Raw genomic sequence first — 60,948 nt, forward strand, 5'->3', positions numbered from 1 at the left:
GAAACCTGGTTTTTCTCCTAGGACTCAATGAAAGGTCTGCTTCAGAGATCGATAATATATTGTCAAATAAAAGCAGCAGCTCTAACCCCACCCCATGTATCCACACAGTTCCAGAGCCATTTTATTTTTCATATTTTTATTCGTGTATCATGCCTCTCATTTTCCTGAAACAGGTCTCTTTCTACCAAAATTCCATCCTCTGGCCCTTGGGTATTGTTTTATTTGCTATCCCTCAACCATATACATACCTTCATACACTTTACTTGCACCTTACATTCAGAGATCCAAAAGAAATATGTATAAAAAATAAAGGCAGTAAATTGTAAACAATAGGGATATCTAAAATGAACAATCCTTAATTACACTGCAATCCTGAAAGAATATTATGTACGGCACTATTAAAATAACATATGCTAAAGTTCTTAACAACATGGAAGATGCTTATTTTATAATGTCAGTTTTAAACAAAACAAGTTAAAATATGTGTACGCAATTTAGTTTCAACTATGTAAAGAAATGAATCGGAGGAAACTAGAAAGCTATACTCCAAAATGTTAATAGTGATAACCACTGATGGGTTACATTTTTCCTTCTTGGTAATTTTATGCGTTTTCCAAATTTTCTATACTGATCTTGTTATAATTTTAAACTCAGTAAAAAGTGAGTTCAACATCATATTGCTGGGATGGGATTATGGCTCAATGGTAGAGAGTGCTTGCCTAGCATGTGTAAGGTACTGGGTTAGGATCCTCAGCACAACAGATAAGTAAATAAATTAAACTGAGGTATTGTGTCCATCTACATCTAAAAAAAAATTTAAAAGTTCATATTGGCTACAGAAGTTGAAAGGAAAGTGACCACAACACTCAGAGCAACCAAGAGATCTTTATTAGAGCAGTAAAAGAGAGGAGAAAAGAGAGAAAGAGAAGAGACAGAGAATGAGAGAGAGAGAGAGAGAGAGAGAGAGAGAGAGAGAGAGAGAGAACACAAGAGAGAGAGAGAAAGCAAGAGAGAGCAAGAGAGAGAGAGGGGGGTGGCCCGGCAGTAGGGAGTTTTCATAGCCAGAATCTAATGGGGTGTCTGGGTCTGCAAGCTGCCTTTTTGGCACAAGGGGGTTAAATGTTCAGCCTTGAGTTGCAGGCTGAGTGTTCAACCTTGAGCAGGGGGGCAAAGTGCTCAGCCTTGAGCGGGGGCTTGGGCATTTGTGTTTGAAGCAAACAGGTGATAAATAACCAGAAGAGGGTTTGAGAGACAAGGTCATCCTGCAGCTTCCTTTGTTTGGCATGCCCTGCAGACAGCTTACTCAGCATGTACTTCACCTAACATTACTCCCTTTTTGCTTTTCTAAGTGACATGGGGGATGGTGTAAAGTCCTCTGGCTACTTCCTGCTTAATGGTGGGCGGAGTTGGGCCTAGAAGGGGAAGTGGAGGAATGATGGGGTCGGGGACAGGTCTGAGAATACCAGGACAACCAAAAATTGCTGCAGTCTGGCTGGGTACAAATCACAAGCTACTCAAGCAGGAACAAACTTTATTTATTTTCCAAACTCCTGAGAACAGAACGCCACCCACGCGGCCCTTCTAGGCACACCACACACCAACCGGAACTCCCACCACCAGAACTTTACCAACCAAGGCGAACTCCCCAGGAATCCCCAGGAGAACTTCAAAGTAGCAGGCTTCCCAGGCGGACAGCAGGGGTCTATATACAATTGAATACACAACCTGTTTCAATCCAGCATCATCTTAATGGCTTGCCTCTCAACCAATACTTCTGACAACATGCCAGGGGCCATTCCGACTAGGCTGTGGCTCTCAACAAAAAATAACACTCAGTGGCTATAGATAAGTACTTTGGTAGGGGTAAAGTCCATAAAAGTTCCTTGAAGCCATAGGTTGTCAATGGCATCAAACCATTTCGGATAGGAGGAAATCTTTGGTGTCAGTCATTGGTCTTGTTGTAGGGAATCTAGGAAGTATTGAAGTGACTTGATTGAATCCAGTAATGTTAATGGTGACAGCCTGATTGCAGCCAGTGGAAGAGCAATTGCCTTGACCCATAAAGTGAGAGTGGGTGGTGTCATCCTGGTGGCTTGGTTGTAGAAGCAGCCTCTGTGGTTTGAGATAAAAACTTGAGAGAGAATAATGATTAGAACAAGAAGAGGGTTGGTGAGAAATTTTGAGTTTGGTGGGTATGGTGGAAGTCCAGGACTGGACATTTGGAAAGGTGCCTTTTAAGATGGGAGACATGGTACCAGGGGGAGTGGCCCAAAAGCTTGGTCACCATTGGGGTAGTAAGTATGACCGTACAGGGTCCCGTCCATTAAGGCTCCAACGATTGAGAATGCAGTTCCTGAAGTAAGACTGAGTCACCCAGTTGAAGAGGGTCCAACTCAGTTTGTGGTTGTGTTGGGATTGAGGCAATGAATGGCACAGGAAGGCACTGGTCTGCATGTTCCGTTAGCAGTTTTCATAGAAGTGTGAGATAGAACATGTAGAACATAAGGGGAGGAGGAATGATTGGAAAGCTTTGAGTGGTTAAGAAAGGGCACCCATATAGTTGCTCAAAGGGGCCAAGGCCTGAGGGGGCTCTTGGGGCTATCTGAATTCAGGTGAGGGCCAACAGTAGGAAATTGGGCCAGAATAGCCTGAGTTCAAGCAAGTTTAGTGAGATGATCATTGAGAATGCTCTTAGGCCTCTCAACCTTACCCAAGGACTGGGGTTGGTGGGGGATGTGGAGCCTCTAAGTGATGTTGAGGCCTTTGGAGACTAGTTGAAAAACCTGAGAAGTGAAGGCAGGACTGTGGTCTGACTAGATGGAGGTGGGATGTCTTAACCTGGGAATGGTCCCCTCAATGAGGATGGAGGCAAGTGTCAGCAATTTCCCAGGATGTAGGGAAGGCATCTATCCAACCTGAAAAAGTATCAACCAAAGTAAGTAGGTAGGGAAGCTATTTGTGCCTAGGCATGTGAGTGAAGTTGATCTACCAGTCTTTGCATGGCTAGTGGCTCCTCATCTGACGTGTGGGGAGTTTAGGTTTGTTGCTTCCTTGTGGGGATACTGTAGAGCACACTGAACAAGCAGAGTGGACCTGCTGGACAGTAGTTCTCATTCCTAGGATGTGAAAGAGGGGTTGTGAAAACTGGAAAAAGGGGTTAGAGAGAGTTTTAGATAGGCACAGAGTCTCTGGAGTTAGAGGAGTTGGTCATGAGTCCCAGGTCTCTGTCTTGGGCATCAGGGGCTGGTAGTTGATTGAATGACTGGTTGGTGAATTTATGTATCTGATCTTGCAGGGACTTCTGTAGGCAATTCAATAGTCATGGTCCTATTAGGAGAAACATAAAGAGAACTAATAGGGGTCCTGTGAGGGGGAGGAGCCAATGCCATATTTGACTGAACATTCCCCATGGAGACTGTTGGCCTGGTTGCTATCTCCTCTTTTCTAGCTGTTCTTGTCCTTCATTACTCCTAGGAATGTCTGTGCTTTGGCTTAACTGTTTGGTAGGTGTTTAAGATCAAGCTGGACAAAATTGACTTTGTTTCTATTTATTGTGAAGAGTCAGCTGAGTTCCCATAGGGGTCACTCTTATGGGGGAACTTGAGAACAGCTTCTTAGTTCTGCTAGTGCCATTTGCGCTAGGATGGGTCCAGGTCTTGCTTGACCATGTGGCTTCCCTTGGAAGCATCAGGGATGTCTCTTGTCTCTAATGAACCTACTCTTCATAGCAAATGCACTGATTGGCTTTTCATTCTCCAGTGGTCTCAATAGTCTCCCTGATGAGGAGGTTATGTGAGCTAGAGGTGCAAAGCACTTTAGAAAAATTCCCTGTTCCCTAGATTTCAGACTGACTCAGAGGGCAAGAGCCAAATATTGGTTTTCTTGGCCATTTTAATTTAAGTTTAAGTCTTGATCATAAACATCCAGCAATGTTAGTTTCACCTTAAATTAAGAGTATTGGGCTTTAGCTGAAGTTTGGCCTACTTTGGAGTCATTCTGACATGTAGTAAGATGGAAGGCATAGCCTTATCTCAGGTAAGCCAGGGCTCTTTATAAATCTTAGGTAAAGTGTTCTAGTATTGAAGTTGATCTTTTTTTAAAATATATTATTTTATAAAGTTTACATATATTGTTGCTTGATGTCACATGAATATTAGCTAACACAATATGATATTACATTTAAATTGTACCCAATGTATAGAACTTTATATTAATCTTATTCATAACAGGTCCAGTTATAGAACATTAAATGATATAAATACATCTTCAATATGTTATTTTAATAAGCCTAAAATTACCATTCAACCTTTTGGAGAACATCAGCTTGATATAATTTTTTTCAAGCTCCTATCTTAAAGACTTATATACCTGGAAAATATGAAGACATTTAATATACAAAGAAGAGTAATAGTACCACAATTACATTTACGTTTTCATATTAATCAAGTTTAGCTCTTAAAGAAATAACATATTACAATATTGCAAAATAACAGTTGTTGTTTAACCATAGTTGTATAATCCTGAATTCCTTCAAGATTACTTGCTCAAAAAACTTACATACATAACCAATGTACGTAGACTTTCTTTATCACTTGCTTAAACTTTTATAGCCAATGTACACAGACCTTCTTTATCATTTGCTTAAACCCTCTTATTTACTTAATAGACTCTCTTATCCAGAAACACATTTTCCTTCTATTAAATCCATACTTAGAACCTTTTAATTTCTCTTTCCCATCTGTTAACTCTTTCTTTATTCACACTTTGAAATAATCCTTGTAAATTTCTGAATTTAGGCAAATTATTCCAATTTAATAAGAAATATTTTGTTATTTGCAGTACACAATTAATGACATCTGTTTACCATTTCATGAAAACATAAACAATGTTTAAATGCATATAATTATATTGTTCTAGGGATGGACAAGGCAAGGCACCTAAGATAGCAGTGAAGATAGGGAAACAGTTTTATTTGGTTGCAGCTAGATTCAGAGGGCAGAGCTTCTGCTGTAATCAATTAATCCCCTGAACTCCAAGTTTAGGTAGTTTCAGAATGTTGCACCCAGCATATAAGGGAAGGAGCTCAGAAGTTCACAGTCTGCAGAAGTTCAAAAAAGCAGTTTTTCTTTTTTTTTTATTTTCTGTTCTGGGAAAGTTAACCCTTCAGGGACACCTGGGAAGGGGAGAGCTTTTTCTTCCCTTTCTTTCCTCCCCCTGCCAGCTGTTACCATGGAGCCCAGTAAGTAACTCCCTTATCTTAGAAATGTAGTCAGCACTTGTGAAAAACTAGCAAGGGTGTGTCCAGCACCTGGAGTGCTGATTTTTCCCAGACAGTAGCCAAGTAAAACAGGGCAACATGAAAATAGGAAGTTTATCTACACTAAACTGTTTTGTAGAGATTCTTTTGCTGAAAGTCCTAAAATCAGCCATGATGAATATTGCTGGAGAAGGTCAGTTAAGACTTTTCTGTGGGCCTGGGTAGGGAGGGGGAAGATGGGAAGGCGGGGCTGAGAGCAGCTCTGGTGGATCTAAGAATGAAGAAGAAGATGTAAAAGAATAATTGGAAAGGGGTTTTGGGTTTTTCCCTAGCAAGGAAAACTTGAGCAGTAGAACAGGTAGAGCAGAGGGGAAGATGGGAGTGAATATCTCAAAAAGCCTGTAAGGGACTTTAATTCTTAGTAACCTGTTTTTAATGATGACAAAGCAACTTTAAAGGCCATTTTCACCAGATCTTGAACAGAGGTCTGAGGTCTCTCCTCAGCTGTTTTGAGCTTTGGGTTAGCTGGTAAGAGGACCTGGTGGGACTGAGTGTGGGCACTGACAGGAGAAGAGAGGAGTGAGTGGGTGGAGGGATTCCTTCAGTAACTGCTACCTCAGCAAGGGGGCAAGAGTCTGAGGAAGGGTGGTGATGTACATTTTTGATCTAGTATTTGGAGGGGAGAAAGCAGGTTACTGAGGTGGGAGTGAAGGCAGAGAGTCTGGGGCAGATGGCTGAGGGTGAGGACTTACTCGAGCCAGGCTATAGGATGGAGATTCATTAGCAGGGTCAAAAGTAGTGGATGAGTGCGGAGGAGGAGAAAGTTGGGGATCGATGGTTGGGGGAGTTGATTTGCAAGCTGGAAGAATTTGTAGATGTTTGCAAGAGGTGCAGAGAGCATCATTGGAAGGAAGCAAGAAGAAAGTGATCTTTATTTTTTTGAATGCTCACAGTAATTGTAGAGATCCCTTAGAAGGGAGGGATCCAGGGACCCAAAAGGGAGCCATCTGCTTTGGTTGTTAAAGGGATATGTGGGCCAGGGCTGGGTGCTATATTTGATCAATTTTGGGGTTTGATGTCTGGTGTCAAGGAGAGGTTTTTGAGGTTATCCAAGAGATATTGTAGGGGAAAGTCGACCAGCAGAGAGGACAGATTACCCATGTCACATACGTAGTATAAGGAGAAGGGAAGAGGACGCAAAGTAGTATAGGGGAGAAGGAAGGAGACACAGACATAGTATAAGGGAGAGGGAAGAAGACACAAAGATAGTATAAGAGAGGAGGAGGAAACTGATTTATTGGCAAAAGGGGCATCCCCAGTAGAGCCAAAATTAGGAGTGCCTTAGTGGCAGGTTCGAGCTGCAGAGATTGGTCATCACCAAATCCTGACAGTGGAAGCTCTCCTCCTGGATGGAGCCAGAGCTGAGGGAGACCTTGGCCAAGGCTTTTTGGGAACCCTCCTGGAGATACCAGGTAATCCCAGGGCCATAAAGAGGGGAAAGAGAGAGACAGGGGAAGAGAGAGGAAGGGGAGAGTAAGCAGCTCTCTAGCGCCCCAGTGAAGGTGAGGACTAGGACTTTATGAGAACCACTGAAACCGTGAAGGTCTGGGTGGTGTGTGATGTTTGGTTCTCTGTTATGTGTCCCTGGAGGTTACACAGTCCTTTGAGGGAGACCTACAAAGCCTATGCTGGTAAACTACCAGCTGGGAAGGGGAATAATTTTGAACCCAAGAGTCTAATATGCCCAAGGAAAGAGTCCCCGAGGACCACTGTGGCCTTAAAGGCTGTGGTGGGGTGTTTTCCTCCCCACAGGTGGGCAAAGAGGTTTGCTGGATTGTCAATGGTCAAATCCTCCTGCCACCACCATTGGGTTTAGGACTCCAGGAAGGGGAAACTCACCAATCGAAGGCCGGTGGAGGATGGAGTTCTGGTGGTCGAGCAAATGGGTTCAGGCTGTCCAGTTAGTGGCACTTCGGAATGAAGAGGGACCCAAAAGTGGGTTTTAACCCTCTCCCGGGATTCGACACCAATGAAAGGAAAGTGACCACAACACTCAGATCAACCAAGAGATCTTTATTACAGCAGTGCAACAGAGGAGAAAAGAAAGAAAGAGGAGAGAGAGAAAGAGAAAGAGAGAGAGAGAGAGAGCGCAAGAGAGAGAGAGAGAGAGAGAGAGAGAGAGAGAGAGAGAGAGAAAGCTAGAGAGATAGCAAGAGACAGAGAGGGGCCCAGCAGGAGGGAGTTTTTATAGCACAAATCTAATGGGGTCTCTGGGTCTGCAAGCTGCCTTGTTAGCACAAGGGGGTTAAGTGTTCAGCCTTGAGTGGTGGGCTGAGTGTTCAGCCTTGAGCAGGGGGGCAAAGTGCTCAGCCTTGAGCGTGGGCTGGGGCATTTGAGCTTGAAGTAAACAGGTGATAAAGAACCAGACAGAGGGTTTGAGAAGCCAGGTCATCCTGCAGCTAACTTTGTTTGGCATGCCCTGCAGACAGCTTACTCAGCCTGTCCTGCACCTACCAGAAGTAAGCCCAATTTTTATGTTGGCATCCACACAAAATCTAACACTCAATACACTTTGCATTCTTGTCCCTCACTATATCCCAAAACATTCTCTGCTCTCTTGCTGGACACAATGTTTTCAACATTCCTTCATGGTTCTGTCCATGTCTTAGCAAATCTGTCAAAAGTGGGAAATGTCAACCTTGAAGAACTTTGTTCCCTAAACCCTAAGACAGAGGCTGGAGGACACTATTCAGAATCACCTAAGAAAAAAAGAAATTCTTTTATTCAATCCATAATGGATATATTGGTAGGAATAATAAACATAAAACTCACTGGCTAACATGACACATGATAACATTTGCTCTTGAGTATAAACTGCCATACAAGTTAAAAATTTCTAATAGAATTTAGATACATAATCTGATCCTAAAAAACTAAATTTAATAAAAAAAATAGCCACTATACAGATTATGGAAATCAAGATAAATCAGAATAATAAAATCTTTATACATTGTACAGATAAGAGAATAAACACCAAGAAAAATAATTTCATAGTATTGAAAAAAGCAAAAAATAATAAGTAGTTTAATTCCTGAAATAGTATCTAGTAGATATTCAATAGGTATTTGTTAAATAAAAGAATGCACTTGTCCAAGGAATTAGATTGTGCATGATGGGAATTAATCAGAAAACACTTGTTTTTTAAAACAACTTTTTTGATATAATTCACATAATACTCAATTTATCTATTTATACGATATTTTTAATGGTTTTTAGTATATTCAGTATGTTAAATCACCATAATCAATTTTAGAACATTTTTGTTACCTCCAAAAGAAAGCTTGCACTCATTAGTAGCCATTCTATACCTCCCTCCCACCCCTCAGACTCAAGTGAAAACAATTTATCTACCATTTGTTTCTAAGATTTTGCTTTTTCCAGATATTTCTTTTATTTTTATTTTTAGACTTAAATACTTTAATATGCAATGAAGAAAAGAGAATGCAAGTTACAATAAATAGAATGCTAGAGTACTTAAGAACACAACTTCTGCACTTTTCTATTAGCATATAAAAGCTACTAATATGCAAAAACCATACCTTTAGTCCTTTGAATTGCCCTGAAGCTATATTCTGAAGGGTTTGTAACACTTAAGAACTGGCATTAAAAAGGCAAAAAGCACTATAACTCATAAACAGCACACAAGTCTTACTTAATCTCTAAAAATAATAGAAATGCAAATGTTTTATTTGCCATAGAGATAAGGAGGGAAATATCAGTGGAATGAATTGGACAACATGACTCACACTTCATTACAAGCCATTTTCCCAAATTCACAACTTTCACATTTGGGTGATCTTAAAAAAAAAAAAAAGTTAAAAAAGAAAAGAAATGAACTTTCACTAGATGTAAATAGGCCAAGTCATTTAATCCCTCCACATGTTTAAATTGACTACACTTTTCTAGCTGGGAATGTATTTTCCTTATTTTAGTGAGCTTAAATAATGTACCCATGGTAATGAATACGGCCTGGGTTTAGATCCAGAAACCTTCTCTATCAGCCTGTTTCATAATTACTCCAATATTATGGAACACAATAAGACTTTTTCTTGGTTCAGTTTTAATAGTAATAAGAATTTTTAAAATCCATGCTACTTCGCAGTTTTTCATACTTTTTTTCCCTAAATGTAGATTTTGAAATTCTTAGGTATGCTATATAATTATATAAAGTCCATTTCCATGTGTTCATAAACTTTAGCACCCAATAAAAGTAGTAGGAACTGGGCTATATAAACTACTTCCTCATCTCCACCCCTTAATTACCAGTAATGAGTTTTATTTAGGGAACAATGAGGAACAAGTACCATAGCCTACAGGCATCTAGCAATGGAGGGAATTCATACACAGAAATTAAGGCTCTGGAGAGGTTAAGTCATAGTGGAAACTTCCGGAGTGAAACTGAACTCTTATACCCTTTTCCCAGCTGCAGAATTAGATAAGGTGTGAGGTGTTTAGTTTGTGCATGGGACCCACCATAAACTGACATTTTATCCATCTCTTTTTTTTTTCTTCCATGAAAGAAAAGAAATGGAAATACAAGTGCTTGTTACCACATGCTTTTAAGGCTTAAAAGCCTATCAATAAGCATGTTGTATCCGTGATTGAGGAGATCACTTTATAAATTGCCAGAAGAATTTCCTCTAATGGAGACTGAAGTCACTCTCTCTCCCCAAGAACCATGAGGGAAAAGAGAGATAGTCCCCTACTTGCACATGAAATCTCCCTTTCTCCTCGGACCTCCCTATTCCTCTCCCAAACAGGCCAGGCTGCCTTGGGAGGTGGCTGGGAGAAAAAGCAATGCTCAGTCCCCCATGGCAAAGTCTTTGGTCTTTTCCTCCTGATCCCCAATTTTGTAGCGCAGCAGAAAGCGCAGGTGAAGAGGATTGTCCTGGGAGGGCAGCAGCGTGATCTCTGCTGAAATGACCCTGCCTTGCTCCACTTGTACTGTCTCCTTTAGGAAGAGGAGTGCCTGCTTCCAGAGTGTGGCCCGGTGAAGAGGCGAGATGGACAGCACCAGGGGTTTCTCCGAATCTCCTCCAGGGAAGGTCACCTGGAACCAAAAGGCCAAACCATGCATGGGCGCCCAGCCATAACAGCTGTAGCGGAAGTGCCCACCCACCTTGCCTCCAGCTCCAGCTCCAGGCCCGCAGGTCAGCTGGAGCTGAGCAAAGTGCTGCAACCAGGCCAACACATCCTGGCCGGAATGACCCTGCACCAAGATCTCCCAGTGGCTCATGAGGCAGCTTATGGCGAAACTCTCTAGGAAACTCATGTCCATGCCTTAGTGCTGCTTCACCTGGCTCCAAAGCCTAGGCGCCACTCCAGTAACTGGTCGCTGATGGGGGCTACAAAGAGCTCAGTGAAAACCAGTAGGAGAATACCGACCTCCCTCAGCCACTGGGTCTGCAGGTGCAGCACAGAGCTCAGCATGGACTCATGCAGAAGTCCATAGCCCATTCACTCGCTTACGATGGCATCCACGTGCTCTGGCAACTCCACCATCTCCACCGGACCCTGCAGGACGTGCACTTGGTCCTCCAGCCCGTTGAGCCGCCCTACCTCTCGGGCCTCTTGCCAAATGGCACTACCAGCCTGGGCACAGAATATGCTCAAAATGCCGGTGCCTGTGCCCACCTCCAACAAGGTCTTGCCTTGCAGAGCTGCCCATTTCCGCAGGATGCCAAGGCGGTAGGCATTGGTGAGGACGCAGTTGGAGATCCTCTCCTCCCCGACATGTCCCTGTAGCACTCCTAGTACTGGTGGTCCTGCTTGCTTGCTCTTAGTCCTCTGGGGTCGGGATCATGGCAAGTCCACCTCCTGCTCCCCGTCCTCTTCTTCTTCAGTTCTCTCCCCTCCTTTGCTGCCGCCCCCCCACGACTCTCCAGATATTTCATATAAATGGAATCATACAATATGTGGTCTTTTGTGATTGGCTTCTTAACATGATGTTTTCAGGTTTCACCTACAGTGCAGCATGTATGAGTACTTCATTTCTTTTTATTGCCAAATATTCCCTTTTATGGATACACCACATTTTATTCAGTTGACAGATCCTGCGGTCATTTACATATTTTTTGGCTCTTATGAATAATGCCATATGAAATTCATGTGTAAGTTTCTATGTGAACATTTTATTTTCATTTCTCTAGCATATATACCTTTGGGACTTACTGGGGCATATGCTCTTTCCCCTTACTGGTTAAGGGTAAGTTCAAAGAAAAAAATGGAACCGTTAATTCTGGCTGAGAAATTAGAAAAGACTACTTAGTAAAAGTGGTATGTGAGCTAAGTTTTGAAATAGGAGTGATAGGATTCAACCAGAAAAGGGAAAATGAGATGACAGAAAGTCAGACATTTTGACTTCAATAACATTTGACTTATGTTTGCATATTATTATCCACAGTACATGGATGAAAACACAAATTGGTGTAAATATATTTTATATACAACAAGAGATATGAAAGCTGTGCTCTGTAAGTGTAATACAAATTGTAATGTATTCCACTGTGATATAAAAAAAATCAATTAAAAAAAGGCATTTTAAAGAGTGGTATATCAGTAGTAAATCTTCATCAATACACCATATGTTTTTACTTCTGAATGTTTTATTTGTATACTAAAGTTACACATAATAGTGGGGCTCATTTTGACATAATTATATATCATGGAATAAAATTTTCTCCACTTCAGTCCCCAGTACTTCCCCTTTTCCTCTCCTTCTCCCTCCTCCTATTTCCTTTCTACTCTAATGGTCTTCCTTCTATTTATTTACAATTTTAAAATTAAGTTCTTTATATATAAACATAAAGGTCAAATTCATTGTGGTGCATTCACATGTACATAGCATAATTTGGTAAATTTTATTCCATTGTTTCTCTCCTTTCCAATTCCTCCTCCCTCCCCATCAATTGCTCCACTGATCTCCCTTCTATTTTCACAGGATTCCTCCCCCACTTTTTCCTCTTTCTTTGGTCAAGCTTCCTTCTATGATAGAAAACATTCAACCTTGAGTTTCTGAATCAGACTTATTATATATATATATATATATATATATATATATATATATATATATATATGTAAAATACTCACAAAATTTAATATTTAACTAGAAGCCTACAGTTTCATGGCATTGAGTACATTCACATTTGTACAACCATCACCAACAACCATTTTCAGAACATTTCCATCTTGGCAAATTGCAACTTTTCACCCTTAATAAAGATAACTCCCAGTCCCTAGCAACCTCCACTCTACTCCTAGAGTACTTTTGGACTGTTTCTTTTTCACTTAGTAAGAGAGATCCACCACTGACTAATGGGTGGTATCTATATTTACAGTCATTGCTGCACATACATGATTGAGTGTATTTTAAGGAAAGGTAACAGAAAATAGGGGAAAAAAGAGGTGGAGACAGAAACTAAACATATGGATCTCTATCCACAGGCTTAAGCAGCCCTGCCACAGATCTGCCTGATTATTTCACATCAAGAAATTGACATTCCACCTGGTGCTGTGATGCATACCTGTAATCCCACCAGCCTGGGAGGCTGAGACAGGAGGATTGCAAATTCAAATCCAGCCTCAGCAAAAGCAAGGGGCTAAGCAACTCAGTGAGACCCTCTCTCTAAATAAATACAAAAGAAAAGAAGGCTGGGGATGAGAGTTGGTGGTTGAGCACACCTGAGTTCAATCCCGAGTACTAAAAAAAAAAAAAAAAAAAAAAACCTAAAAAGCAAAAAAAAAAAAAAAAAACAGAAATTGACCTTGACCTTGACCTTCCTATAATCCCAACTACTCAGGAAGCTGAGGCATGAGGATTGCATATTTGAAGGCAACCTGGGCAGTTTAGCAAGACCCTGTCTCAAAATAAAGTTTGTAAAAAGGGCTGGGGATGCAGTTCAGAGGTAGAATGCTCCTGGGTTCCAGTCCTCAGATTTTTGGAGCCATTTTCACTTTGCAGATCCACCAGCAGTTTCACACTTTCCCAGTTTCCCTGCCTTCACAGGAGGCCAGGCACATCACAGCACCATTATAGCTTCATGTCCTCAGTGCCCATCCATGGTGAGGATTCTGCTGAGGGTCCTGTAGGCACTTCCATGTTCCCCTCTTGTACCATCACAGTCCTGGCATTGAACATCACATGTTTTCCCATGACCTTGGATTGAAATCTAAATTTTGTAGAACCCTGAACCCCCAGAACCTAGCTAACCTGAAGCACACTTGCTTGCACTGATGCTTTCTGTCAAGAAAGCATTTCCTAGTGCAGGCTCTTGAAAAACAACTTGGAAATGCCTCAGAGTTACAGATATACTATGATGGAGGAACTTTCCAAAAGTGTCAAATAAAAATTAATCAATGTATTATCCTAAGCTATATGTCTACTAAATCATATTAGTAGAGTGACTGACTGGACTCATCAAAAATTGAGAATTAAAGAAAATTCTTTTTAACACTCGTGTACTTTACTTGAATATAATAACACATAAGTAATTAGCTTAGCCTTATAAAAATATGGTGCTTGGTCAAAATATTTACACATTTTTTTAAATTAATGGTAGAATACACATACCACTCACCATCACAACCATTTTTAAGTGTACAGTTCAGATCAGTTGCTTAATTACAGTCACTTGGTTGTGTGCCCAATCTTCAGAACTCTTTATCTTACAAAAACAAAACTCCATTTCCATTTAGCAACTCCATATTCCACTATTCATTCCCTGGCAATCACCAATCTAACTTTCCTTCTCTATGAATCTTACTACTCTGGGTCAGATTAACTAATGTTAAGTAGAATTATACAGTATTTGTCCTTAGTTCACATAGCATCATATCCTTGAATTTTATTAATGATATATCAGAATTCCCTTCCTTTTTAAGGATGAATAGTATTCTACTATATGTGTGTATGCCAAATTTTCTTTATCTATTTAACCTTTGATGGACACTTAAAATGCTTACACCTTTGGCTACTGCAAATAATGCTATGAGCATAGGTGTCCAAATACCTGTTTGGTTTTTATTATCAATTCTTTTGGGGACTTATACCCCAAAGTGGAATTGCTTATTAAGTTTCCTCAGCAACTGCCATACTGTTTTCCATAGTGGCTGCACTATTTTACATTACCGGACCAACAACTCAAGAGGGTTCCTGTTTTTCCATTCCCTTGTCAACACTTGTTATTATTATTATTTTTGAATAGTAGCCAATCATAATGGGTGTGAGGTGGTTCCTAATTGTAGTTTTGATTTTCATAATGGTAAATTATGCTGTACATCTTGTGTTTATTGGTCATTTGTGCAACTTCTTTGGAGAAATCCTTTGCCCATTTTTTAATCAAGTTTTATTGTTGTTGAGTTGAAGGAGTTCTTTATTTACTTTGGTTTTTTTAAAAAAAATATTTATTTTTTAGTTGTAGTTTGACACATACCTTAATTTTACTTATTTATTTTTATATGATGAAGGGCCTCACCCATGCTAGGCAAGCACTCTACTGCTGAGCTAAAACCCCAGTCCAGTACTTTGGGTATTTTTTAAAAAATATTTTTAGTTATAATTGGACATAATAACTTTGTTTTATTTATTTTTCTATGTGGTGCCGAAAATCGAATCCAGTGCCTCACACATGCTAGGCAAGTGCCCTACCACTGAGCCACAAACCCAGCCCAACTCTGAATATTAAACCCTATTGCAAATGGGATTTGTAAGTATTTTCATCCATCCTATAAGTTGCTATTTCACTATCGACTTAACAAGTTTTAAATATAAATAAAACTCTTGGGTTTATTTGAAACTTTAATATCCTCATCACTCTTGAAGGTCTTAAAATATTATACTTTTCTAGCTTGTACCTTTTCCCCTCCCAGTTCTAGGTATGACATTACTGCAGTCTTTTTTGAGCTGTATGATAATTTTAGACTTAGACCCCCTGGGTAAGAAATCTAAACTTTTTCTCTGTCATGTAATGAGGAAGCCACATAAGACAGTAAAAAGTCTTGGACCAGTAGGGAGAAAACCCAAAATATAGACCTGCTCTATCACTTATTACTAGTGTAATACTTGTGTAAGTCATTTAACTTTTTGGACCTTGAGTTACATGTTTACAAAGCAGAATGTTAATTATTGGCCTCCAGTGAACCATTCACCTTTATAAAGCATGGACAACATTTTCACCATGTTGTCCAGCAGTCATGTTCTCTGGTATTTAACCCAGTGAATTGAAAACATATCCATATAAAACCCTAACTATGCATGTTTATAGCTTCTTTATTCATAACTGCCCAAACTTGGAAGCAATCAAGATGTTCTGATGAAAACAAATGAATTGAATTCTAGATAACAGAATATTATTAAGCACTAAAAAAAAGTTTGGAAGCCATGAAAAGACATGGAAGAAGCTTAGATGCACATTACTAAGCAAAAGACACCAGTCTGAAAGGGCTCCAAACTGTTCAATTCCAACTACTTAATATTCTGAAAAAAAATTAAAAATTTTTAAAAGAATTGAGGAAGAAGGGGGGAATAAATAAAAAATCAGACTTTTCTCATTCTCTGCTCAGCCTAAAAGGTAAAAAAAAAGGAACAAAAAATCAAGCAATATGCTTACCTGTGTTTACAGTGATTAATGCCAGATTTTAGTTGGAAGAGAAAGGGTGAAGCTTATCACAGGATAGTTTTTCATTTCCAAGTCTTGCAGAGGAGAAATCAAATGATACCCACTGCACCTTAATACCATTAGGAAGCTGCCTATTTAGAAACTCTTCAGCACAGAACACACTTTCCCCCTTTATCTGGCATCACCCTGTTTGATGTCACACCTGTATCAGAATCTCGGCATTACACATATCATCTGTGGGGACTTTGAATCTTTTATTCACAAAATGTGGATCCCTAGGCTTGCTGTGAGAATTAAATAGGATAATATATTTCAGGAGGATCCTGAGTTCAAAGCCAGCCTCAGCAATGGTGAGGTGCTAAGAAATTCAGCCAGACCCTGTCTATAAATATAAAATACAAAATAGGGATGGGGATGTGGCTCAGTGGTCCAGTACTCCTGAGTTCAAGCCCCAGTACCAAATATATATATATATATATTCAAAAAGCCCAGTGGACATGTTCGCATGCAATGACTAAATAACTGACTTAAGAAGGTAGCCAACAAGTGTCCTGACCACCAGGTGTCACCATTGGGCCAGGAATATTCACCTAACTGCTCCAGGCAGGGGGCAGAACCTAGCAGCAAAACAAGACTGTCACTTTCACATACAGTACATTCAGAATTGATATAGGCTTTTCTCTACCTTGGGAGCTGGTATTACACACACACACACACACACACACACACACACACACATATTATTTGAAATATTATAATATTTCAGTATTCTCTTATAGGTGTGCTAAAAATTATGTACTAAAATTAATTAGCTGAATATCCTCAGATTTTTTACCAAAATTTAATTTTTAAAATTATCCTCAGTGGACTATTTATTAATTTTGAGAATCAATAGTGCTTTACACATCCTTTGGTTTATCCAGGCATTATCGGGCTCCCATAGACTTCAACATTGACACAATGGACAATTTTCTGGCTCCAATTCCACAATCCATTGACATTATTTCCTTTACAATTTTAATGAGATGACAGATAAAAAAAGAAAGTACAATAGTTTTAGTGTAAAAATAAAGTTTGTGACCACTAAATGTGGGTTAAACAAAGATTATTAACCCTTCTCCTTGACCTCAAGAACTCAAAAATTCAGTTATAAACTTTTTTTGTTTGTTTTCTATTTTCTTGAAAAGAAAAAAACACCCTAGGGCAAATCTATCAATCTGTGAATAACCGTGAAATTACTCAAGGAACATTGCCACACCTGGCTGCATTCTGGGACCTACTAATGTCTCTCCTAGAGTGTGCACAGGGCGCACAGGGAGAGGCTCATTTCAAAATGAGCACAGAGTTTGGGCTTCCCTCCTGGTTCTAAGTCCCCCACATTGAGACTCACAGTGGTCACTTCAAGACAGGTAATTCGATGAGCATTAGCTTGGAGCTGGAGGTGCAATCTATAGTCTCATGGACTGTTGCCTCATCTGCTGGAACACTTGCCTTAAATTAAGGCTGACCTGGCCTACCTCAGCCTCAATCTGGGCATGCAAAATCCCTCCTAGCCCACCAGAAAGAAGAGTGACACCAAGCACAGGCTGTTCAGAGCACATTCTTGGAACTGGAGCACCTGGGGTCATTTTTTTTTTTTTAAACAGCTCCAATTCCACTTTGTAAGAAGCACTTAATGCTTCTTAAGGAAAACAAGAAGCATCCTCTCTCCCTTTGGCCATCTCTCCCATTCCTAGAGAATTGGGAGGAAAAAGCTGTCACCAGGAACCATTTGGAGCCAGGAATGCAGAAGCCAAGGCCAGCCTAGATAAACCCATTTGTGAAGCACTTTGTGCTGATGGATACATTCCTGACTGGTTTCAGACCAGTCCCTGGAGGACAGTGAGCTCAGGAGGCTGGCTGCCTGCCTGGAATGAAGGGGCCAACGGAAGGGATGCTGTCCATGAACCAGCCTAGGCTGCGGCAGGGGTTGTGGCAGCTCAGGAGGAACAGGAGACCCTGAGGACTCCGGGTGAAGCTGCTGCTGTCCAGCAGCCCCATCTTGCAGAAGAGGACCCCATTGACGTAGGGTACAGAAGAGAGCTCCTGGAGCTCGAAGTCCACCTTAAACTTACACTTCTTTAACATTGTGAGAGCCAGGCGCCAGCAAGCTCCTCTAAGCCCCGGATCCGCCCAGATCCAGGGCTGGAGCCTCCAGCTGCGCGCAGGGGCGAGGCAGGGGGCTCCGGGGCTGTGGCGGCAAGGCCTCCGCTCTCTCTCGCGGTAGCCCAGTCCGAGCGCCGCTGAGGCACCAACCTCGCCTGACCTCCAGGAGCAGTTGTGCTGCAGCTGGCCCAGGAAGGGTGCCCTTAGGTGCGCACCTCGCCGCTGTCGCCATCCTTCTGAGAGCTGTGAGAAGTGGAGCTCAGAGTGTGGTCGCTGTCTCCACCTCAGCCACTCGGGCTGGGGCGCCCCCAGTGGCCGCGATCTGCAGCGCACTACTGGGCGGAAGCGGGAGGCACAGGGAGGGCGGGGAGATTCTTGGTGGGCTGAAGCCTCGCGGGGAAACTAAACCTCAATGGCAGTTAGCGCCATCACGCCTCTCTGGGGTTAAAAACAACAACAACAGCAGCAGCAGCCAAAAAAGCTTCTTTCTACAGCTTTCTGGGCGCCTTTGGTTTCAGTTTCTGCACCGCCTCTTTTCTCCCCCTGCCCTTCCAGCTATTTCTTTCCCTTGGGTTTCAGAGTTAATAGGGAATGTCAGAATATGATGTTGTTTTAGTAAAATTGAAATCCAAAAACTAAAACTTCTTTTAAATACTCAATATTCTCGAACCTTCAAATATGAAATAAAGAAGAGGAAAAAGGAAAGGGATTAAAATGTGTTGAGGGCCTACCAAGTGGCCAGCCCTGTACTGATACAGGCTTTTTTTTTTTTTTTTTTCTTTTATCTAATGCCTGTCACCCAGGGTAAAAAAGAGCATAGAAGGAGTTAAAATCACACCTTTCCTTTTAAAATTTGCCCATACTCGGAACTGAAAATGCTTAAAATCTATGTCTGCAGGGTAAGCTTAAAAAAAAAAAAAATCTTGTTACTTGCATAGCAATTACCTGTCTGTATAAGCACATGCAATATCTTGTTAAAGTGTATGTTCACTTGGTTACATAAAGTTCAGGTTTTTCAACTGAGATTTTTATCCTTCAATCTCAAGGACTCTCTTGCAGTAACCTTTGAAAGGGTGTAATTGAAAATATTCTCTTTCCCAGTTAATTCATTTATTCATTCATTCATATAAAATATTTTAATTGCATAAAATGTCAATCACAAGCTAGTCCCAATGATTTCTAAAAAGAAAAAAAACTAAGAATTTTACCCTTTACTGATGCAGACCTGTGTAGATCCAACATTAAAAGACATGGCATCAAGCTAGGTGCCTAGAAGTCTACTTGGCTCAGCTACCCATCAAGTCCAGTGGCTCTGAGACTGAGGCAGGAGGATCACAAGTGGCAGCCCAGCCTGGGAAACCAAAACCCTGCCTCAAAATTTTTACAAGTGTGGTGGATCTATAGCTCAGTGGTAGAGTGCTTAACTAGCATGTGTGCAAGGTCCTGGGTACAAACCCCTGAACTGCAAAAACAAACAAACAAACAAATTCCACAAGCAGACAAACAGAATTCATTTATGTAGAAGTTGAAGGAAGAAGCAATGAATTGAAATTGACCAGTTTTCTGAATTTCAAATAATGTAAAAGATTTGAGATAAAGTGAGGGGAAAGTGTTCTTGGTAAAAGAAATAGGAAAAATAAAGACCCAGAAACAGAGTGTAAAATGTGAGAATGGGTAAAACTTGTTGCCAAGCAGGACAGAGGGGGAAAAAAACAGTGGGAAGAGTTGGGGGACTTTGAAGTTTCTCACTTGGACAACTGGGTGAACTGAGTACTGGAAGCAGGAGGAGGACAGGTTGGGAATGGAGAAATAATGAGACTTTATCTGAACTGCTTGCAGGGAGAGAGGGCCAGCCTTAGATCATGTGAAAGGTTAAGATTGAAAATATGCTTTTGGGGATTGTGGTATTTACTGATGGCTGAAGTCCAAAAGGCAGATAAGAATGAGTTGCTCTGAAGAATAATTAATGGGTAGACAGAGGAGGAGTTGATTGTGAAGGCTTTCAAGCACAAAGAGCCAGAGAAAGAGGAAAATCAAGAAAGAGAGATGATCTGGAAGCCAAGAGTTTTAACCATTCAACATTTGTAGTTACTAAGACCTACTGTGTGCCAGGCTATTATGCTGGGATCTAGATACAAATGAATAAGACACACAGGGGCTTACAAATGAATGGAAGAAAACAGAAAATCAACAGATCAATGAGAGACAGAAAGAGACAGAGACACAAAGAGAGAGGGAAAGACTCATTTCCTGTCCTAGGACTCATTCCTTGTTCTAGATCTTACAGTCTTGGAGGACAGGGGTAAGTAGGCAGTCCTAGTACAAAGTAACAGTGAATACTCTCTCTGTATAATGGTACATAAAGACTGCAGAGGGAGAGTATTCTACCATCTCAGGGAAGCTTCTGAGGGTAAGTGACTTTTTGATGAGAGTCGAGGTGGGGAGCACTTTCCAGCCTACTCAGCATGTGCAGAGGCTCAGAGGAAGAGAACACATTTCAGAGGGAACTGAAATTACTTCTGTCTGGCTGCAGTTTACAGTGGGGCTGTGGTGATGGGTAGAGAAGGGAGCCACTGATGTTTTAAGGCAGAAGAAAGGCATCTTAGAAAGACCTCCAGCTGTAGTAAAACTGGAAGATGAGAGATGGTCTGTTACTCCTTTTTAGACTTATAGTCAAAAACTTTGCTTATTAAAAACCTACTATGGGTCAGGGTCGAAACACATATCATACTCAAAACGTTTAGATGGGGGAAGTTTAATGAATGGACGCTACAGAGTTGGGGGCAGGATCAAGAACTCACAGTTTTGTGGGGAGTTGAAAGGATGCAGAGATAAATATCTGATCTGTCTCAAATCCTGTTTTCTCATCTCCTGCTGGAGTCTCCCATTATCTGCCCCAACCAAAGCCAGAAGGTAAAGGAGCCTGGAATATGCAGTTCATACAGGACAGCCTTAGGAGGCAGAGATGATAAGGACAGATAGCAGTAAAATGATATAAATCTACCAGCACAAACCCAATTCATCCAGGATTTACTGTAGGAATCCACAACCACTCTGGATATTTCAAAACACAAAGGAATTTCATCTGGCATTTTAGTGCTTCTGAGGTCCTTGGAAGGGATGGAGGAGTAGAAATTCCCAGACTAGTGAGTCCAAAGTTACATCAGTTAAGATGAACATTACTAGTCTGGTCCTATTTCACTTCCCTTTTAAAACATTTTATTTATTCTTTTTAGCTATACATGACAGTAGAGTGTATTTTGACGTATCATACATGCATGGAATATAACTTCCCATTCTTGTGGTTGTATATGATGTGGTGTTACACTGGTTGTATATTCATATATGAACATAGGAAAATGATATCTGATTCATTCTACTGTCTTTCCTATTCTCATTTTCCCTCCCTTCCCTTCATTCCCCTTTGTCTAATCCAATGAACTTCTCTTTTTTTCCCTTCACCCCCCTCCTTATTTTGTGTTAGCATCTGCATATCAGAACACTTGGCCTTTGATTTTGGGAGATTGACTTGTTTCACTGAGCATGATTGTCTACACTTCCATGCATTTACTGGCAAATGTCATAATTTCATTCTTCTTTATGGCTGAGCCCATTATTATGTATACCACATTTTTTTATCCATTCATCTTTTGAAAGGCACATAGTTTGGTTCCATAGTTTAGCTATTGTGAATTGAGCTGTTATAAACATTGATGTGGCTGTTGTCACTATAGTATGCTGATTTTAAGTCTCTTGGGAATGTGCCCAGGAGTGGGATAACTGGGTAAAATGGTGGTTTCATTCCAAGTTTTCTGAGGAATCCCTTATTGCTTTCCTTAGTACTTGCACCAATTTGCAGTCCCATCAGCAATGTATGAGTGTACCTTTTCCCCCCACATTTTCACCACATTTACTGTTATTTGTATTCTTGATAATTGGCATTCTGACTAGAGTGAGTTGAAATCTCAGTGTACTTTTAATTTGCATTTCTCTAATTGATAGAGATGTTGAACATTTTTTCATATATTTATTAACCAATTGTATTTCTTCTGTGATGTGTACATTAAATTTCTTTACCCATTTATTGATTGGGTTATTTATTTTTTTGGGGTGTTAAGTTTTTGTTTTTTTTTGGGGGGTACTGGGATTGAACTCAGGGAACTTGACCACTGAGCCTCATCCCCATCCCTATTTTGTTTTTTTATTTAGAGGCAGGGTCTCACTGAGTTGCTATGTGCCTCACAGTTGCTGAGGCTGGCTTTGAACTCACAATTCTCCTGTCTCAGCCTCCCAAGCTGCTGGGATTATAGGTATGCAGCACCACATCCAGCTGGTGTTAAGTTTTTTGAGTTCTTTACATATCCTGGAGACTACTGCTCTATCTGAGGTCCAGGTAATAAAGATTTTCCCCCCATTCTATAGGCTCTCTCTCTTCACATTCTTGATTCCTTTTGTGTGACTCCTTTACTTCCAAATATGGAAGCTTACATTTCTAGGTCCATATGTAGATAGGACCATGTGACTAATTCTAGCCAATTATTCCTGAGAGGAAGTAATGTGTCCCTTCCAGAATGACACCATCACAAACTTGTGAGCACTCTCTAGACTGTCTCTTCCATGCCACTAAAGTCATGGAAGTGACCCTGGAGTAACAGTAGGTACAAAGTTGAAGCATCCTAGATTCTAAGAACATGGAGAGCAACTGTCCACATCTGCAGTAAACATTTTGGTGTAAGAAAGAAACTTTTACTGCATTAGGCCACTGAGATATGGGGAATCATTTTTTTTTATTTTTAAATTTATTTTGAATTTTTAATTATAACTAAACACAGTACCTTTATTTTATATATTTATTTATTTTTTATCTTGTGCTGAGAATTGAATCCAGGGCCTTGCAAGTGCTAGAGGAGTGTTCTTCCACTGAGCCACAACCCCCCCCCCCCCATCATTTGTTATTAATAAGCCTGGCTTATTCTGACTAGAATGAACCTAGGATTAGACACTGCTATTGCTGCTGTCAGCACTGACTCTCACACCATGAAGACCACAAGGGGAGTATGAATGTCACATACATGTCATCACACCTCACAAGTGACCTGCAAATGCAGGAAGGTAACCTTCATTTACTTGTACATTTTTGTTTAAGTATATCTCTTCAGCAGACCTTATTTGAACCTAGAACTCAAGTGGGAAAGGATTCTGAGAAATGTCAATTTTATCTTTTCAACTTCTTCAAACAGGAGGGTGAAGTGGAAGTTGGAAAGGGTACCAGTAATGTACCCATAATGCAAGCTTTTCAAAGGCAGGGGTGGTTTTGCTAATTATCTTTGTATGTTTTGTATCCAGTCTGGGACTAATGTGACATTAGTGGTTGTCAAAAAATATTTCTTGAAATAATCTAAGTTTATGGACCAATACTAAGTTTTTATCTTTCAGGTGAAATAATAGAGATGTAAAATAAGTGCTAAAACTACTCCCTGCTAAAGACTTGAGAGTTCTGAAAGTACTCTAGACTATGAGAAGGAAATTGCAGAAGTCATCAATACAAAGGAGTGTAGGTGGACAGAAGAGAAAATAGCCATACCAAACAATTAGATAATACCTTGTAAGTTAAGTTAGATTCAACTGCAAATAAAACTTAAAACTGCATTGGCTTAAATATCATAGGAGCTCATTGTTTCCTTAAAGACAGTGGGTAAACCACCTGAGGCTCTGCCATGGGAGCTCCTTGACACTCAGGAACTCATGCACTGTTATTCCATCCTCCTTAATGTGTGGTTCTGACCAGATGGTTGATGATAGCTACTTTTGCACCAGCCACCATTTCTCAGTTTCAGTCAGCAAGAAGATGGTAGGAAGAAAAGTATGCTTCCTCCTTTCAAGAACACTTCCTAGAAGATGGACACTCCTCTTTTATTTAAATCTCATTTAAATGAATGTGCACTGTGAACAGAAGTGATGATACCAGTTGAGGTCTGGTCAATAGAGACTGCCCTTACATGATCCTCTTCATTTATGGCATCTTCTGGTAAAATTTGTGCCATCAAGGGAAACATTAGATATCACATATTGGATGACAGAGCCTCTACTAACCTGGATCCCTGGGTGATTATGAATCAAAGAGTTAATCCCCTCACACCCGCCCTTGGCCAGGAAATGCTTACACTGAACTGTTAAGTGAGCAAGAAACAAAAATTTATTGTGACCCATTGAGGTATATTTGCCACAACAACTAGCATTTTCTTCATACAAAAATTGTTACAGAAGCAGGATGCTATTTTAAAAATCTCAAACTTATCAGGCTGTAGACAGCAAGAAAACTTATCAGAGACTGGAAAATGGAAATCCATGGCAAAATGTCTTGGTATCTTTTCTCCTATTAAAAACATAACACCACAATTTGGATAGGTTACAATGAAGAGTGGTTTATTTTGGCTTATAGTTCTGCTTCAAGGTCAAAGGACTGCATCTGGTGATGGCCTTCTTGCTGGCAGAGTCCCAAAGTGTTGCAAGGCATCACAAGGCAGGAGAGAGGGACCATGAGAACTGCCTTTTGTAGCAAACCCACTCTCAATCCATTATCCAATTAATGTGTTAATCTATCAATCACATAAATGAGCTAATCCATTCGTGGGGAAGAGCTGTAAACACCTCCTAAAGGTTCTTTCTCTTACTGTCCTATATTGATTCAGTTTCAGTACAAATTTTGGGTATTGAAAACATAGTACAAGACATTTGGTAAGAATTGACTGCAGTAAATTAAAAGGACAATAAGATGCCTCTAAATCCCATAGCTCTAGAAGAGGTTGGAAAATGAAATGCTGGTGGGCTATATTCACTGGCTGTATTTAACAAGATATTGGAAAAATAAGATGAGCTCCTAGAATAATGAAAAGGTTTCCAAACATGATGAAAAAGGAATATAGAGAGTTCAGAACTTTGGAGCCTTGATGGGTTGACAAAACTGTCTATTCTATACTTCAAAGAATAGGAAAAAAATCTGAAAAGGCGTTTGAGCAACAAAGGTCGATGAAATTTCAGTTATGCAGCAAAAATTAGATTTAGGGCATGACCTCACATTGGAGGTCTCTAAGTAGCTCCCTCAAATTCAGAGGAAAAGAGGCATAGGAATGAAGAAGCAAAGAAATAGGATCAAGAATTATCTCTAGGAAACTTTCATGTTTACTGGCTTATGGAACTGGCAGGGAAGGAAATGGATCAAAAGTCTTTTCAGTGTTTGAGAAATTGTACTGCTAAGAAAATCACTTAAGAGCTTATTTTAAAAGCTGTACTCTTTCTACAGAAGTCATGCTTCTCAATACCCATTTCAAATGCAGGCTTAGAGGAAGGACTTACAGAACACAGACCTAGTGACCACAGGGGACCAAGGACAAGGGGGTTCCCCACTGAGAGTGGTACCAGGGTCTAGTGGTGGAATTTCCTGTTCAGGTCTTTCACAGTGCCTCCTAGCAGAATCTCATCTTTGCATTGGCCAGTGTCTTCTTTTCCCTGCTTTCCTACCTGGACATGTTGATTGCAGTAAATTTGCTGCATTGTTACATACTGGGTGCAGGTTGGAACAGATATCAGTTCATGGGTTGCAGTAGAGTTTCTCACCCTCAGCACTACTAATATGTTGGACTGGAAAGTTCTTTTTGTGGGGCTGTCCTGTGTATTTTATAATGTTCAGCAGCCTTCCTGGCCTCTGCACACTAGTTGCCAATAATATCCCGCTCACACCCCGAATTGTGTCAGTCAAAACGTTTCCAGACATTCCACAAAAACTACCTCTGGTTGAGAATTATTGGGCCACAGGATAATATGGAGAGATATCACGACCAGATGGAGAATCCTGTGCGTTACCTGGGAATCCTGTATTTTGAATTTAATGCAATGGCTGGGTGGGATTTTAGGTTATCTTACTTGGTGAGGGAATGAGCATATTATTTGTTTGCTAAAAATAAAGGATGAAATGGTGATTTGGTGACCAAATGGATGGACTATAGCATAGAGTTTAAGGTTATCACCAAACCTGCTTTCTAGTAATTCAGGATAGCTAAGATCCAAACTGGGATTAGAGATAACCCACTCTGCTTAGCCCTAAATATAAACATTCAACAAACAAGAATGTTCGCCAGAGTACTACAAGCAATGGCCTAAAACTCAAAGGACTTGGCAGAGCTTTACATCCCTCTAGAGGAGCCTGTTCTATAATCGATAAACCCTGATATACCTCACCACCTTTAGCATTTATCAGCCTATATACTGCCATCTTCAGCAAACCCTAACAAGTTCTTTTAGTAAGCAAGAGAATTTTACATTAATATGTTAGGTCAAGGTGTAGCCTATAAGGTGGAAAGTAATGGACTACATTTTCTACTTCTTAGAACAAATCTTCATGACAGCTTTATGAAACTTAAAAGCTCAAGTCGGATTTAGTAGTAAGTTAAGAATAGAGAGCTTAGCTGAATTGGGCAATAAAGTATGCACACACCACCCATCACCCTCTTTAAATATAATTACACAAAACCTGATACATAATCCACTTGATTAGACTGTATGAGAAGAGATAAGTCATAACAAGGTAGACATACTGGAAAGTGTGTTTGGAATAAACAAAATGTAGCTTATTCACTAAATCACCCGGCCTACACCCGGGAGATTTCAGCCACTATGAACATTTTGAACTAATGCTAGCCCACAATCCCTTCCCACTAAAATATGATTCATTTTAATAAATAAAACATTTATCTTAAATAAAAGTAGAGGAGATAGAAATTATTACCAGGAGCTATAGAGAAAGCACCGTAAGGGAAAGATGAAAAAAAATTTATAGTGTAAAAAAGCAAAGACTAAAACTTCTACCTTTTGCATAATGATTTAACCAGAAAACCCTTGACAAGAAGAATTTAAGCCAAGCACCTTGAAACCAGATGAGCTACTTATGAGCACCTAATAAGAGCTCATCTGTCTATGGTGCAAAACAGGGAAATGACTTATAAGTAGAGGTGAAAAGCCTAGGCAGCTTGGTGATAGTTGGTTGTCCAGATTAGAATTTTAGTTCTACTTTAAATTTACCTGAAGCACAAGCAAGCCAAATGTAATTTTAAATGTTAATCTAAAGAGGGACAGCTCTTTAGAATCAGGGAAAAACCTTAATTAGGGAGTAAATCTCCTAATTTCCATAGTTGGCCTAAAAGCAGTCTTCAATTGAAAAAGCATTAAAGCTTAACCTAATCATCAAAACTTAATACCTAACTTTCAATAACCTCCTAAACCAACACTGGACTAATCTATTTTTCTTATAGAAGAAATTATGTTAAAATGAGTAACAAGAAGATAGTTCTCCCTGCATAAGTTTATATCAGACCGAATAATTCACTGATAGTTAACACTGATAGTTAACCTTTGACATCATCAATTATACTATTTATTGTTGCTCCTACCCCAGCCCTAACCCTGGCATTTACCATGTGAATCCCCCTACCCATACACCAACCCCCCATCAACATAAATATAGGCGTACTATTCATTCTCGCTACCTCAAGCCTAGCTGTATATGCAATCCTGTGGTCAGGCTGAGCCTCCAACTCTAAATACGCTCTAATTGGAGCATGATGAGTCATAGCACAATCTCATATGAAGTAACCCTAGCCATTATTCTCCTCTCTGTATTACTAATAAATGGCTCCTTTACTCTATCTACCCTTATTACTACTCAACAGTTCACATGACTACTACTACTGACATGACCCCTAGCAATAAAGTGATTCATCTCAACACTAGCAGAGACCAACCAAACTCCGTTTGACTAACGGAAGGAGAATCAGAACTTGCATCAGGCTTCAACGTCGAATATGCCCTTTCACCTTATTTTTTATAGCTGAATACACAAATATTATTATAATGAATGCCCTAAGAGCAACCTTCTTTATAGGGACATTACTCATCCCTTCCCTTCCTGAAACTTTTACACTCAGTTTCACCCTAAAAACCCTCATTTTAACTTCTATGAATTTGAGCATTCTATACATGATTTCGTTATGATCAACTTATGCATCTTTTATGAAAAATCTTCCTACGCCTCACTCTGGTCCTATGCATGTGACATATCTCCCTTCTCATTATCACTGCATGTATATCACACCTAATCTAAAAAATATCTCTGGTAAAACAGTTACTTTGATTGAGTAAATAATAGAAGTTTAAATCCTCTTATTTTTAGAACCATAGGACTTGAACCTAATCCTAAGAATTCAAAATTCTTCATGCTACCTTTACACTGTGTCCTAAAAAGTAAGGTCAGCTAAATAAGCCATCGGGCCCATACCCCGAAAATGTTGGTTTATATCCTTCATGTATTAATTAATCCCTTAAACTCCTCCACAATCTACCTCTCCTTATTTTCTGGAACAATAATTACACTATTCAGCTCCCACTGACTACTTATTTGATTAGGCTTAGAAATAAGTATGCTGGCAATTATTCCCATCCTAATGGAATAATTCCACAGAAGCTGCATGCATATATTTCCTAATTCAAGCCACTGCATCAGTAATCTTAATAATAGGCACAATTATTAATTTTACAAACTTAGGCCAATGGACCCTATCCAATTCATGCAATCAAATCTCATCATTCATACTCACAGTAGCACACTCAATAAAAATGAGACTTGCCCCATTTCAACTTTGAGTACCAGAGGTCACTCAAGGACTTGCACTTAAATCAGGACTAATCCTACTAACATGACAAAAAATTGCCCCAAACTCCATACATATCAAGTTGCATCTTCCATAAACTCCACCCTTATATTACTTATGGGAATCCTGTCTATTATGTTAAGAGGCTAAGAAGGACTCAACCAAACTCAACTATGAAAAATTTTAGCATATTCATCAATCACGAATATAGGATGAACAATAGCAATTATTACATATAATCCAACTTTGACAATATTTAACTTAATCATTTATATTACTTACCATTAATATATTTATACTTCTCCAATACAACAAAAAGCTTCTACCCTCTCCTTTTCAAATTTATAAAATAAATTCCTCCTACTAACCCCATCAATTCTAATCATACTAATATCAATAGGAGAATTACTTCCTCTAACCGGATTTGCCCCCAAATTAATTATTATTAAGGAACTAATTTCAAACAACAATATCATCTTCTCATACTGATAGCAATACTAGACCTCCTAAATTGATATTTCTACACCACATGACTTATTTATTCTACATCCCTAACCCTATTTCCATCATTTAACAACACTAAAATAAAGTGACATTTTAAAAATACAAAACTGGGCTGGGAATATGGCTCAGGCGGTAGCGTGCTCGTCTGGCATGAGTGCGGCCCAGGTTCCATCCTCAGCACCACATACCAACAAAGATGTTGTGTCCACCGAGAACTAAGAGATAAATATTAAAAACTCTCTCTCTCTCTCTCTCTCTCTCTCTCTCTCTCTCTCTCTCTCTCTCTCTCCTCTCTCACTATCTCTTTAAAAAAAAATAAAAAAATTAAAATACAAAACTAACTCCCCTTCTACCAAATTTTATTATTATCTCTGTCCTCTCCCTACCACTCACACCTCCCCTATCATCTCTGAGCTAGGAATTTAGGTTAACCCAGACCAAGGGCCTTCAAAGCCCTAAGTAAGTGTCCAACACTTAATTCCTGAGTTAAGGACTGCAAGACTCTACCTTACATCAACTGAATTCAAATCAATTAATTAAGCTAAGCCCTTTCCATCTAGAATAATGGGATTTAAACCCATAAAACTTCAGTTAACAGCTAAATGCCTAATTCACCTGGCTTCAATTTACTTCTCCTGTGGTAAGTAAAAATGCCAGAGAAGCCCTGGCAGAGTTGAAGCTGCTCCTTTTAATTTGCAATTCAATGCTATTATTCACCTCTGGGCTTGCTAAAAAGAGAGCTCAACCTCTGTCTTTAGATTTATAGTCTAATACTTACTTGGCCATTTTACCATCTACCTATGTTCATCAACCGTTGATTCTTTTCAACTAATCACAAAGATATCGGAACACTTTACCTCCTATTTGGCGCTTGAGCTGGAATAGAAGGAACGCACTTAGTCTATTAATTTGGGCTGAATTAGGCCAACGCCCGGAGTCCTCTTAGGCAATGATCAGATCTATAATGTTATCGTAACTACACTCGCATTTGTTATAAATTTCTTTATAGTCATGGCAATTATGATTGATGTATTTGGGAACTGAATAGTACCCCTTATAATCGGAGCCCCTGATATACCATTTCCCCATATAAATAACATGAGCTTCTGGCTCCTTCCCACCTCCTTCCTCCTCTTGCTTGCTTCTTCTATAGTTGAAGCAGGAGTGGGAACAGGTTGAATAGTATATCCCCCACTAGCTGGAAATCTTGCCCATGTAGGAACCTCAGTAGAATTAACCATCTTCTGCCTTCACTTAGCAGGATTATCATCAATTCTAAGAGCAATTAATTTTATTACAATTATTAACATAAAACCCACTGCTATATTCCAATATCAAAACCCTCTCTTCGTATGATCCATACTAATTATAGCAGTATTCCTTCTTTTATTTCTTCCAATCTTTGCAGCAGGGATTACAACACTTCTAACAGATTGAAATCTAAATACTATATTCTTTGACCCCATGGGAGGTGGAGATCCTATCCTCTATCAACAATTATTCTGATTCTTTGGGCACCCTGAGATCTATATTCTTATTCTACTAAGGTTTGCTATTATCTCCCATATTGTAAAATATAGTCAGGTAAAAGCAACCATTTGGTTATATAGGAATAGTATGAGCTATAATATCTATTGGTTTTCTGGGATTCATTGTAACAGTGCACCACATGTTCACTGTTGGGATAGATGTCAATGATACCCGAGCTTCCTTCAAATCTGCAACGATAATTATTGCTATTCAAAGAGGGGTAAAGTTTTCAATTGACTAAGCAACCTTACATGGAGATAATATTAAATGGTCACCAGCAATACAATGAGCCCTCAGCTTCATTTTCTTATTCACCATTGGAGGTTAGCTGATTCCCGCTAACAGGAATCATTCTGGCTAACTCTTCATTAGATATTGTCTTACATGTTACATATTATGTTGTAGTTCATTTTCACTATGTCATATGTATACGAGCCATATTTGCCATCGTTGGAAGGTTCGTTCACAGATTTCCCCTTTTTTTCTGGTATATGCTAAATAATATATGAGCTAAAATCTACTTTACTGTAATGTTTGTAGGGGTAAATGTTACTTTCTTCCCTCACACTTCTTGGGATTATCAGGAATACTATGTGGATACTCCCACTACTCAGATGCATACACAGCATGAAACACTGTATCTTTGATGGGCTCATTTATTTCCCTCACAGCTATCATAATAATTATTTTTATAATTTGAGAGGTATTTGCATCAAAACAAGAAGTTCTTACCATAGAGTTAACACCCAGTAACTTACAATGACTACACTGGTGCCCTCCACCTTATCACACATTTGAAGAACCGACTTTTATTAAAGCCTGGACCAAGAAAGGGAAGAATTGAACTTCCTAAAACTAGTTTCAAGCCAGCCCCATAACCATTGTGACCCTCTTCATGAGATATTAGTAAAATAATTACATAACTTTGTAAAAGTTAACTTATAGGTTAAACTCCTTTATATCTCTATGGGATACTCCCTTGAATTAGGATTTCAAGATGCCACATCACCTATTATAGAAGAGCTCCTACACTTTCATGACCACACTCTTATAATTGTGTTCTTAATTAGCTCTCTTGTCCTCTACATTATCTCATTGATATTAACTACAAAACTAACCCATACTAGTACCGTAGACGCCCAAGAAGTAGAAACTATCTGAACTATTCTTCCTGCTATTATTCTCATCTTAATTGCCCTTCCCTCACTCTGTATTCTATACATAATGGACAAAATTAACGACCCATCTCTAATGGTAAAAACTAAAAGCCATCAGTGATATTGAAGTTATGAATATACAGACTACGAAGATCTTAGTTTTGACTCCTATATGATTCCAACCTCGGATCTGGCTGCAGGAGATCCTCAATTTCTGGAAGTAGATAACTGAGTAGTACTTCCAATAGAGTTACCTGTGCAAATACTAATTTCATCTGAAGACATGCTCCACTCCTGAGTGGTCCCATCCCTTGGCTTAAAAATGGATGCAATTCCTGGTTGACTTAATCAGGCTACCTTAACATCAACATGGCCGGGACTTGACTATGGGCAATGTTCTGAAATCTGTAGCTTTATGCTAATCGTCCTTGATTTGGTCCCATTAAAACATTTTGAAAGTTGATACTCACCAATGTTATAAATTCATTATGAAGCTACAGCAGCTTCAACCTTTTAAGTTGAAGATTAGGAGCCAAAATCTCCTCATAATGAGATGCACTAATTAGACACATGAGCATAATTTGTTACAATTTTATCAATGATCCTAGCCCTATTATTCATATTTCAACTTATAATTTCAAACCATCTGTACCCGTCTAACCCTTCCCACAAAGACATTAGTTTAACTGAACAAAAAACCATATGAGAAGAAAGATGAATGAAAATTTACTTGCCTCTTTCATTATCCCTACAATAATAGGACTTCCTATTGTTATCTTTATTATTATGTTATTTTTATTTTATTTTTATTTTTTATTTTATTTTTATTATTATTGTTATCTTTATTATTATGTTCCCCAACATCATCTTTCCCTCACCCAACAAACTTATCAACAACCACCTCAAACATCATTCAATTCTCAGAATTCTTAAATTCAATTACAATCTCTACCTCATCATACAATACCATAAACATAACAATCAAAAACTCCATTAAAAATCTTAACAACAGTACACCCCAAATTACTACACTTGACCTCCATGTCTCAGGATATTCTTCCATTGCTATAGCTGTAGTATAACCAAATACCACTAACATATCTCCTAAATAAATTAAAAATACTATCAAACCTAAAAAAAGACCCTCCAAAATGTAATACAACCTCACACCCAATTTCTCCACTAACAATTAACACTAATCTACCATAAATAGAAGACGGCTTTGAGGAAAATCCTACAAAACCTCAAACAAAAAGTATGCTTAATAAATATGTAATGTATGTCATTATTTTTACATGGAATGTAACCATGAACAATGACATGAAAAATCATCATTGTTATTCAACTATAAAAACATTAATGATAAATATCCGCAAAACTCATCCCTTAATAAAAATCATCAACCACTCCTTTATCGACTTACCTGCACCCTCTAATATTTCCACATGATGAAACATCGGCTCCCTTTTAGGTCTCTGCCTAGCTATCCAAATTCTTACAGGGCTATTTCTAGCAATACACTACACATCAGACATAGTAACAGCCTTCTCAACTGACACTCACATTTGTGGAGACATTAATTACTGTTGACTCATTTGTTATATACATGCTAATGGCACCTCAATATTCCTTATCTGTCTCTTCCTTCACATAGGTTGAGGGTTGTATTATGTGTCCTACACCTACTTTGAAACATGAAACATGAGTTATTCTTCTCTTTGCTGTAATAGCCACAGCATTTATAGGCTGTGTTCTTCCCTGAGGCCAAATATCACTCTGAGAGGCAACTGTAATTACAAATCTTCTATGTGCTATCCCCTACATTGGAACCACCCTCGTGGAATGAATTTTAGGAGGGTTCTCAGTTGACATAGCTACTTTAACAGGATTCTTTGCATTTCACTTTGTACTACCATTTATTATCGAAGCACTAGTAATAATCACCTTCTTTTCCTCCAGGAGATAGGGTCAAACAATCTCTCTGGCCTTATCTCTGACTCAGATAAAATCCCTTTTCACCCATATTATACTATCAAAGACATCCTTGGGGGCCTTCTCCTTATCCTAGTCCTAATAGTCCTTGTCTTATTCTCACCAGACTTCCTAGGAGACCCCAATTATTACACATCTGCTAACCCTTTAAACAACCCCTCACATTAAACCAGAATGATACTTTCTATTCACCTATGCCATCCTCCGATCTATTCCTAATAAACTAGGAGGCATATTGGCCTTAGTTTTTTCTATCCTAATTCTTATACTCTTTCCTATACTCCATATATCTAAACAAAGTAGCATGATGTTCCTACCATTGAATCAGTGTATATTCTGATATTCTGAATTCTGGTAGCTGACCTATTTACACTAACCCATTCATTATTTTTGGTCAACTAGCATCAGTCTTATACTTCACCATCATCCTCCTTATCCTACCAACTGCCAGCTTAATTGAAAATAAACTGCTCAAATGAAGAGCCCTAATAGTATACATATTACCTTGGTCTTGTAAACAAAAAATGAAGTTTTAAACTTTTTAGAGCATACACCTTCAACTCCCAAAGCTGATATTTCTTACTTAAACTATTTTTAGTAATTAGATGTAGCTGCAAGAAAATTTCAGTCAACAAAATGTGTGCAACTTCCAAGCCTGGTTCTTGAAGAATTCCTGGGTGTGATCCTGTCAATCTTCTTTCCATCTGATGGCTGCATATTAGTGTCAAGAATGACCTTTGAAGCCAGGTGTTGTAGATGGAAAAGGCTCTATCAGCTTGGTTCCCTATTGGAAGTCTATAAAATTTGTGTGTGTGGGGGGGTATGAGAGAAAGAGAGAGAGAGAGAGAGAGAGAGAGAGAGAGAGAGAGAGAGAGAGAGAGATTGATTTAAAAAACACATAGGACCTCAAAATAATTACATTCCTAGCCAAGAAAAAGTTATTTTTGTTTTGTTTTGTTTTGTTTTTTAATTCACTTCCTGGGTTGGTGTTGTCAATCAGTGATAGAGTGCTGGCCTAGCATGTGTGAGGCACTGGGTGAAATTCTTAGCACCCTATATAAATAAATGAATAAAATAAAGGTCCATCAACATCCAAAAAAATTTTTTTAAAAGTTCACTTCTGAAGAAATGTGGTGGTAAACACACATTTTTCTTTGGTATCGTGGTTGAATAGATATTATTGATCCCTAAGAACTGATACATAATCATATTTAATACTAGTATACCTGATTGAAGAATAAAGGTTTTCAAATATAGAACCTTTCTGAATTATCTTTTAATGCTAAAACTTGATCTCTTTCATCATTATTTCTTTTTGTTTGACCCATGTTCTAATTTCTATGGAAAGATGAAAAATTGCCTTTGTAGCTTTTAGAAACAAATATTAGATGGTAGAATTTTCCATCAGAAACTATAATGTTTAGCCAGATGTGGTGGTGCACACCTGTAATCCCAGCAACTTAGAAGGCTGAGGCAGGAGGAACACAAGTTAGAGGCCAGCCTGGAAAACTTAGTAAGGCACTAAGCAACTTAGGAGATCAAAATAAAAATTAAAAAAGGGTTGGGGATGTAGCTCCATGGTCAAGTGCCTCTGGGTTCAATTCCTAGAATAAAAAGCAAAACAAAATACCATGAATTTCTTGGGATGAACTCAATGACTGTGTATAAGTAGAAAGCTCAAATGAAAAAAACGAAGACAGAAAAAGAAACGAGAATGCTTTTTCAAGAACTTTTTTCAAGTTAGGACATAACTTGAGTGGATCAAGAGTGATCTTCAGCTGAGCAACTGTGAGAACTCTAAGTTCTCTCTAGGGGATAACCTGAAGGGGATCTCCAAATTCTTACTTGGTCCTTCCTTTCCTAGCCTTCTTCATAGTGTACTGTTAGGGAAGCCAGATGAATGATCAGAATCAGTGGCTTTGTCACTGTTATAGTTAAAGCTTTGTCCCAGGGTTTCATAAACTGACTACCAGACCACTCACAAATAATTGAATCAAGCCTTTATTGAAGCACACCGGTGGTGGCTGACCAGAACATAAAGCTGTTCCCCTGATCAGCCCCAAACAATTGCAAGGGAACTCCTTATAATCCTGAAAATCACAAAAGGGATGTTCAGGGGGTCTAGCCAATGCAAGCAAGTCAGGTTACAGAAGCAGGACAGTGCAGTCAAGCAGAGGGAAGCCTAACCAATCACAGTTAGCCCAGGCACCCCAGTTACAGAAACAGAGCCCCGTTACCCTAGTTACAAAAACAATGCCCCATTAGGTTAGTTCCGTGTTCTTAAAGGTTTCTATAGCAAAAGGAAAAGAACATTTTGTCCCAGTTATGACTCTTCTACTTGGCATGGTTGTTTTATAGGATGAAGTCATAAAACAAAATGGAGTCACATTTGCTTCTACTAGCACATCACCTTTTTATAATTATTCGGGTCCTATCAGGCTGAACTGGATTTCTCTTTTTCCAGAGAACACTAAACACTAATTTCATAAACAAAGACATCATGGAAGTTGTAGAAAATGAGACTTTTTCTCTAAAGGCATTGAAAAAAACACTGATGCTCCCTATTAAAGCAGAAAAAAAAATCTTTTCAAATTCAAACCAACTTTGAATTTCAAGTCATAACAAACTATTCATTTTTTGTTTAAGATCCAGTCAATTTTTACAAATCAGTAAATCTGGGACTGCATTAAAAGAAACCAAAATAAAAAGCACCCTTTAAATCCAGATTCTATTCTATGAATCAATTTTTCTAATTAAATTGGCACAAACCCATAATATTTTAATATTATTTTTGATAAACACATTGAAAGCATTTTGAAAGCATCATTTTTTACTCATACACCAGAAGTACAGAACTCCTAGATACATTTTGTACCTGCTGTATATTTTTAATAAAACAATCAAATTGATAATTAAAATACAAATAACTTCTATAGCAATCATAAGACAAAGACCATGTTTCGTATAATATCACTGGAACTCTAAGTTAAGGTTGCACATAATTGGAATTCTGCAATGAATCATCTATAACTTAACAACAATGGATTTGATTTAGGAGTTTCCAGTTTTACTCCCAGTTCTGCTCCTAATAGCTTGTTTTTGTGCAAGTGACAACTTCCCTGAGCTCATTCAGTTCTGCAAATTGAGGGAAATTGTCTAGACCAGCATTGGCCAAAAGAACTTTCTACAATGAAGGGATTGTTCTCTGCTTATGTGGTAGTCACTAGCCACATATGATGACAGACACTTGAAATGAGGCTGGTGTGACAAAGGATAAATTTTAAATTTTATTTAATTCTAATTAATTAAATAGCCTCATGTACCTAATGGCTGCTTATTGGACAACAGAGGGCTACATGCACTCTCATGCCATCACTCAGAAACCTTTGAGTGCCTACAATCCCCCAAGCAACAGGTGAACAGGTGAGGTGAAGGCAAGGACACTGGTCATTATAATGTCTTTGCCCTCAAGGAGGGAGAAAAACTAAATGTTTTTGCTAATACGTATTCAAAACAACTATGTACTCATAAAGGGAGAGAAGTAACTGGAATCATCTCTAAGGTCCTCTTTGGCTCTAAAATTGTATGAATTAAACTTAGCATGTATTTACTTTTATCTGTGGTGCTCTTTATTGGCTTTCTTTCCTTTTTTTTTATTGATTGTTCCAAACATTACAGAGCTCTTGATAAATCATCTTTCATACATTTGACTCTATTGGGTTTTGAACTCCCATTTCTAGGGGTTAGGAAAGTAGCAGATTAAGACAGTCACTAATATGCCATTATGTAAAAATGTGAGTATGTAACAGATGTGATTCTGCTATCTGTATTTGGGGCTTTCTTTCTTAATACAGAGATAGTAGGAACCAAGCTCTTTATTGGCTCTATTTCTTAATATGGAGATAGTAGGAAAAAAGTACAATGTGCATGCTCATTTCATCCATTGATTATGTGGCTGATTCATTCATTCATTCATTCAATATTTACTGAGGTATTGTTTTGTTTTGTTTTAATAACAAGACTTTGTTAGGCACACACAGAAAATAACAAACAAAACAAAATAAGAATAAATCTGATGATGTCTTAAGGTGATCCAAAAAGTTCATAGTGAAACAAAGAATTTATTTTTCAGGAAATGGTTACTACCAGGTGCTGTGTTCACATGGGACATATTTAGAATTGATGGTGTTTCAAATGTTATTTGAACAAGCTAGGGCCAAATCAGGAGTGTTGCTTCATCCTAATGATAAAGAAAGTAGAATAGTTCTGCATATCTGTCTGTTAGGCAGTAGCTAGTGATGAGTAGTGAAATGAATGGCAATGTCAGAAGTGTTCTTTAAACTACTTCCAAAGTAGATGAGAAAGCAAATTATGGTAGTTCATTTGTAGAAAATAAATAGAAGCAAAGACGCTAATGAGAACACACATCAAGAGGAAAGGATTAATGGGACTAACTCTTGACAGGGCCCATTAAGACTGGTGTGAGGCTAGAATTTATGGCTACAGGGGTTTCCATTGGTGTGGGAAAGAAGGCTCCTTTAGTAGCTCAGGTGCACTAAGGTAATTTCTAACTGGCTATTGACTCCAGTGCCCACATTAACATGGGATTGACTTGTAGATGACCACCCCCCACTCCCCAAAAGGATGGCCACCATGACAGCTCCTGAGAGGACAGTTAAGGTCAAAGCTCCACTGCCTGAGGTGAAGGAGGAGTTGAACATCTGATTGGCAAAGAGTGCAGAAGGCAGTCCCCAGTTCTCCTGGTAAACAGCACACAGTAATGAACCTGGAGACAGCATTGTTTCCTTTGTCATTCTCTGCTGGGAGACAGCCCATCTTCTCTCTTGACAGTGCTCTCTGCTTAAGCCTCAATAGAATTTTACTTTACTTTCACCTCACTTTCTCTTTACATTTACTTATAATCAAGTTCTCTTGCATGGCTTTCGTTGTCTGACTTTAAATATTCTTTCTTCAGAATGCAAGAACAGAGGTTTGGAGTTTTAGCTCCCTGCTTTCCTGTGAAATGTCCATTAAAAATTGTGCACAAGGGCTGGGATTGTGGCTCAATGGTAGAGTGCTAGCCTAGCACATGTGAAGCACTGGGATCAATCCTCAGCAACACAAAAATGTAAATAAATAGAGAAAATTATTCTGTACAGCTACAACTAAAAATGTTTTTAAAAAACTATGCACAAAAGCCAGTCGCAGTGCTGGGTTTGTAATTCAGTGGTAGAGTGCTCACCTCACACTTGGGAGGCCTTGGGTTCCATCCTCAGCTCCACATAAAAATAAATAAATAAATACATAAAGGTATTATGTCCATCTACAACTAAAGCAAAATAATACAAAACAAAAGAAAACAAAACAGCTGTGCTTGGTGGTACACACCTGTAATCCCAGCAGCTTGGGAGGCAGAGACAGGAGGATCAAATCGAGCCTCAGCAACAGAGAGATGTTAATCATCTCCATGAAACTTCTGTCTTTAAATAAAAAATATACAAAATAGGACTAGGGATGTGGCTCAGTGGTGGATGTTAGATCAAAGTCATATTCTGGTTTTAAATGCTAGAGAGGAGCATCTAAGTTTTGTTTTGTAGTTTATAAGACATTTGAGAAGGGAATGAAGAATCACAGTTGTTTATTAAAAGATTGATTTGAGAGAACTATTTGCCTTGAGATAGGGAGAGGCTAAATGCAGGGACAAATTGTAGGAGTACATATCACAGCATGGCAGGTAATCTCTTGAGTTAGGGGGATTGGAGAGGAGGGCACCCGAGAGGTTATTGCAAAGCTAGAACCAATAGAACCTGGCAACTAAGTGCATATGGTGATGAAATAAGGGAAGAATTTTAAAAAATGACTTTGGTATTAAAAGACTCCGTGATAAATAGGATGGCGGTACTTCAAGAAAATTTAAGAAATGCAGGAGGGAAATCAGATTTAGGTTGACATTAGAAAATATGCTCTTATAAGAAAGAAACACATTCAAAATATATTTTAGAAAAAAATTACATAAATTTTAGGCATCTATATCCATCTATTCATCTCTCTCTCTCTCTCTCTCTCTCTCTCTCTCTCTCTATATATATATATATATATATATATATATATATATATATATATATATATATATATAAAACTGATGCCAATGATGAAAATGAGAAAGGCACTGGGGACATCTTGAATTTTTGCACTGAGGTAATGAGTGTCCAGGTTACTTGTATTTAATACTATTTCCTTTATTACTTAAGTGTATTTATTCTCTCAGACTGAGGGTTGAAAAAATGCTTCTTGTAACTTTAAGCTGACCTTCATGGTTAGCAAAGTGTCTGAGGTCTATAGATTTTCTTACTGCATTCAAAATCTTTAACCAAGGGAATTCTTAAAATAGCAGAAAAGATCTTTATTGTACCAACAACAAAAAGTGTCCATCCTTGGAAAGACTTGATTTAAGCGTTTAGCTCACATGCTCTTTGAACACTTAAAATGAAAGACTTTCTAGATTAAATCTGATATGCTTAACAAATTTAAAATAAATAGCCCATAGACAATTTTTGTCATGAAATTAAATACAATTTCTCAGTTGGCAATCTCTCTGAGAAAGAATATTCAGATTTCCAAATTGGTTAAGATATAATAATAATAATAATAATAATAATAATAATAACAACAACAACAACAATAAGTGCTTATCCAATTGCTTCACAAGGTACTAAATAGGGAGGGAAGATCTGTTATTACAAGTGAGTCATTTTTTTATTTTTTAAAAATTTTTGAGCCATTTTATAACGCAAAATGTCCTAAGCAATACTTTATTCCATATCAATGGCTTTGCATTTTCAATCTGAAATCACAGTAGGAATGTGCGGTAGGCTCAACTAGAATGGTATTTATAGTGCTATAGTTAACTTCACTGATTTTTAATTCTCCCTTGAATCTTAAGAACTGTCTTTATGAGAAGCTCTTCTTTTGCCTGGCTGTTGGAGGGACAGGAGGGCTGAGGCTCAAGGTATGTTGAAACACCAAGCACAATTTCCTTTCTTTGGCATGCTTTGAAATTGTAAGAAAAGGTGGGAGGTTGTTTTGTGGGAACAGAAGAATGCTACATGCTTGGCAAGTCAGTTTGGCCAAAGGAGAGTACAGCAGAATCCTGATGGTTTTAATACAAAGTAAAAACACCAGAACAATGCAGATAACAACAGCAAAAAAAGATAGAAAAAGACATTTTTTCCCTAATTACATGTAGAAAAAGAAACTGAGATAAATGAATAAGCAACGGGCTTAAAATCAAATTTTATTTAAAAAATCCATAGTTTTGCTTCAATTTTTGGCTTATTTTTAGTGCAGAATTGATAGTTAATACTTAGCTAATCAATCACCTTCATTTGTAGAACCCTTTTTGTGGGTCAAGTTTATTGGCTTTGCACTAATGTGATAAGTCTGGGATGGAGCAAAAATTATGTTGCTTCCTTCAGATCAAAGCTGTTAGTAAAGAGGGACATGGTGCTTATGTGGGGTGGGAACACAAAAATAGTGGGAAAGGATTCCATCTTCTTTGCTTACATTGTGGCATTTAGTTTAAAAGATACATATGTGCTTTGATATAAACTGCAATTGTTATCCTGTAAAGTTGTATATAAACTAATTTTTTGGTTGTTAATCAAATTTGAATGGTTCCATCATAGTTTCAGACTTCCTTTGTCTTTATTGCTGATTTTTATTTTATTTATTTTTAGTACTGGGGATTGATCTCAGGGACAGTTGACCACTGAGCCACATCCCCAGCTCTTTTTTTTTGTATTTTATTTAGGGACAGGGTCTCACTGAGTTGCTCAGCACATTGCTTTTCCTGAGGCTGGCTTTGAATTTGAGGTGCTTCTGCCTCAGCCTCCTAAACTGCTGTGATTACAGGCATGTGCCAACACACCCAGCTGCTGATTGATTTTTAATTGTCAGAAGTTTCTAAGACTTTCATTTCAAGTTTCTCTACTACTTTTAACCTCTGCTTTGTAAATCCTAATACACATTCATTTGTTATGATTTTCAAATGTCCTTTATAATGTGAAAAATGGCCCTTTCTTCTACATCCTTAATTTAAACTTTGAAAGTCTAGATTTCTGTAACAATAACAATATCAGGAGGCTGGATATAGCTCAGTTGGTAGGGTGCTTGCCTCACATGCACGAGGCCCTGGGTTCAATCCAAACACCACCAAAAAAATAAATAAATAAATAAACAAAACCCAACAATATCAGCAAGCACTAATAGAATATTTATTATTAGTAGTTATTATTCCAGAATAAGCACTTCATGTATTCATTTATTCAAGCCTCATATTTAATGAAATAGGTGACATTTTCTTAGATTTCACAGATGAAGAAATTGAGGCACAGGGATATTAAACAACTCTCCTAAGATTACCCAATAAGTAAACAATATATAGGATTTGCTAAATTATATTCACAACTCTAATTGAGTGAAACAGGAACATTTGTTTAGAATCCATTAATATATTTGTTTGTTCAAAAACTATATATATATATATATATATATATATATATATATATATATATATATATATATTGCATTCCTATGCATTGAGAGCACTTCTTCTATGCACCGAAGAAACAGTAGTGGACAAGGCACACAAAATTCCTGTGCTCATGAACTTCCTCAGGCTTTAAATGGACACATAATAAGCAAGTGAATATGTAATATGAAGTAGTAATAGGGCAATGGAAAAGAGTAAACAGGGGAAGGAGATGGTGAAAGTGGGTGGTGGCCATGGGAAGAGGCAAGATGCTATTTTGGGAGGATTATCAGGGATTGAACCCAGGGTTGCTTAACCACTGAGCTACATCCCCAGACCCTTTGTATTTTATTTATTATTATGAGACAAGTCTTGCTAAGTTGCAGAGGCTGACTTTGAACTTTAGATTCTCGTGCCTCAGCTTCACAAACTTCGAGGATTACAAATGAGCACCACTGTGCATGGCTAAGGTGCTATTTTTTGATAGATTGTCCAGAAAGGCTTCTTTAGGATTTCTGAATGATGTGAGTGACAAAGCCATGAGGACACGTGGTAGAAGAGTATACCAGGCAGAAGAAGAGAAGATGCAAAGGCCCAGAGGCAGGAAGGAGCTATTGCCTTCAAGGAACAATCACAAAAGTAGAGAAGAATAAAGAATCAGAAGAGTGGTAGAAAGTTAAGTCAGAGAGGTATCCAGGAAGGAAAAGGCCATGAAAAAAAGTTTGAATTTTACTGAGTGTGAAAGGAGAATGTATGAGGATTCTGCATAAGTTTGTGGCATTATCTGATTTTTTTTTCATTTATAAATACACAATTTTATTTGCTATTTTCAGGAGAAACTTAGGCATTAAATGGTAAGCTGATAAAATATGGATACTGAAAAAAGTACAAAAATATAAATATCACCTTAGGATAAATTTGAATGAATTAAGTCTTAATATCTTTAAGTTAAAAAACAAAAACAAAACAATCCACAAGCATACCTATTATGTCAATGTCAAAATCAAAAAATGCTAGTACCCAGCAGCTCCCCAGGGCCAACAGGGACACCTTCCCTTGGAGCTCTGCTGGGGAGGACCAGTTCAGCCAGTGACTAAATCTGCCCTATAGAAAGGTTTTTATAAATTGTTTAAGCTGAACCTTTAACAACATACAAGAGGCCTTACAAAATCCTAGATGCTGAAAAACTTGGTTAATCAGGTTATTGGCAAAGAAAAAAAAAAGAGGACCTAGGCAAGAAGTTTCTGGAAGCATTGACATTGGACAGCATCAGAGCCTCTGACCTCACACAGGCAACTCCAGTGGTCAGTCTGCACAGCTCCACTGGGAAGCAGAGTTCAAGGGGCAGAGCTTGCTCACTGGAGCCAGGCTCCCAGCCCCCACTCAAGAGTCTTAGAGCCTGCAGGGTGCAGCCTCTACAGTAACCCCAGCAGCCTGGATGGCACACTGGCTGGGTCATGTAAGTTGTGTCAAGTCTCAAATGCTCCAGGAGTATTAGAAAGAAGAACTGCATAGTTTTACAGAGAAAACAGAGCCAGAGTGGAAGAGACACATGATGCACTAAAAATATCCCTACTCTTCAATGTGACTCGGAGTGTCAGTTCCAGAAGCTAGGTGACAGGCCTCCACCTAGCCTCCATCCCAGGTGTGACAAAGGCACTGGTGGGCACCAGCTCCCCGATGAGCCCTCAGGTGGAACCCATGAGGCAAAACTTCTAGTTCCCTTTTAACAACTTGACAGATCTACCTAAAACATAGCAACACTTTTAGTCATTTCTAAAGAGTATAAACATTGGGTAATCTATCCACACTTAAAAAAAAGGGATACAAAAATCTCTTGCCTGGAAAATACAAATTAAGAAGCCTTGACTGTCCTGGCTGTGCAGGCTGGAATAAGAGCCTGGCTCTGAAGGAGGCCGGCCCTCAGGGTAGGTGCCCAGAAAGTAGTGATGATGTAGAGTCCACCATTGTCAGGGGTCTTTGCTAAGGTTGAGAAACTGTCAACTGATCACACTGAAGGCAGAGCATCCTCCCTGACCTGAGGATGATGTTCAGGTGCTTAAGCAGTCATCACCCAGGCATCTGGACCTGAGCCACAGTGTGCTCGACAATCCACATGGCTGCTGCTCCTTCCTCCTGGTGAGGCCTGAACTGCTATCACAGACTGTGAATGTAGCACCAAGGGCCCTGCCCTTCAGATGGTCTTCAGGACTGTGCAGGCTAGTTGGGAGAACCCTGCCTCAGTCCCATTCAGCACTGGGAAAGAACAGAGCAGGCTCCCAGAGAGCCCCCCTGGCCCCTGTGCCTCCTGTCTATGGGGATGCCTGGCCTTAGACAGCTGGGCTGTCTCTCACCAGCCATCTCTGAGGCAACAAAGATGCAGACCCAGATCTCTAGAGAAATGATCAAAAGCAGTTTTCTTCTCACAGACGTACTTCCTGGACATGGAGGTTCAATGAATCTTTGGCAAAAGTATATCATTTCTTCGGCTGTCAGTGCTGCATATCTCATCCTTGAGCCCCGTTCTTGCAAAATCTTGGCCTCCTCGCTGGGCTCACTGGTTGTACCATATGGGGTGTTGGGCAGCTCCTTGGAAACCACACGGAGAGCTCGGCCAGGTCTTCCTTCCCATAGTTGTAAGAGGAGCCCATACTGACCAGCTGCTCAAATTTCCAGCCATCAGGCATGATGGACACCATCTGTGTGAGCCCCTCCTCCTGACACTGAACACAGGGTATACATGCTTCACAGGCACCTGTGATGTTTTGCTGTCTCGTTCTCTAATTTTGTCCTTTATAAGTTTTATGAGTGAGGTGACATTGTAAAATTCTGCTTCTTCCCACACTCCTTCCTCAGGGAGGTCTTTGTTAAGGACCAGCTTCCCATGTCTCAAGGAGTTCAACACAGCTCCAAGGTCCCTGGGATCCTGTCAATTAAATAGGCACCCCTTTCACCCCAGGGCCAGAGTCCAGGGAGAAAAAGTAGGTCTGCAGCCGAGTTAGGGGTCTGGGGGACCTCCTCCTCCACCACTGGAGGCAGGAGGCAAGGGCAAAGGGCGCCCTTGGAATGGGGACCGGAGTCCCTGAGACAGCAGTTGGTGCCAGGGTGCAGTGCTGTCCTGTGGCCTAGGCGAGGGGCCGGGGCCCCTGGCGGGCCTGCGCCCCCCCTTACCTTGTCTGAGTCCAGGTCTGAGTCGGCCTACCACAAGCAGTATAGGAAGGACTTCAGTCCTGGAATAGTGTCTGCTGGGGGGTGGGGAAGTAAGTGACACTGACATTGAGCCCATTGAGCAGAACCCCCTGGGACATGCTGCCAGGGCGCTGAGCCAGGGCGCTGAGCCAGGGCGCCCGCTGAGCCCTGCTCTTCAGTGGCAGCATAGGCCACCTCCCTGTCTGCCCCATTGCCTCCTAGGGCTGCTGGCAGAAGCTCTGAGAGATTCTCCACCAGGATCTCAGCAAGCCCTGCTACAATGCTGATTTGTGTTTTTGAAAAGGTAACTGGCTCTGGATGTTGTGTGAAGAACTTCCTAGAGAGGGCCCCTTAGAAGATTGTCACTGGGTGATAGACAATAGTGGCCTAGACTCATCTACTCAGATGGGGAAGACATGTTATGCTTTAGATTCCTTGTAAGCAGCCAAGTAGAGACTTTGAGAAGGTGATCAAAATAGAAATCTAGAACTTTGCTGGATTGTTAGAGAAGGAGATATAATTTTGGAACTTATCAATGTATAAATGTATTAAAAACTGGGATTGTTTATGATCTGGAAGTGAATGTAAATAGAAAAGAGAGCCCTAGGACTCAATGGAGGGTTCTTAGTATTCTGTGAATAATCTCAAAGATCCCTCTTTCCATCAACAATAAGAGTCATTGATGATCATTGTCTAGATTCATTAATTCATTAGTGTTTAAAATGGTGATAATCTAATTCTATCATTGTTTGTTCAATTTATTAACTAGAATCTTCTATAAGAAGAAAACTCCTGTGGGTACCCTGGTGCTTACATTGAATTCCAGGGACATGGGGGACTGAGGCAGGAGGCATGAAAGTTCAAGGCCAGTGTCAGCAATCTAGCAAGACCTTCAGCAACTTAGTGAGATCCTGTCTCAGAATAAAAAGGGTTTGGGATGTTGCTTAGCAGTAAAGTGCCAGAGTTCAAAGTCAAGTTGAGAGAGAGAGAGAGAGAACTCAAAAGACTAATCCAGTAAAAACTTGCTTTTGATTAGGGAATGATCCAACCAGGCTGCTGCTGATGTCTTTAGGATCCTGGACTCTCTCCATAAGCACTAACCTACTTCTCCTTTGCAGTTCTATACTCCTCTGGGTCTTTAAATCCTATCTTTGAAATTGGTGAATGGAAAAAGAGAATGGAGGATTACATGTGGCAGAACTCTGCAGGCTAGACCCGGAAGCTACTTTTCGTTGCCTATATTCCCTTGGCTATAACAGTCATCTGGCTACACCTAACTGCAAGTGAGATCAGGAAATGAAGGTCAGTTGTATTAGGAAAGTGGAAATACTTTGGCAAATAGTTACAATTTAGAATTATAACCTGTGATAGAAGCTGTAAATTAAAATAATATGTTCAGATGAGAATAACAGGGTGGGCAAAGGGAGCGATTTTAGAAAAAAATTTTGTTATGAGGTAAACAAAAAAACTCTTGGTCTTAATTCATACCTAGGATCATGCTTAAGAGGCCTAAAAACTAAGAAATCAAGAAGCAGTGGGAGAGGTGAATGAGGTGGCTCAGGCCTATAATCCTAGCAGTGGAGGAAGCTGAGTCAGGAGGATTGCAAGTTCAAGGCCAGCTTCAGCATCTCAGTGAGATCCTGTCTCAAAATAAAAATAAATAAATAAATAAAACAGAACTGAGGATGTAGCTCAGTGTTAGGGTGCCCCTGGTTTTAATCCCCAGTACTTGGAGGGGGGGACTTTTTAAAAAGTACTCTAAAAGGAAGTTCCCTTTCTAACCCATTGCCCCACTATTTTGGAGAATTGGGGCAGCGGTAGGTAATTAGGTGATAATAGGGGTTTTCTTTCAAGAAGCAAGAATGATCTTAAAGGACAATCAATCCTTGAGAAATATCATTGTCAGAAAAAAATGGAATGATATTAATAATTCTAAAATGAATGTCATATTTGATACATTACCCCAATTTTTATTTTACTTGTATTGTATCTTTTGATGCTGGGGACTAATTCTAGGGCCTTGTACATTCTTATCATGCACTCTAACGACATGTTACTCTCCAAACACCCACTTCCAAAATGTAATTGTTAGATGTCTTATAAACTTAATAAACTTCATAATAAATTTATCTGTGTGGACTGCAATATAGCCTTCAGGCCTTTGTTCTCAAAAGTTCACACATAAATACACAAAGTTTTTGGGCCCTGTTATCTTAAACACCTTGAATTCCTTATCTCCCACACACCCCACCCCTTATCTCTCCTTTTCCTGGTGCTGGGAATTGAACACAGAGCCTCCTATATGCTTGGTAAATCTCTACCACTGAGCCATATCCTCCTAGGCACTTTTCATTTTCTCTTTGAGACAGGGTCTAAGTTGATGAGGTTGGTCTCCAACTTGATATCCTCCTGCCTCAGCCTCTCTAGTCACTGGGATTACAGGCATGTGGCACCACACTCCAGTTTGGATTGGCACTTACCTATGTTGTAGTCAATTGATCTTCATAACCAGGGCAACATACTCATTCCCATGCTAAAGATCTGCTGAGGAGATACAGGAACCTTTATTTATTTTTTTCACTTCCTGCCTGGGATAAAATCAGGGGTAGAGACCAGAATTTCACTTTTTCTTGCAGTCTGGGCAAAACTGTGTTTATTATCCCCCCTGGCCAGCTAGGGTTTGGAAGAGCATTTACATCAGATGCCAAGGCTGACCCATGAATAAGCAGCAGAAGCCACTTTTATTCTTAGCCCTTGAGTTGTATAGAAACTATAGAAGTGACTCAAAGAACTCTTTGTAGACCTGCCTATTGTTTCTTCATCAGAATTTCCTCCCTGTTCTCTTTCTAGACATTGCTTGACAAGGAGAGGCTGGGCCCTCCAGGGCTCTGTGAGCATGGGGAGAATCTGGCTGCTAGACCTTGAAGTCCAGCCACACCATTCACCGAGGTTGGGTCCTCATTATGGCTTAATGACTACAGTGTTCCTGGTGTAGAAAACACTCTTTTAGGTAAGACCAATAAATGTCCTGCTGCCTAGTGGCAGATGTTTGGCTTGGCATGTTACACTTGCATTTGGCCAAGCCAACCACATGATCCAGAGGGAGAAAAATAAGATCAAATGCTAAAATATTGGACCAGTTCCCCAGCAGCTGACAGGTGAATAAGAGAAAAGGCCCTGATATTCATATAGTGACTATGTTGTTAATAGAGGAGCATTTTGAAATCCTTGCGGGTTGATATCAAGAAGTTAAAATGCTTAAAAACAAATGTTTCATGTTATTTTATTAGTGAGCAGCTGGTAATACTTTGAAAATTTCCAAATCTAGCATCATCTCAGTTGTGATGGTACTTTGGGGTTCAAGTGTACATTTTTGTGTGTGCTAGACTGAACCAAGAACTGTTTACTCTTTTTCTTTTTTAAAATTAATTTTCTTTAATTTCCATCAAGGTAAAAATAAAATACTATTGGAGAGTTTTTATAGAAAAACAAGTTTTTAGCCTTTTTCTAGTCTCACTTGCCACAGGCAAATATTCTCCCCTTTTTGGCAGGTTAAAAAGACTAAAACCTTTAATACTGATTTTTATCCCTGTATTCCTTTCAACTGATCCATGAAAAGTTACATCTGCAAGTAATCTGGTGCATATCCTTCAAGAATTCATTTCTCAGCTCATCACAAATATACATATGGTCATGCATTGCCTATGGTTGTGCTATGTCCTGAAAAATGTATCTTTAGGCAATTTGTCATTGTATGAACACCACAGTATGTACTTATACAAACTGGAACAATTACCATGTCAATAACCACTAGATATCACGTTATAGGACAACCATTGTATTTGTGGACTGCTGTGTTATTCAGCACATGACTGTACATATGTAGAAACAGCAGCCACTTTTTAATTGCCAGTACCTCAAAAAATAATTATTTTTTCTTTTTAGTTTTCTGGAAATGACCTCCAGACATTCAATTATATGCTTTTGCTGATATTTCTTTATTTCTCAATTTAAAAGTTACTGTTTTCTGAGTACAGTGGTTCATACCTGTAATCCCATCTATTCAGGAGGTTGAGGCAGGAGGATTGCATGTTTGGGACCAGACTGGCTAATGTAGGGAGACTGTGTCTCAAAATAAAAATAGATAAGGGCTGGGGGTATAGCTCAGTGGTAAAGTACTTGCCTAGCATGCAGGAGTCCCTGGGCTCTATCCCTAGGAACACAGACAAAACCATGAAAGATATTATCTATTCACTTTCTGTATTCCATGTGAATATCTTTGGAAGAAAGTTCCAGACAGGGGCAACAGCAAAAGCCTCAAAGCAGGAGTGTGAGATGGTGGAGGGCCACATGGATCAATTTAGGGATTTTTTTTTTAACTCTAAGTTCAATGGGAAACCACTGCAAGGTTTTGAGCAGAGAAGTGACATGGTCTGGCCTGTGTTTAGAAGGCTGTGTGTGTCTTCCATGTTGATAGGTGAAGGAAGACATTGGTGGAGGCAGGGGACTGACCATTCAGCTCTTAAATAACCCAGAAAGATGAGGTTCCTTCTGAGCAGGCAGTGCTCTTGGAGTTAGTGAAGTAGCCAATTCTGGATGTACTTTTTTTTGTAAGGTATATTTTTGTATATTTAATTGATATTTTAAAATTTTAATGTATTTTTTTTTGCTAATCACTTGTTTAAAAACTGAAACACATGTAAGTAAAAAGCAGGTTTTGAAAATACTTAATGTTCGAGTGTGTGCATTTCAACTCAGAGTAGTTGCCTGGGTAGCAAGACTTGGAAATACAAAGGGAAAGGTTCTGCTGAAGCAGAGGAGGTAGGCGCTGATGCCTTTAGCCACTTTTGTAGAAGGCCATAGTTTGAGAATTCTAGGCTTCAAATGGAGATTACAGTGGAAGTCCAGGCCTTACCAACTACCTAGGCTTCAATTATACAGGCACATGTTGACAGTCTCCAACTGTGAACTCAGGGTGGCCTGAAGTAGCAGGACTGGGCTTTTTCCGGGTTCAGCCCACATGACCCCAAGGATTCACTCCCAAACAAATCCTCTTGCTATATATCCCAGACCTGAAAGTATTTGTCTTGAAGAGAAAAGTGTTGGTCCAAAGTCCTCTAAGCCAGTGCTACTCCTCACTCCTCACTAGGACATCTGTAGCTTAGCTTCAGTCCCATAGCTTCAGGAAAACTTGTTGTGAGGCTATCTATGACCATGTAGTTGAATCTGGACAGCCTCATCTATTCTCCACCAGGTGCCTGAAGACCTACACTCAGTCTCAGCCACTGGCCCCTATGAATAGCTTGTTTTGTCTTTTGTTCCTTCACTGCCCATTGCATTACTATTATTTTTTTCATGCTTTTGGAATTCACAAAACCCCTTTGCTTTTCCCATCTGCATGCACATTATCCAGCACTGTATCTCTGACTTAAAAACTCAGCTGCCTATTTGACAATCCAAAATCAAGCATAGGTGCCCTTACTGCCCTCATCTCCCTACACCCAGCCACCTCCTACCACTTACCAGCCACCCTCCTCCATATATTTTTCTCTGAACCATAGCCACAGCTCACATGCTGCTTCTACTGGGGGTAGGATAAGGTGAGACACTCAGGCCACCAGATGGAAAGCAGACTAGGATAACTACTGAGAGCAGACAGTGCCAAATGCCAATGTCTCGGCTTGGCACAGAATCATGAGCCACGACACAGCTTTGTAGGTTCAAACAGCAATTCTTTATTCCGGATCTCACACCAGCCTCCACACACGTTCAGGGGCAATTTCCATCGGCCCGCACAATTCACCTACTCAAGAGGCTATTTCCAAATCCCATTTGAATCTCATGAGAACTCAAGGGAAACAAGCAGCAGGAACACCCTAATCCCAGCAGCAATAATCTTCAACCTCCAACTTCCCTAAAACTCCTATTGTCACGCCCTAAACCCAAGGATGGGGATACTTCCTGCAGGAATACAACCTAATCCTGGATCCACCCTGGTGATTGAGCAGGGTCACCTTTCTCAAACACACAAGCAAGGTCCCAGCAAATTTCCAAGGCAAGTCCATTTAACATGGGGTAAGCTGGCAAGGATTACGATGCGTCATTCCTACTTGGTAATGGCTCTCAGCAAGACAGGGTGTTGGCCATGGTGAGCACCCTGAGTGCACCTAATGGGCTAAAGGTCCTGAGATAACAGGAAGCTTGGATGAGGATGTGCACATCTGCAGGAATAGCTTGGAGGTCCACAGGTGGAGAGGAAACAGCATCTAGGGCTGGAGTTCAAGGTCCATGTCTGGGTGGGGTGCTGCCTTGAGGAGATCCAGGATTGTGGTGATGGCTTGAGGAGATCCAGGATTGTGTCTGAGAACTGACACCATCTGTCATCAGAGAATAAGCTGGCAGAGAAGCAAGAGGAGCCTGCTAAGAGCTGACAGAGCGAAGATCCTGAAATACCCATTAGATTTGTAACTTGAGGTTCACTGGTGGCCTATCAAGAACACTCTCATGGAATGACAGGGTGGGCTGAACACAAGGTAAAATGTGAGGAAAAAATAGCTTCTCAAGAGAGGAGCAGTGGATTGGAAGAAGGTCAGCAAGACATTCACAGCTCATGCTCTGGGTCCAGAGGGATCTGGGCTTGATACCAGTTCTGCCCATTTGCAGCTGTGTGACCTTGGGTATATTTGCTCTTCTGGGCTTCAATTTCCTTCTAGGCTAGACTGTAGGAATAGCCAGGGCTGAAAAGACTGCCCATGTAGAGCACTGTCATAACCTCATGTGCTCCATGAGATGGAAGTTCACGGGAATAATCTGCCCAGAGGAGCAGGAAAGCCAAGGGCACAGGAGCTGAGAAATCCCCAACTCTAGTCCCAGTACAAGTGGATAGATGGTGGTGGTGTTTTGGGAAGCAAGGAGAAAGTGCAGTCAACAAGCAGACAACTGAGAGTGGAAGGCCTAGAGATAAGTGGCTGCAATAAGGGTGGACTGCCATCCCAGCAACATCCCTCTTACTCTGCTGCAGGAGGCCCCAGCCCAGCTGGACCCACCCTCGAGATCTGTCAAGGCACATGCATAAAGGCATGTGTTCCTCGGGGAAAAGGCTATGGGATGTCATGCATGCAGCTGGCTCTCTGCTGCCATCACACAGCCAACACCCAATCTACTCATCCCTCTCTTCCACCACAGAAAGAAACTGAGCTACATGTAGAGATCACAGAACAGGGAAGACCTTAAGATCTTCCTTCTGGTTACAAGGCTGCTTTATACCAGGCCTTTCCTTGCCTTCAACTGTGATTCCCACATCACTTGGTACATTAGATATAAAAGCTGCACTGTCTCCAAGGTGAATGCTTCTTAACTTATTCTGCACATCAGAAAGAAAAGGTCCAGTCCTTAGCAAGACACTCAAGTAGCCTGAAACCCATGAGCACCAGAGGCTCCCAGATTTCATCAGCAGACATTTCAAATCCTCCTTTGCTACTCAGCCTGAAAGTATACTCTCTACATGGCTCCTTGAAGAGCTGTCAATTCCAGAGGCTCTTTGGTGTCACACTGCCAGCCTCTGCTTTTTCCACTAGCTCACCCACTTTGGTCAGGTCATTATGCCTAGGGAATTCTGCCACCAGTTTTCTCCTTCCATATGGATCTTCCTATGATTTAGAGAAGTAACACAAGAGCTGCCCTTCTAAAAGTTGCTTTTTCAGTTTCAGGAACATAACTAACCCACCCAATTAAGTTTGCAGATGCTTAAAATAAACCATTTTTCAATATGTACACACAAAGGCTAAATGCAAACCAGAGTAATGCACAGGTGATTTCTAAGGCTGTACTGAGAAAACAGTGACTAGATTATCACACTCAGAAGCCTGTCCTGCACACAGCAAGTTAAATTAGGATACACAACCACAGCCAGCTCAAGGCAGGACAGCTCTTCCAAGGTGTCTGCAGTGAGTTATGCTGAGATTTCCAAAAACACCACACGTGTAACAGTGCTACTCTGAAGGGCAACTTAAACACAGCAATCCTCATGCTGCCTGAACATGGTCCACTTGTTTTTTAATGCTTCTTTCCTTACTGGTTGCTAGATTAGACTGAATTTTTTTAAGGATTTATCTTGATGACTTAGAAAAATACATGTCATTTCTCAACTTGATTCAGGTAGTACAGGATCATAAAACTGAGTAAGTCTTTTAAAAAACAAAACTCCACAGATCCCATTGTAGAAATTTCAGGATACCCTCCCAGGTAACAATCAGGGAATCTTGAAGAGTTCCAGGAGTGCTCTGACAGCTCCAAAATAACCATCATGTTCTGAAAAAAGTGCTTTCAACTGTTTCTTGGACCAATAATCCAAAGCATATGCCAAAAGCTGCATGGCGATGGTATTAATTCTCAAAAAATTTCCAACAAATACCACCTAGTTAATGTTCTCGAAGCTACAGCCCAGCCTGACAATCCAAACCTCTCATAATCTCCTCCATAAATATCTCACACTAGTTTATCCACTTTGGTGCTACCTCCACAAGATACCATTTCAAGAGCTTCTTCAAAAGTGGTACAGACAGTAAGAAGACAGCAGAGACCAAAAAAATTTCCTCCTCTAAGACTTGTGCCTGTGACCCTCTTGTAATTATCTTTGGAGTACACTGCTAAAATGCTAACCCCTGAGCCAATGTTCACCAGAAGCAGAGGATGTGGGTTTTTCAACTCAAATGGTAACTTCTGACATTTTTCAGAATCAGCAGGATTTTCAAAGTAATAGCACTGTGATAGTCCATTGAAACCAACTGAGTCAATACATAAAATTCCTTGGATTAAGCAGTCTAGTTCATGCAGTTTGCAAAGCTGAAGATCACCTATCTTTGCATTCACAAAGAGTCAGGGCCTTCAGCTCCAGGTGCAGGTCTCTAATGCCCCTGGACCCATAAGCCACATTGGAGGTCAACTACTTTCGAATGCTTTGAAGACTCTCCACCTCTTCCTCTTCTTCTTCAGCAGTGATGTCTTTGGGTTCAAATTAAACCAGCATGACAAGGGTTCCACCAATATCCAAGCCAAACCATGGAAAAAGCGGCTGCTTTTTCTAGAAGATTTTGACCTGTGAGCCAGAGACCCAGGCAGGGCCACTGTAGGAGTTGAGCCCATGGGGCCTCACACCATCTGTCGAGGCCCAAAAGCAGGCGCTGATATGCTGCTCGCCAGAGGCCAGAGTGACCCCTGCCTCTGCCCTTCGGAGCCTGTGGGCAACGGCTCCCCAGCCCAAGAGGGTGAGGTGGAGGCTGCCCTGCCATGGCGCTATAGGGGCCAGCCGATCATGCCGGCTCCCATTGGCAGCCCCTACTGCTGCCCGCCCCCCCAGCTATCCCCCCTAGGGCCAGAATCCTCCTGCATCCTCAGAGGCAGTCCTGCCTGAGCCTCTGGATATGCTTTGATGAGGCAATTGGACCTTTTCTCCTTTCTTCCATCTTCTACATGCTTCTACCTGAACCCTCACATATTCTGTCAGCTGTATTTTTGTTTTTGCATTTCAAGATCAATTCCAAATTCATTCTTTACCTGAGATCCATCTTTCATATGTTGCTTATAGGTTGATCCTCAAAATTGAAACTTGGTGCTTTCCCTAATTTATATTATTGTGTCTTTTTAACTATCATTTACTTCATAGTCAAATAATGTGCAACAATTACATTTCTTTTTATAGGTTTAAGGTCATGATCTCTAGAATCCTAGGAGAAGAATGTTCTAGTCCCCAAATGAAATAAATTCTCTTTTATTATTTCAGAAATAACTTAAGATGATGCTGTATTTTAATGGGCTTTGTATTTGTATCATGACTTATTTTACACAATTTTTGTTGTTTGTGTTTCCTGAAATTTCTATTTGTCTTTCTTTTATTTTATTTTTACTCAGAGAACATTTCTTTACTACATCATGGATATGACACATTTCCATAATTATTCTATCTTTAATGTAGACGACATTTCATTTTTGTTCTTTAAGACATTTTATTTGGGGGCTAAATGGCTTCCTATTCTGATTTAGATTGTTTAGCAAACTCCATGCACAACTCTCAACCTGGAATTTTTTTTTTGTATTAAACTTCACTCCTAGTTACACTCCCTCATGTTGTACCTCATTATTGGTTTGTACCTCACTTCTCTGGAATATATCCAAAGGCATATTGAACAGAAACAAACAAACACATAGAAGGGAGATGAAATTTCTGAGCACTTGCAAATTTGAAAATGTCTTTCATATGCCTTCATGTTGATGTATAGTTTGGTAGAGCACAATGTTGAGAGTCACAACCAAGTTAAGATGGCACCTGGCACTTTGTCAGGGGGAGTGGTTTGAGAAGTAATGCCAGCAAGCCATTAAGATGATGCAGATTCCTTAATGAGTGACTGCTGTATCTAATGATGTTAATTAAATTAAGCTGTGTATAATCATTAAGATGGTGAGGATTCCTTATTAGTTGACTGCTGTATCTCCTTTGTTAATTAAGTTAAGCTGTGTGTAATTAGTTTTGTATATATACTTCTCTGTCTCATAATAAAGTGGCTCCTGCTGTATCAACCTTTACAAGTTTCTTGTAACAGTCCACCCCACAACCCCAACCCCACCCCTGTTATTTTGCCGAGCCAGACTTCGACAGATGGTGGCCCATATGGGGAGCCCCGGGTCACTCAGGGGTAAGAGTCAAGGAAAAGCTCCCCATCCCTAGAGATAGGACGGGAGCAAATCTGCTCATCCCTAGAAGTAGATAGGACAAGAGGAAGGATGGACATTTTGAGAAAATGGAGAGAATTAATACAGTATGTTTGTGTCTTGTTTTGTCTTGGTTTGTTGTATTGTCTTTGTTACAAAAATCTTGAAGGGGTGTTAAGTAAATTGCTAAGGGAAGGAGGCACCCTAGTGGAACCAAGAACAGTTAGGGCAGCAAAAAAATTGGATATTCAAAGTTTTTCCCTCAGAATGGTGAAGACATTGTTTCATTCTCTTCTAGCACAGAGTGTTCCTAATAAGAAGTTTGATGCCAGTTTATTATTGTTTCTTGGTAAGTGACCTCTTTTTCCTCTTTTTCTCTAGAGACTTTAAAAAATCTACTTTTCCTATGTTTATTGCAACCCTGTGCACAATAGCCTAGATATGAAATCGACCTAAATGTCCATCAGGAGGTGAATGGATCAAGAAAATGTGGTATGTACACACTGGAAATTCTATTCAGCCATAAAAAGAAGAAAATCCTGCCATTTGCAACAACAGAGATGAGCTTATAGGGCATTATGCTCACTGAAATGAGTTCATGACAGAAGGTCATATTCTGCAATATTCCACTTCCAAGAGATTCCTAAAATAGTCAAATTTGTAAAAGCAGAAATATAATGGTATCTGCCAGGTACTCGGGGAGGGGGAATGGGCAGTTTCTGTTCCATGTCTAGAAAGTTTCAGTGAACCAGGATAAGTAAGTTCTAGAGATCTGCTGTACAACACTGTGCTTGCAGTGAACACACTATCCAATAAACTTAAAATGTAGTAAAAAAGGTAGACCTCATCTTATATCTTCTTACTACAGTAAAATATACAAATAAAATCCTGTCTCTAATCATTTGGTGTTCTAAAATTTCGTGGTAACATGACATGGTCTTTTTTTTCCCTTGGTACTCATTTATCCCCTTTCTTAAGAATAGTTATGTCTTTAACTTTGGAGATCTCTCTATAATTTTTTACCATTTCATTCTTCCTTATTTTTATTATTTCTCTATTGTTTTAAAATATTTTTTAAGTATTGATTATTTTTAGTTGTATTTGGACACATTATCTTTATTTCATTCTTATGTGGTGCTGAGGATCAAATCCAGGGCCTCACACGTGCACCTCAGACATGCTAGTTGAGCTCTCTACCACTGAGCCACAACCCCAGGCCCAACATTGTGTGTGTGTGTGTGTGATGCTGGGGATTGAAGCCAGGGCCTTGTGCATGTGAGGCAAGCACTCTACCAACTGAGCTATATCCCCAGCTATTTTTCTTCTCTATTCTATTTGCTGGATGTTGAAACTTAAGGATTTATTTTCTTTGTTTCACCTTCTCTGAAGCTCTCTTTTTCTAATCTTTTGATTTATGTTCTAGAAGGGGTCCTAGTCTTTGTCTTTCAACACTTCAATTTTATTTGGGGTGTTACTGGGGATTGAACCTAGGGGTACTTTACCACTAAATTACATACCCAGTCCTTTTTATGTTTTTATTTTAAGACATGGTCTTACTAAGTTGCTGGAGCTGGTCTGAAACTTGTGATCTTCCTGTCTGAGCCTCCTGAGTCCCTGGGATTACAGGTATGTGCCACTAAACCTGGCACACTGTCCCATGAACTTTCAATTGATTTTTAAAATTTTAACAATCATATGCTTAGTTTACAAGACTTTCCTTTTGTATTTTTATTTTGATGTGTGTGTGGGGGGGCAGTGTGAGGAGTAGGATTATCTAGGGCTAATTTTGTGGAAGTAATTAATATAGTTTCAAATATCACTAAGAATACAAATTCAAATATTTTAGTTTTTTTTTTTCCTATTTTATAAGCCTACAATCTCTGTTCTTTTTTCTGGTTTAGTAAATCTTGGATTTGTTTGTTTATTCTGCTTATTTTCTTTGTCTTTCAACACTTCAATTTTATTCGGGGAGTTACTGGTGATTGAACCTAGGGGCACTTTACCACTAAAGTGGATCTTTAGTTGCCCATCATATTTAAGAACGGGACTGTCCTAGATAGCTTTTTGGAGTTTCTTACTATTGAATATATAGGTCTTTCCTCCTACAAGTTAAGTGCCTGTGCTGGGAGCTCCATGTCCATGGGAAGGATAATTAATTATGGTAATGCTGGTTACCAAAATAAGCCTCAAAACTTCATTGGTTTTCTATGATATTTGCTTGTTTCTCAACTGCAGCATGGTTCAGATGTTCCTGATTCATGGGTGGCTTTTCCTCATGTAGTGACTCAGAGACCCAGGCAACTTCAACTGATGCTACAGCCATCTTTGACCTTTGTGGCTTCTGCTTCTGGCTGGCACAGGGTGAATGAGATTGTGAAAAGGCACTATTTCTTTCTTTATTCCTTCCTTTCTTTCCAACTTCCTCCCCACCACCCCACCATCCACTGGGTACAGAACCCATGGCCTCACAAATGCTTAGCATGTGCTGTACCATTGTGCTACATACCAGCTCCGCAGTTGCTTTCTTAAACGCCCTGGCCTGAAAGTGACACACACCACTTCTACTCACATTCTGTGTAGTTAAATAGCTACATTTGGATATAAGGGAGGCCAGAAAATGAAATACCCAGTCTGGTAGTCACTTCCCAGAAACGAATCAGGTTAAGGAATGAGGAAGTCAAGTTCTTGTTACATAGCTAAACACGTGGACAAATACCTTTATTTAATTAATTTGTTGATTTTTATGTGGTACTGAGGATCAAACCCAGTGCCTCACACATGCCTGACAAGTGTGCTACCACTGAGCCACAACCCTAGCCCCAGCTAACCACAGTGTCAATGAACAGATTTACCCACTAGTTGCCTTAATCTTGGGGTTAGAATGTTGATGAGTTTTAGTTTTGCAGGGAGAGATTTGGAACTCCAAAGAAGAAGGCAGAGGGCTTTACTGAGGACATTGATGTCCATCCTCAGCATACCTAATTCTCCTCAGTTTATTCTGTTTTTCAGAAGAAGAAAACTTATTTTATTTTTCCCAGAGGTGAAATGCTAGTTGGTATTTCATGTATTTAAAAATGGCAGAGGAAGGCAGGAAGTGTAGGCAGATATCTGGTGCCATCATGTGCTACGCCCACTTTCAAACAATCCTTCCATTTTAGCCTCCTAGCTCTCTGCCCTTAGAGGCACCTGCAAACTGAGCCTGAAGCTTCTGTGGGTTTCTGCCATGGAGACTTATCTCTCCTACACAAAAATCACTTCCTGCATATTCCATCCTGCACTGGCAATTCTTCTCCTGCTTCCCTTGGTGTTCTGAATTAATTCCCATTCATCATTAGGCCTTAGAAAAGTAGGGGAGAAGAAGTCTTGGGCTGGGTCTTGAAACCCCAGAAGTTTCCTTGCAGGAATGTTTCATGTATTCAACCAGAGTTTGATTTGGGTATATTATCTTTTAAAGGTCACTTCTCTGTCTGCTCAATTGTTTTAAAGCATTTTCAGAACTAGCAGCTCCGACTACTAATTTTGGGTTTTCATCAGAGAGCATGGCTCGTAGAGTCTTTCATCCTCTGCCTACCAAAAGGCCAGTAGGAGGGTGATACTTGAAGTGGGTTTAGAGGACATTTGTTTCAATTATTTAACCTCTATTCTTCAAATAAATTGGAACAATCATTGGCCTAGTCTTAGCCATAACTGCTTTGAATGAGTTATGGTTTAGCTTTATGACCTTCATTTTAACAACACAACATAGTACCCTTATTAAGCCTGCTGTTGTGATTATTTTAGGAATTTTTAAGAGACCTTATCAGCTATCTTTATCTTTCAGAAAGATTTTTTTCAAACAACTCTTTACTACAAAAACTTGACTTTTTTCAAAACCCAGATGCATTCCCTCCTTTCTGATAATGAGAATTGTACAATTCATTTTAGAGTCATGTGCTGAATGCAGATGTTTGGTCAACAAGACAAAGCTTATACTTGGTAGCTAGAAGATACAGCTTAATGTGTAGTGCGGCTATGCCACCTAGGTTTGTGTATGTGCACTGGTGTTCACTCAATAACATTGTCTAAGGATTTGTTTTTTTAAAATTCATGCCTGTCATTAAGCAACATGATGGCATTTCCCTTTATCATCTTTTTAAAGTTCTTTGGTCTTGATTTTTATTCCCTGAAAACTCTAAAAGTGTCTCTAAGATCATGTGAATTCAGGGCTGTGGTTGTAGCTCAGTGGTGGAGAACTTGCATGGCACATGTGGGGCACTGGGTTTGATCCTCAGCACCACATAAAAATAAATGAATAAATGAATAAATGAATAAATGAATAAATAAATAAATAAATGTGTTGTGTCCATCTACAACTAAAAAAAAAGGAAAAAAGAAGAAGATAATATAAAGTGAGGTATAACTGGGTTGGTAATTGGTTTTATACTTTATCCGGCTGCAATTCTCAAATGGGGACAGGGTAAAGGTGTGCAGGGTGAAGAGTGCTCTGTGATTATTTAAGGCTTTTTAAATTTAATATATGGTACAATTTTAAAATAATTTGTTTCTTATACATTTTATA

The 60,948-nt window shown here is 39.6% G+C and overlaps 1 non-coding gene and 2 pseudogenes across 1 annotated transcript; 1 reads left to right on the forward strand and 2 right to left on the reverse strand.

The window, feature by feature from the left end:
* Positions 1–10,118: 10,118 nt before the first annotated feature.
* On the reverse strand, positions 10,119–15,494 carry LOC144249311 (protein arginine N-methyltransferase 6-like; annotated as a pseudogene).
* Positions 15,495–26,215: 10,721 nt separating this feature from the next.
* On the forward strand, positions 26,216–26,687 carry LOC144249433 (18S ribosomal RNA). Its single transcript, XR_013342230.1, has one exon. It is a non-coding gene; the product is annotated as an 18S ribosomal RNA (ribosomal RNA).
* A 23,966-nt stretch (positions 26,688–50,653) lies between these two features.
* Positions 50,654–55,010, reverse strand: LOC144249312 (pantothenate kinase 2, mitochondrial-like; annotated as a pseudogene).
* Between the last annotated feature and the right edge of the window lie 5,938 nt (positions 55,011–60,948).

Source organism: Urocitellus parryii, chromosome 11 (assembly GCF_045843805.1).
Source record: "Urocitellus parryii isolate mUroPar1 chromosome 11, mUroPar1.hap1, whole genome shotgun sequence".
NCBI classification, from domain to species: domain Eukaryota; kingdom Metazoa; phylum Chordata; class Mammalia; order Rodentia; family Sciuridae; genus Urocitellus; species Urocitellus parryii.